The 72,089-nt window shown below is 37.6% G+C and overlaps 1 protein-coding gene, 1 long non-coding RNA gene and 2 other non-coding genes across 11 annotated transcripts; 1 reads left to right on the forward strand and 3 right to left on the reverse strand.

The window, feature by feature from the left end:
* Nucleotides 1-5,079: 5,079 nt before the first annotated feature.
* Nucleotides 5,080-6,656, reverse strand: LOC140696441 (uncharacterized). The gene is made up of 2 exons (XR_012072785.1): nt 6,534-6,656; nt 5,080-6,379 (listed from the first exon to the last, which is right to left on the reverse strand). It is a non-coding gene; the product is annotated as an uncharacterized lncRNA (long non-coding RNA).
* INO80D (INO80 complex subunit D) lies at nt 6,327-56,863 on the forward strand. 8 transcript variants are annotated; one of them, XM_072961397.1, is made up of 11 exons: nt 6,327-6,436; nt 19,192-19,284; nt 19,391-19,637; nt 24,249-24,994; nt 30,804-30,912; nt 42,471-42,695; nt 45,066-45,175; nt 46,591-46,724; nt 52,272-52,489; nt 53,237-53,394; nt 55,143-56,863. In XM_072961397.1, the coding sequence occupies exons 3-11, from the start codon at nt 19,420-19,422 to the stop codon at nt 56,306-56,308; spliced, it is 3,084 nt and encodes a 1,027-aa protein (XP_072817498.1). In that variant the 5' UTR covers nt 6,327-6,436; nt 19,192-19,284; nt 19,391-19,419; the 3' UTR covers nt 56,309-56,863. The 8 variants fall into 8 exon arrangements, with proteins under 8 accessions (XP_072817498.1, XP_072817500.1, XP_072817496.1 ...); XM_072961395.1 differs by lacking the exon at nt 6,327-6,436 and adding an exon at nt 6,451-6,586; XM_072961396.1 differs by lacking the exon at nt 6,327-6,436 and adding an exon at nt 6,927-7,024.
* Nucleotides 41,253-41,357, reverse strand: LOC116280744 (U6 spliceosomal RNA). The gene has a single exon (XR_004190228.1). It is a non-coding gene; the product is annotated as a U6 spliceosomal RNA (small nuclear RNA).
* Nucleotides 48,990-49,096, reverse strand: LOC116280735 (U6 spliceosomal RNA). The gene has a single exon (XR_004190219.2). It is a non-coding gene; the product is annotated as a U6 spliceosomal RNA (small nuclear RNA).
* Nucleotides 56,864-72,089: the final 15,226 nt, after the last annotated feature.

Consider the following 72,089-nt stretch of genomic DNA (forward strand, 5'->3'; position numbering starts at 1 on the left):
GAACGTGCCTCAGTTTGTACGTTAGTAAATAAGTATCAGTTCCGGGATTCACACACGGTTTTCTGATCTAAATCCCACGCTTTATCTGCTACTTAACACTGTATGTACATTTTAAAACAATAAACTAGTACCTGTTCTATAAAACAGTTCATTGGAAATACCGTATGTTTCAAACACCTACTATGCCCTTCGTGGGATGACTTGAAGAGATTTCATAAATCTTTTTAAGCCTTGTTGTCAGAAGTCTTCCTTCTTCAATACCTCATATTGAAATGTAAACGCATTTCTCTCTCTTGAGAATGGCTAATGAATGGGGCGTTAACTGGTCACAGTACTTCTCCTGTTGTGTATTCTGTATGTACTCTTCCTGTACCCCACTTTATATATTATTTAAGACCTTGACTGGGTCTGAAGGACACCCGAATCTCAGCTAAGCTTAAAATTCTTTGTTGCAGACTGTCAACTATCTGGGTATCCAAAGATATCTGGGGGGGAAAAAAAAAATCAGTGGACAGTTTTTGTAGGTATTTGCTGTGCCATAATCATAGTCTTCTTCTGCCTTTTCCTGTGTTGAATTAATTCAGTTTGTGACTCGTGCTGCAAAGTCCACTGTCTTGGTAGTGTTTAAAGACGAAACAGAACAAAACACAAACAAACCCGCACTCTCTGACCTTGGGCTGTGCTGCCTGGAAGGTGTTTATTGGCAAGCGACCAAAGAGAGCAGCTGACCTTAAAACGGCACTAAGACCCTGCCTGGTGCCTCACAGGCACCTTGCCATGTAATCCGAACGATACAATGAGGTAGGTACTCTTACTACTCCTGAAAGGTTAAGCAGCTTGCTTGCCCAGGGTTACACTTCCAAGGCAAAAGGTGGGGCCAAGTTTCTAAACCAGATGGCCTGGACTGGAGATTAAGCTCTTAACCACCACTGCCCCTCCTGCACGAGAGGAACATGTTGGGGGAAAAAATTCTACAGAACTCAAGGCATTAGAGTAGGAATAAGTTCACTATAGACTCAGGTTGGCACCAGAAGGCTTCAGGGGCAAGATTTTGAGCAGCAGAGCAGGGTGGGATTTAACTGGCAGAGCTGAGAACGGAGACATCAAGACAAAAATGGCCATGGCTTGCGGTGTGGGGCAAATCAGTCTAGTAGGAGGCCAGACTGGGTAATTTTCAGTAGAATCGTATCTATTTCTGTGCCCTCATTTCTTTCTCTTTCTGGTTTTCCTTAAGAATACAACAAAATGCAAATACTCTACTGTAAGACCATATAGCACCCAGATACGCATAAAACAGAAACAACAGTGTATCCAGTAAAGGGAAACAGTACAATTTCATTACTGAGGTCTTTTCTTCCTTCCTGGTGTACTACAAGCGGCCTTACCATTTGGTATCTTTGATAATCCTCCTTACCTGAATTTAAATCAAGCTGTTTAAATTGTGTTAATAGCTATTCCTTATTTTAATTGGATGAGAGGATTTTCCCCTTTCCCCACACCACCCTTACTACTGAATTCCAGCAGCCTGTAACCAACATATGGCAAAGATGTTACAGCACAGGAAGTCTAACCGTATTAATGGGCTGTGTTCCCGAATATCACTGTAAATTAGTTATTTGGAACCTGGAATTTATTTCCCCATGGAAATAGTGGTTAGGTTCCCAGTGGGTCTACAAAAGGTTGCTTAACCAGGAATGCAGCAGACATGAATGCTGCTACCTTTGTGTTGATCTCTGCCTGTTACTCCGAGGACTGTGGATTTCTCTTCTATCTTTTAGCTAACTGCCACTTTTGGGATAGTTTTCTCATTACAAAGTACAGAAAAAGTTGACTATCACTTACATTTCTACCCAAATTCGATCCTTAATACTGCTTTGGGGTGTTTTTATTAATCATTACTTAAAACATAAATTCAGTTGGTGAATTATTTTCCTTAGTCTAAGGTCAGGAATCAATAGAATGGCCCAAGAATGCTTATAGCTTAGGAGATGTCATTCTCTGCCTGCAGCATGAAGAGAAGGCAGTGAAATGGCACCAGGGACTGTCTTGCCCCTGCTGCTGCCAGTGATCACTTGGTTCCCTGAGGATCTCTTTCATCCCTTATGGGATTAAAAAAAAGAAACAAACACTTTCTTGGTTTCTGGCTTGGCATCAGGTAATGGTTCCCAGGTCTCAGTGCCCCTGGGTTAGGTGTTAGAACTTGGGGATTACCTGATCATGTGTTTTGACTATAATTGAATCTAATTACAGAAATTTCATATTTGAATAATCTAAAGCTATGAGGTGGGTATCTTTCCAATACAACGCTGGTCTCAGAAACATGTTCTTCAGGGCACGGTAACTACAATAAAAACCAAAATCTTTGTTTTAGATAGAAATATTACCAACAAATTAAGGACATTAAAATGCTAAGATTATGCACCATTTCCCTATCCCCAGATAGACATCATGCAAACAAGCTTGTTGGTCACAAGAGGGATTCGTAAATGGGTGCAGTACGTATTTCCAAAACAGAAATGCTTAAAGTGAAAAAAATTTACATTTATAGCTATCATAATTAGCATGATTTTGAAAACTTTCAGGGTTTTACACACCCCACTTCTTTTCGCCTTCTAGGGAGTTTTTACACTAGTATGGACTCTTGCTATGACTTCAGAGTTGGCCTCTAGAAATGTCCGAAAAAATCATTTGTATGATTAAGGAAGGTTTATATTCACACCCCTCCTCCTCTTCCCCAAAACCCACTAAATTTGTATAACCATGTCTGCTGTCAGTGGGCTCTTAAACACTTGGTGATTCTGTCAGTGAACATTTGCTAGTAAAGGCATGGCTTCATTGTTTAAAGACATTTAATATATTAAATACGCATAAATCTTTCACTTTAAATCCACACAATCTGTGAATGAGTTCTTTTAAGGACATAAGTGGTAATTTCTTAATAACTTCACTATAGTGTTCACAATATGGTGGTTAATTTTTACAAAATTAAAATCATTTATACCAAAAGGCAGGTCAATTAAAATTTCTAATAATGTTAAAAATATTAAGGCAAGACCTATTTCAACTAAAGGCCAATCAAGCTACTTGTGAAATTAAAGCCTAATAACAAAATAAATAAAAGTCACTACTGCTTTAAGTATCACACAGGTAAAACTTCTGCTTTCATGGCTGCAGGTGACTATCATTCATTGACTAGATCTTTTAGAAAATACCATAATTTTACAACCATAGGTAACATTTCTAATTATGTTAGTGTTTTACAAAACATCATTTTCAGGATCAGGAAGGAAATCTCTCTTAATAACAGTACATTTCAATTGAGATATATATGTGTATATATATTTCGCATTACTCAAAACAATGGATAGACAGGTACTAGACTTCAGGAGGATGAAAGCTACTGGTTGCTACTAGTGAATGAAGGGGGCTCCAACCGCTCAAACTCAAAGTTTGATTTTGGGAAAGAGTAAATAGCAGGAATTTAGCATTTCTAGATACAGATTATAGAGCTGTGGTAGGCACCTTGGAAACTATAGAGCAAAAGGGTTTGGAATCTTACTGGAAAGCCTTAGGGCCAAGAAGGTCTACACTCCTTGAAAGTGAAGACAATTATTCCAATTGTATTTAAAAGGGGAAAGAAGGGGAAAGGAGGAGGAGGAAGGGAGAAAGGAAAGAAAAACAATACTTTTTGGAGCCCTTAGGGGAATTAAACTAGAGCCAGCACATGCATAAAAGTGTCCAGCAAGGTTCCCAAGGTGTGTTAGGTGCGCAATGTTAGCCAAATTTGAGTACTGGGGATTTTATTGGGCAAAACAGGGTTATTAATTATGTCAGTAGTTTTATTAGCACCTGTAGTTTCTAGGAATTAGAGACAACACTTGAAATGAGTTCAACTATCAACCAAAACAAACAATGACCAATCAAATTCACCAATATTGCAAATACAGATTTTTTTTCCTTGTTTGGGCTCTAATTCCCCAAATCTGAGCTATTTTAGCTCAGCTGGTGGAAAAACATCACGGATGACAGCCCTGTACAAGTCAAGCTTAAGAGAAAGACATTAAAATGCTAAGATTATGCACCATTTCCCTGTCCCCAGATGGACATCATGCAAACAAGCCTGTCGGTCACAAGAGGGATTCATAAATGGGTGCAGTCAGCTTGAAGCAAATACATCTTAATTTCTTGAAAATTCAAAGCATATCTTTAAAGTCATGTCACATATAAGGAACAAGTTGTTCAAAAACACATTTTTCAAGTCCATTAGATTTCTTCATTAAGGGAACAGATTTCCTTGTTATGATCAAAGAGCTACATTTCCAAACGTTTTTTAAAGAATTGTAAATAGAACACAACTTCATAACTGAGGCTTCCAAGATGATAAGAATCAGTTAATTTTACTTTAATTACTTTAGATTTTTTTACAAAGAGTAAGGGGAAAAAAAACACAAAAGAAAACCAAGACTATTCAGGTACTATCCTTAAATTTAGATGATACAGACGGAGATCAGCCTGAAAATAATAAATGTCTGTTATATGCATTATCTGAACTCACTTTAACATTATGGGAATTTCTAAATTTGGAAGCTCAAAAAATAAACATTTTTAAATGAGTCATCAGTTATTTTTAAATGCTTTGTAATAAATTTTAAATTTTAAGTGAAAGAAATTAAATATCCTACTGATTCAAGGCACTTAATATTATCAATTCATTCCCACTATGTCAGCCAACCTGCATCAGAAAAAGAACTTTTAGTACAAGATTCAATTCATCATTATGCTGTACACCAGAAATTGACACATCGTAACTGACTTTACTTCAATTAAAAAAAAAAAAGATTCAATTCATCATTCTCTGGAACAAAAAGACCTTTTGTTCATTTTCTAGCATTCTCTTCCTTCATAAAAATAGCAAAGTATCTCTGCACTTTATTCTCCTCCAATAAGAGTTCTATGGGAATTGCTGCAAGTGGGCTCCAACCTCCTCTCCCTGGTCTCTGTGTTACCTCAGCATGGTGTAACTTTGATCCCATCTACCTAGGAAGCTTTGCTCATTAAAAAAAATTAATTCATGACATCCACTGCAATATACTAAAAGTAATTTATACAGTTTGGCAGCACATTGGAAGTTCTGAATATTTCTACTCTAACAAAAACAGACACATTTTTCAATTCTGTGACACAGAGAGTGGACAGACAACGACCTGTGTAACACACCAAAGATCCAAACCCTAAGGCTCTAAATAAATAAAACATTAAATGCCTGAATGTAATTCTTAATAAACAATCTTACTTAAACAAAATCTAAAGCTGTCTTTAAAAGCTATTTCCAGTTTTACAGTAACCTTGCCTCATGGGCTGACCATAACAGCATTAGGATTATTTCTAGAAACGTGGTCAGTTATACTTAAGTTGTATTTAACACCCCCGCAGTGATCTCTGCTTTAATTTGCACTGTGAAAAATAAACAGCTGTATCATGCCTTTCTGGACAGTCAATAGGTTTTATTTACATTGCTTTGAGAAAAGGAGACAAAAGACATCCCTTTACAATTGTCTTCCAGCAATCTCAGTCTGGAGGGAGTATATAACACAAATTTTTATATATAAGGAACCATACAAGTATCTCTACATACAAAAACGTATAAATAAGTACACAAAGTGGCTATGAAGTCTCTTGAAGTCCAAATTTATAAACTGACCAGACCCACAACTTAACTCTGCAATGGAGGAAAAAATCATTCTTAGCATGAAAAAAAAATTAAAATACTACTATCATTAACATGGAAAAATTAAATAGAAAATAGAAAAAAACAATAATCACCGGAAAACCTGTGTCTTGTAAAGATTTCTTTTCATCAGAAGATGCAGAAACATTTTTCCCCCTGGTGCAAATGCAAACGGTGCTCAAGCACCCCCAGTTTCTTCCCCGCTTTTTCCCCCAGGCGCCGGTGTAGACGGCCGGTGTGGATTTTTTTCCAGAGAGGAGAAGTAGAAATTTGTACTTTATCGGGAGCGGGTGCACTTTTCCCCCCGGCCCCCCTTTCCTCTGCCTCCAAGATGGTAGGAAAGTTGTCGTTTCGGAGGGCAGAGGAGCTGCTCTCTGGTGTTATGTCCTCGCAGTGCCTGTAGTGGTGCTGTAGGAGGCTGCTGCCTCTTCTTGTGCAGCCCCGGCAGCCCTGCCTTCTTGGCTGGAGAGTATATTCAGGGATTTCCCCTTAATAATCACCGACCCTGGGAGCACTTTTTAGTTTCCAAAATAAAAATATGATCCTCACCCCTCTTGCTTGACAGGGAAAGGCTCTCGCCGGAGCCCAGGGGGGAGCAGTAGCAGCGGCAGCCGAGCTTCCTAGTCCATTGCCAGCGCCTCTCACTCTGATCTGTCAGCCCAGCCGAGGGAAAAGGGGGGAAGGAGAAAAAAAAAAAGCAGCTGAAAGGTAAGCAGAGGCGGCCCCAGGCCCGGCCCACATCCCCGGGCTCCCGTAGGGCGGCGGGCTGGGCCGCGCAGGCAGGGCGGGCGGCGAGCGCGCTTACGTGAGGCCGGGGATTCGCCGGCCCGCGCCAGGCCCCGGGCAGAGAATGAAAGGGTGAGAGGGGCCGGCGCCGGGGTGGCGGGGGCTGAGGACCCGGGGACCTGGGGGGCGCCCACGGGCGGCGACAGCGGGCGGCCGGGCGGGGGGTCCAGCCAGGGCCGGAGTGGGGCGAGCGGCGCGGCCTGCGCGGGCCGGGGTAGGGGTGTGGGGCGGGGGGGGGTGCCCGGCTAGGCCTCAGGCCGGCGGGCCCCGCGGCGGCCGCGCCCTGCCCCCGCACCCCAGGCCTCCTCGCGCCCCTTCGGCTCCCCCGGGGCCTCCAGGCGGGACGGCGGCGCTGCTGGGCCGAATCCTGCGCGGGCCCCCGGGAGGCTTCCCCGCGGGGCGGCAGGCCCGGGTGGCCGGGACAGGGGCGGCAGGGCCTAGAAGTGGGTAATGGGCGCCCAGCCGCCCCCTCCCGAGTCTCTCGCCGACGCCCCCCCACCCCCGATTCCGGTAATAGTTGAATTTATTTCTCCCCCTCCTCTGCGCTCCGGGCGGCCTGGCCGGGGCGGGGCGGGCGGCCTGGCGGGCGTGGGGTGGGGTGGAGGGGCGGTGAGGAGTCAGGTGCAGCCGCGGCCCGGAAAGTTTCCTTTTAGGCCCGAATTGGGGACTGGCCTCCTTTCGGGGAGCCCCGGTCCTAGCACTCGCGACCCCCGAGGGCGTGGGGGAGAGCACTCGGCTATTTTGAAACTCTTTGCCAGTTCCTGTCCGTGGAAGGTACTCCGCCCCTGCACCCCTCGCCCGCGCCCCACCCCGCTCCCCGGCGAGCCCTTCCCGGGCTGCAAACTCCAGCCCCGTCCCCAGGAGCCCCCCGGCGGGAGAGAAGACCCTCTCTTCTCATTTGGAAAAGTTTTCCAGGGATTTGTCTTAGCTTATTAGTTAGTGACTGGGCTTTTTGCAGTGGGAAGGGAGGAGGTAGATTCAGGTGGTATTTCAACGGGGCAGGCTTTCCTAATCGCTTTTTTAGCCCTCACCTCGGAAAGCGGGGGGTGTTATTTTCAGATTTAGCGCCCACCCTCCCCTCATCCCGGACTCCTTTGGGTCTCGAGCCCCCTTTTCTGGACAGCCCTGCAGAGGGAAAGATGTAGGGAGCGGGGAGGAGACTGTCAGTGAGAGGGGGCTGGATTTCTGGAGCAGCCCCCAGATGGAGGAGTTTCCTGTCCTATTTGGTCACCGTCCGGGAAAACAAACACGGAAACAGGCCCCAAGGGGGAGACCCTGGTTGTCAGAGCGGATCCTGCTGGGAAGCGTTAAGGAGTGGAGGTGGGCAGGGCAGCTCCTGAAACAAGGTCTACAGTTTAAGGATCAGTAGTTTATTTTTTCTGATAGTAGCTATTTGGATTTCGGTGATACTCTTTACGTTCGACCCTCGGAATAGTCAAATAGGGATTTTAAGGCAACTAAGTATTGCCACAACTCAGAAGGGTCTGTGGAAGAGCCTTCAGGGAACTGGACATAGGTGACACAGTGTGGTTTGGGTATCCCTCCCCCCCCCCCCCCGTTTAAACGGATTCAGTGTTAACTATTTTGGTGCCATGAGTTTTGAAAGTTAAAAAAGTCGAGAAGTTAAATTTCCAAATCTAGATATCCTGGTTTTCGGGGATGGGATGTTTCCTGTGGCTCCACTTAACTTCCTTCTGGTTGTTCTTTAGTATGGAAGTCGAAATGTTAATGTGCCCTGCCCCCCGCTAGCAGCCCCCCGCCTGGGCATGTTGGGGAGGTTATTTCCCCTCTTTCATTTGTGCTTTTCTTCCCTGCTCTTTCTAGTGGACTTAGGGCGGGAGGTTGCATGCAGATATGTCTGTCCTGCCTGAAAGCAGGCTGGACTTCGCTGGCAGAGGTGTTCCACATTCTGACCACTCTAACCCCAGAGCACTGCTACCAGTGAGAAGCTGGCACTTGGAGACGGATGGGGATAACCCCTGACTTGGTCAGTGCTGACTTCTGTTAGGCGTGGAAGTGAGATTGATTCCTTCTGTGATTCTTACTAAGTGTGTCTTTCTTTTCCTTTTGTCTGCCTAAAATAAAAACTCCTTCTGTTTCTCCACAATGACAGATACCCAGCCATTGAGTGTTTTACTTTTAAGAAAAGCTTGATACTTGAGATTGTATGGATTTCATACAAAAGTGCAAATTACATTTAATGGTTGTTTAACTTTATTGATTAATTGAAATTGCTTATTGATTGGGACATTTTCATATACTTGTGTACCCAAAATTGTTACTTCTGTTATAGCTTGTCCTTATTTTTAGAGCATATTGGATGGAGGAAATTGGTCTATGAGTCTCTTTAAGGTTTTAAGGTTAAAAAATCTCTTTGCCTCATAATTTGATAATTTTAAGGTATATTGTTGGCTTCACATTCCTAAGCTTTCAAAAACTGTATATGTACAAATCCCAAAAGTTTGTACTTTTTCCCCACCCTTCCTAATATAATCACTCCATGGGCTACTTTATTCCTGAAGGAATGGCAGTTTTGATAATCTAAAAAGTTACATTATATCTGAAATAATAAAAGACTTTCAGGGCAAATATTGAATTGATTTTTTTTTGAATTGATTTTAAATTGCTAAGGTAATATACTTTTTCACTATTAAGTATTTAGTTTTAAAAGTAGATGTTTATTTTCATGTGTAAGTCTGAAGTAATCAAGTTTTCTTTCCTCTGAAAGATTGTCTACGGAAATTGTATACCGCACTCCAACTATTTTTCTCAGCAAATCATGTTAGAACTATTTTTAGAGAAATGAAATTATAGTTTAGGTGGATTTAAAAATTTCGAAGTCAGAGCACCCAGAATTAAACATGTCATTTCAAAAATTGCTGATCCATTCATTCTTTCCTGAGATGTTCCCCCAGGGTTCACAGCTCTCACCATCCAGGTTTGGAACAGTAGTTAGGGATAATGAGAGGTCATTTATATCTGAATACAGTTAGTAATATTCTCAGACAGGTAGCACCTCATCTCTCCAATACACACCTGGTAACTTGTAAACAGTGGTTGTATAGGTGAGACTGGGTTGGAGGCAGCAAATTGTCCACAAAGCAGGTACTCCACTGAGTATACAATGGTATCCCATCTAAGTCCATTTAACTTATGCTAATGCAACTGTGTGCTTTGCAAAACAGACGGCAGTGGAGTCTCCTTTCCACTTCCATCAGGTGCGAATTTGCCCCAGAGCCCTGCTTACAATGGTTGATTTTAGACAGTGCTTCTGGCTTTTTTGAAATACTTGCAGAGATACTCTTGATCAGCATAAAGTGAAGATCTTTAGGCCTCTCTGTTTTTCTCTCTTTACTTAAAGATGCCAGGCTACTTGGTTGTGATTCTTTCCCAGAACGTGACTTGTTTTTAAGACAGCTTTTTGGCTACATTTTATTTGTAACAGAGTATCCTGCTGTTAGCCCGTGAGGACTGGGCCTTGGGTTCTGATCCCAGTTCTTTCACTGGGCGGGTTCCTCAATCTTTGGCTTCTTTCTGTATAAAGTGGAAATAACTTTTTTGATGGAAAGATTAGATGTGATAGCCCATGTACTTGGCCCTTAGTAGATGCTCATTAAATATTAATTCTTCTAGCCCGCCTCACTTTTCTGCTAGCACCATCTAAATACCATTTCTCTTATTTGTTTTTTTTCTGACTGAAGGTAATAGGTGCTCATAATCGTCTCATTCAAGAGAGAACTATTGTCAACATTTTGTTGTGTTTTCTTTCTCTATCTTGTGCTTGTGTGTGCTTGCCACATAATCTTAGGATCTGCCATTTAACAATGTTGTATAATTTTGTATTGGTTAAAAGCTTGAGCTCTCGAGTCAAATTGGCCTTGAATACTACCTATCTGACTTGGACATTAAGTCTCAGTTTACTCATCTGTGAAAGGGGGTGATAATATTTCCTTCATAGGGTTGCCGTGATGATTAAATGAGGAATTGCACATAAAGTCTTTAGAGTGGTGCCTGATGTGAGACCTTTATATAATGTCTTCCTTTAAAGATGTTTAATATTCTCAATGTGAATTTTTTCCATGTGGATGAGTGCTTGACTCAGCATATATTAATAATACTAATAAGTATTTGAGTGCATATACAAAATAATAACTACCTTCATGGGGTAAATGAATATTTTTGTGCCAGTAAAAAATTAGCAGTATATTCATAGAAAATTTCAGCAGCTTGATGTTAACCTAGTCTCCTCTGAACTCTGAGTTGACAAATGTAAAGGAATGGTAAGTTCACCACTGGGCAAAAAGGTGGGTTTACTGCTGGCTTCTTTTAAGCTCTTGAAGTTACCTGCCTGCAGGTGTGTGTTGCTTGGCTTTGAAGGGCTGAGTTTGTGGCCTTGGTAGCTCACCTTGGGAGGGTGTGATGTTTATCTGAGGCTGGATTTGCTGGTGCTGTTTCATTCATTTAACAGATTAGCTTCGTCAGTGATAGCTCTGGGCCTCCTAATTAAAAAGACACACTCTCTGCCCTTGAGGAGTTTTTAGTCTAATGGAGAAGAAGAAAGCTTACATTTGCAACATGGAATGATAAGGGATAGATTAGCCTGGTGGAAGGAAACCTTATTCTGGCCTAGGGGCAAGCCATAAGGATTTTCAGAGGGGGAGATCTGCCCTAAGCGAATGGGAGGAGTTCAGAAGGCATTCCAGGAGGTGGGACCTGCAAGTATGAATTAATGCCTAAGGACAAAGGAGTATTCTGTGTTGCAAATTGTAGGAGTTGAGGGGAGTAGGAATGAATAGTGGGAGGGGGAGTGGTCAGCCTGGCCAGGTTGTAGAGCAGTTTGTCTTTTAGACTAAGGAGTTAGGCTTCTTTTTACATTTATGAAGGCCTTTGGCCAAATGAATTATTTGCGTTTTAGAGGATTCGAATTGCACAAAAAGTGGAATAAAGGAGGGCAAGACTGGAATTAGACCAGTGAGACAGCTGCTGAGAAGAGATTGAAGGTTTGGACTGATATGGTGTCAGTGGCATTGGAGGTGGAGAGCAATCAGTGGAGAGGCTGGTTACGGAGGTAAAGTGGTCTACATAGATTGACCGGATGTGTAGATTTGGGAACCATCCTCCTATAGGTAACATCTAAAGTTGTTGAAAGTAGAAAGTTTTGGCTAAGTCAGTGGTTTTTCGTCTTTTTTGAGAATCTGATGAACTTTCTGGACCCTTCTCCAGTTAAATGCATTTATGCACATTCACAATTTTATGCATTTGGCTTGAAACCTAGGATAATAATCGCTGGTCTTAGGATAGATGTAGGACAGATATTAAAACGAAAGCCTGTAAAAATATCTTGACACTCACTTTTTGTGTGTTTGTGTGTGGCTGTGCCACTACGGAGAAGAGGAAACAGATCTGTACAATAACATGCTCAGGGTCACACTTCTAGTTTCTTAACAATTTCAGTGAGCTGCTGATACGAAAAGATTTTGTGGGAAAATTTGGACTTTTACCTTCTTACGAAAAATTGGAAGATCTGGAAGCCTTGGATCCTTGGTTTTTTTTAAATGGCAACAACTTGTTTGAGTCCCCTGTCTTTAGACGAGCAGTTTGCCAAAGTCAGCCCCTGGCCTACCCCTGCGGCCTATCTAGGCATTTCATCTTATATCCCTATAAAATAAGATTAAAGGAATCTTGGGGGACATTGACATTTAAGTGTAGGGGCCAAGAGAAAGGAAGCCACTGACTGAGCAGTCTGAAAGGGATTTTTCAGGAAAGAGAAAGTGGTCAGCAGTGTCAGATGCTGTGGAGAGGTCAAGTAAGATAAGGGTGAAGTAGTGTACCTGGAATTTAGCAACAAAGAGGCCATTAGTTTCGGATTCTTAGAACAAAAGAACTTCGAGACTATAGCTGCGACTTAATTTTTCTTCTTGTCTTGCAATATAGGGTTTCTGTAACAGCTGAGAGTGACTTTGGCATGGATAGGAAAGCATTTGTTGTAAAGGATTATTAACTGGAGCTAATAAGTGCTGTAACCCAATCAAAGACTGCTCATTCTGCTAGTATTTTCCATCCCAAGAACATCAGCTTATAGATGCTCTATAGAATGTAGAAAATATTTTTAATATGGATTATAGGAAACAGTTCTCAGTGGTTCTGCTACCCTAGCCCCAAGAAGGTGGGAGGATCTGACTTAGTGGAGAATTCCATTGTACCATTCAGAAAACTGCCGGCAGCTCGAGACTGCATTTCAGCCCTGCAGATCTTTGATTAAAGTGATAATACCAATAAACTACTACTTACTGCTTCTAATAGTAGTTAACATTAAGTGATTACTGTGTGCTGGGTACCATGCACATGAAATACCTAATTTAATTCTCCTCAGTGATTCAGTGAGGTCCGTACTATTATAATCCCCTCTTTACAAATAAGAAAGCTGAAATCTAAATAACTTGCCCAAGGTTATACACCTAGTAATTAGCAAAACCAGATTTGAGCACCATCTCTGATACCCACTGAAACGCATGAGTGCTCTCAACTGTGGCATGAACTATTCTTACATTTCTAATAAATCAGGCAAGGAATTCAGCTAGCATAAAGGCCATTTTAATTAAAATTCATAATGCAAACTTATTTGTACAATGCTGTTTGAGCACAGTATTTGGCACATAATAGACATTCGGTAAGCATTTATTTGATTTATTTTAAAATATTCTAGTTTGAACTTTATGCTGAATATTATTAATATTTTTGAGTGATAGGCAGTTTTTCTCGGTGATCTTTCTCTTTGAATCACACCAATTGATAGATTTTTATCATTCCTGAGTCTAATTTTACTACTTTTCACATTGATATGTGGGCTATTGGTTTTTTTGAATCAGTGTACTTACCTGTTTAGTATCACATCTGTTTGCATTCCATGAAGTTGGATTAAAACTTATTTCAAAAACTTAAAATGGGGGGACATACTTTTTAAGACTTTATCTGAGAAAAGTAAATGTTCTTTCATTTGTATTAAATATACTTGAAAACTAATATTCTAAGAGTTTGGGTTCATGTTGGATTAGAAAAAATTGTAAGGTATGTTGTAGGTCTACTCTCTTAAAAGTGGGTAGAATATAAAATTACTGATGGCAATTAGGGGAAAATGCTGTGGCAGTGAAATGAACAAGCTTCTGAAACAGGAGACTCAAAAGAACAGTAATGACATACTGAGGTTCCACATGGAGGTGATACAGCGGCAGTCCCAAAGAGAATAATGTTCATAGTTTTGCGGATTGGTTTATGGTTGCTGTTGGAAGGCTGGAAAGGCAGGCCGTAGGTTGCGTTTGTTAAAAGCTTATCTTCCTTACTTTTCTCCCTGGTAATGTCTTATTCCTCTGTATTTGCGAGAAGAAAGAAACTATGAAAAGAAATTGTTTTATTTTTCAATTAAACGCAGCATATAATACCAAGGAGGATTTTTTTTTTAAAGAGTTTACACCTACCCGTATTTCTTATTCTTGAATTCCAGTATATAGATGTTTGCTGTGAAAATATTCTTTCTGTGAATCTATTCTCAGTAATAGTTATTTTTGCTTTTTTGATAATAATTAGTAAGGGTGTATATTCTGTCTAGTGCTGCTCAAAAGTGCTTAATTACCTTAATTCTCTTCGTTAAGGAGCATAGATCTGTTTGTATTCTAATTCTAAGCAAGTTATTTCCACAGCAGAAGGTAATATCTTCTATAACTGTGATAAATTTACTCTAGTTAGGAATTTTTTTAAGTGATATTCATCATGTATTAAAGGTAGATCTTAGGTATTCCTCTTCTTCATGGTTTAGACAATGGGATAGTATTTAAATATTAGGGTCTATGAGACATTTGATTAAGATCATATGGACTCTGTATTACATTTCCTCTTATTTGTAGCTTAACAACGAATGTTAAAGAGCGAAGGCCATATGAACTTGGGTGAACTCATTTATTAAAAGAAAATGACTCAGATTGGAGCAAAAAAGTCAAACTCCTTAAGAGATGCATCTAAAAAGGGGCCAGCAAATAATTTTTTAGTAAATACTTTAGACTTTGTCGCCATTACAATCTCTGTCTCAACTACTTAGTTTTACTGTTACAGCATGAAAGCAGCCATAGGCAACATGTAAATGAATGAACAAGACAGTGTTCCAGTAAAACTTTATTTACAAAAACAGGCAGTGGGTCAGATTTGTCCTGTAAGCCAGAGTTCGCTGACCTGTGATCTAAAACAGTGCCTCAGAAAACTTGAGAATAAAAGGATGGGCAAAGATCAAACTGGCAAATTCAAATCCAAAAAGTGGGAGTCCAGATATGAGTGTCAGACAAGGTTGAATTCAAGACAAAAAGCATCAATTGAATTGCATTTCCTAATGATAAAGTGTGACAGTCTAGTGGTCGTGAATCTCATACATCAAATAATACAACTTTAAAATTTATAAAATAAGTACAAGGAGAAACAAATCAGGTTATAGTGGGAGATTCTGATTCATCTCTTCCAGCCCTTGGTAGATAGAGCATGGAGGCAAAATAAGTAATAACACAGTGGACGCTTAATAGCATAATGCATGGTATAACAAACAGCATATCCTGGAAATGATGAATACTTCTTTTCAGGAATACCTGTTAGGCCCCAAAGAAAATCATAGTCAAATCCAAAAAGCAGAGATATATGCAGATCATGCTCCTTTTCTTTTTTTCCTTGTGAATTTGTTTTTTATAGTATGTAGAGGATGGGTTGAGAAATAGCTCTTAGGTTATGCCCCACCTGGGAAATGTCCATTCTAATCTTCCTAGGGTAGCTTTTGAAACCTTTTCTTCCAGCTGCTACTCTTGCCAGCAGACTCTAAAGGTCCACTGCTAAATGGTCCACTCCTCCTTGGAAGAGGATTTCCTCTCTTTCTTGGGAACACTCTTGTCTCCTGCCTCCTCAGGGTCACTAACTGTTCCTCTTTGGGGAGGGATTTCTTCCTCTTGGGAAGACTTCCACTGCTAGCTTCTCTTCAAGATCATTACCGGCCAGCTTCTCCTTGGAAAAAGATTTCTTTTCCTTGGGGTTGGTGACAGACAGATGGGCCTTCCATTCCATTCTCCTGAGGAGCATCCTGGGGCTCTTGCTTTTTCTTCTTTTGGGGTCTGACCCTCCCAGGAGGCTGCCGAGGACAGAACATGCTTGCCCGGAGAGCGGGTGTGTGCTCCGTGCGGCAAGTTCTCAGCACCTTTCTCCTTCCACACGCCCCTGCTCCATCCACACCGCTCCGTTTTCTCAGGAGGTGAGGGCAGTTTCTCCAGCTTCCTACTAATTTTAGCAGCCGCTTCCTCTGCCTGAACCATTGCCTGCTTCATCTAGGTTCTTTCGTGGAATTTCCCCAGTCTCATAGAATAGCCGCTCCTCAACTTGTCCTTGAAGCTTCTTCCCAGATACTGTCATAGGCATCTCAGAGATGTAATCATTGGTGAGGCAATACTGCATTTGTTTGCTGTGTATCTGGAGATGTGGTCTTTGTCCTTGGTTGCTGCTTGGCCAGTGAAGGTGGAGTGGAAAATGAGTCCATATTTTGGGGTGTTATCCTTGTCTTCAGGGCTCTGGAAACCTGGTCCCTTTGCTGGCCCCAGGGACTCACACAGACACTAGTCCATGCTCCTTAATCTTAACTAGAACTAAAACAAAGGGAAGCATAGAACTCTACCATTGGAAAAAGTTAGGTAACTCTTGGGTCAAAGGATAAACCCAGATCAGCTAGAAAATACTGAAAATCAGAATGCTGTTAGTACCTATTAGATCTGATTAAAACAGTACTCAGGAAAATTCATAGGTCTAAACAAATTACTAAGCAAGAAAAGAGTGAAAACAAAAGAATTCAGCCCAAGAAGTTAAAAAAGGTAAAATAAATGGAAAGAAAGCAGAAAGCAAAAAATGATAAGTTAGAAAACATACATGGAGGTGCTAATAAATCCAAGAGATTTTGTTTGTTTGTTGGAGGATGTTGGCAAAAATATTTAACAAATAAACTCTTGTTGAGCCCAAAGGGAAAAAAACTCAAATATCACATATATGTGTGGACATACACAGAATATGAGAATGAATCACAGACATTTAGGAAATTAAATGTAAGGTCACATTGCTAAATTCTACGTAGATAAATTCGAAAACCTATTTTGCACAAAAAAGCAGTAGTAGGCACAGACAACCTCCTAAGGAACATTATTAACTACAGTGCTTTTTAACTTGTTCATGAAAATAGGAAAAGACAAAGATTTTCTAAATTATTTTTTGAAAAAAAATTTTTTTGGTGGGAGGAGGTAATTAGGTTTATTTATTTGTTCATACTTTTTTGAGGGAGGTATGTGGGAGTTGAACCCAGGACCTCATGCATGCGAGGCACACGCTCTACCACTGAGCTATACCGTCCCCCCTATTTTTTGAAATATTAACACCCAATTCTAACAAAGCACACACACACAAAACTTTGGACATTCTCAAATACAAAAATCCTAAATATTAGCAAGTGTAACTCAGCCACAGATTAAAAGCATTATACACAATGACCAAGTTGCTTTCATCCCAGGAATGTAAGAAGAGTACAGTATCAGGAAATACCAAATATTAAATATTTTAGTGCATATTTTAAAAAGTACTAAAGAGAAAAATGATCATTTCCCTAAAAGCTGAAAAAGAATTTGGTAAAATGAACCATCAGTTCTGAGTTTTTTGAAAAAAGGAACAACTCAATAAATTGAGAATTACTTCATACTTCCTTAACATAACACAGAAGTCAGCATTATTTCTGCCATCGACTCAAAGCAGTTCTCATTTAAAGTTAGGCCTAACAGTGGTTGCCATTAATATTGTTCCAGCAGTTCTAGCCAATTCAAATAGGGGAAAAATGCATAAAAATTGGAAAGAAAGGGAAAATCAACAGACTTGACAGATATGATGCCACCTAGGACTATGTCAGAGTAAAAAGTGAACATTACCCTTCATGTGATTTATAAAATATTTTCATACATAGAGATATATATATATAGGCTACTTTTTCATAATGACAATCAAATTGATTATGTAAATTACTTTTTCACTTACTTATATCCAGCCTATTTATTTCCTAAAGTTCATATAGATTTACTTGAACTAATTCATGAAAGATTTATGTTTGCTAGGTGGATGAGCAGGCCAAAGAGAAAGTGAAAAATGAAACAGCATGGGCTTGCGTTGAAATAATTTCCTGTCCTGAAAATTCAGATCTTCAGGGTTGCTAAATTTAAATTTCTAGTCCAACTTTTTTTCCTTACCTCCTAATAAAGTGAAAAGGGAAAGCTCTTATTTTTGTTTTATATTGACATATAATTAGGTTTACTCAGTAATCAATGTGATTTTTATTAACCAAGTTAATACATTTTAGATGTTTTTTTCCTTTCTACTAGGGTAAGTGAAATGCTTCTCAAGGGTAATACAAATTCTCTACCTTTATCATTAGCAGGCAGAACGTAGTAATAAAAAGCATTGACATTTATGAGTAATAACTTCAGTTTGTTCTGTGCTTAACATATTCTTAGGCATGAGACTTAGTGTGTTGCATGCTTTGTATCATTTGATCCTTAGAGCCACCTGATAACATAGCTAGTAATATTATCCCTATTTTACAGATGAGAAAACTGAGGTTAAATGATTTGTTCAAGGTAGCACTAATTACCTTGGCAGGTAGAGGACTTGAGCAGACATACCTTCTGACTCCTTAGGGGTTTATGTATCTTGACATTCACTGGTGTAAGGAATTTCATAATTGGTTTTGTGAAGAAGAGAATGTTTCTTGAGTTTCTCTGTAGCTGATATCTAAGCTATTCATCAGCTGTCTGGGTGATTTTTGAATTGTGGGCAAGGTCGGTGAGACCATAGAGGTTACCTGGGATCCTGACTTGACAGATTAGTTGTATCAGTTTCATTGTAGACTATATGGTGTTATAGTACATAAATGTTACTGCTGGATCTTTTGTGTATAGAGAGATATGAGTATTGTGTGATTTCTTTCGTTTTCTTATTAAACCTCCAAAGACCCATAAGCCATGATTATTGTGCTACTTGGTGTAACTGGGAGCACAGTGTGGTACAGAGCACTGAACTGAATGGTGGAAATGTGACTAGTCTGTGGGCTCAAGAAGTTTATAGTTTGGATGGGATAGACATGGGGGAATATTAGAGGAAAATGACTTTTTTAACATGGATTTGTTCTTTTCTATTTCATAGAAACAGTTGTTACAAATTGCCAAATATTTTGCCAACACATCAGAAAAAATGTAGAATTTCTGAGGGAAGTTTTGGGTCTATAGAGCTCATGCCATTGGTATTTTGAAGAGATTTGAGTTCTGAAAATAGGTATAGCATGCAACCATCAGTGATGAAAAAAAAAGATATGCCACCTGAAGACATTTGTTTGGTGGAAGAACTATGCTACTTTGAGGTATTTACAAAACTTAACCAGAGTAAAAATTACTTAGTTCAATTTGGAGTGGTAAGTTAACTTAATATTTTATGTCTCCCATTATTTGAATTCAGTATTGGGATGTTCAAGAATCCATCCCATTAGGAAGGGTGGTACCCTAGTATTTTACTTTCCAGGTGATCAAGCTTTGCTTATTTCTATTTGTTAACTAGGCCTTTTGATATTTTTGTAGACAATCTGCTTCATCTTGATTCTGCAGCATTCCAAACTGTGGTATCCTTGGGGTTCTCTTAACATTGCTATGGTGCAGAAGATTTAAAATCAGGTATGGCTGTGGGGCCAGAAGTCCCTCAGTGAAATTCTCATCTTAAATCTGCCTTATACTCTCTGATTTATCATTTGGGTTTCTTTTTTTTGTGGTGGTCTTTTAGCTGATGTTCACAAGGAATAGAGTCACGTGATGTATGAAGGGAAACATATACACTTCTCTGAGGTTGACAATAAGCCCTTGTGCTCATATAGCCCCAAACTGTGCAAGCAGCGGCGACTCAACGGCTACGCTTTCTGTATCAGACACGTTCTGGAGGACAAGACTGCCCCCTTCAAGCAATGTGAATATGTGGCCAAGTATAACAGCCAGCGCTGCACCAACCCCATCCCCAAATCCGAGGACCGCAGGTGAGAACTGACCATGGGTGGGGATCAGTCTTTGATTTAATTATAATTAGTAGGCCAGAAAGGCTTTTTTTGTTTGTTTTGGTTTGGTTCTGGGGTTTGGGTTTTTTGGGATATGCCGAATTTAAATGTTGAGTTTTGGGGGTAATCTAAAGTAAAGGTTGGAATGCTTCTAAAGAGGAGAGATGGTAGTTTTTAAAAATGGAGTAGTAACTTTGGGGAATTATCAGAAAAATACGTTTAAGTGTTTTCTTTCTTTCTTTCTTTCTTTTTTTTGATTTAGTAGACTTTCTAGGATTAGTTAAAAAATATTTTTTCCTTGAAGCCTTAGTGCTGATATGTTTGGTTTGCAGCCTTAAAAAGTATTTCCTGACTTCTCTACTTAGTTTTGTCACCTGCCTAAATGAGAGAAATTATAGAAACTGTTATAATTAGTGATAGTAATTTTGGAATTTTTAAATCTGTGCTTGAAAGGTGGCAAATGATATGTACTCATTGAAAAAGAATTATTCAAAAGAATAATTACTTAAATCATTCGGAAGATTTCCTTCCTCTCAGACTTATTCTTTTGGTTAAAAAGTGTTCCATATAGACTATATTTACTATAATTTAGAAACTGTATTTTCATAGTAAGGTAGGCTTTATGACTAGAATTAAGAATTTATACTTTGCTGAATTAAAAAAATAAAATGTGGAGGTGTTTTAAAAGGAGGAGTCTTCTGCTGATTGTCTTGCATATCCTTAGGAAAATTCACACTGTATTTCACATAGAAGCTCTCTTTTTTGTCAGTTCTCCAGAAACCATGTTGATCATTGTAGGATATTACAGAGAAATGCATGCTTGTTTTCCAAAACCTTTCAAATACTTAGGTAGAAGGTTTCAACTTTTTATTTCTATCTTTAAAAAATACATATACAGCCTTTATTTTTTCCTGTACATAAGCATATGTCACCTTCATAAATTAATTAAAAAGAAATCGTATATTTTATATGTCATGGTGAGCAATTATTACACTTTTAGGATAAAATAAATAATTTGTGCTGATAAATATCCCACCAAAATGAGTATAGCATAATGTGGTGATTTGGGAATACTCTCTTAGAATGTCTAATGAGTACTTAAGGCCTCAAATTACAATACCTGAAAGTTAGAAACAGCTGCTTAGTGAGGAAGGGAATAAAATTTTAATCTCAGGTGAGAAAGGGACCACTGTATTAGGCTAAGCATGTCTGTCCAGTTGGTTTTAGCTGACTGAAAATAATTTCTTTCCCCTGCCCTTTTTTAACTTGAAGGATGGATGGAACTTGGATTAATTTTTCACTTCAAGATGCATTATAATCACATCGCTACAGTTTTGTCTTAAATTCAGTTTATTCACAGTTGTAATTGTCAACCTTGGATTTTTTTTTAATTGTAGCTGAAGCAGGTATTATCTTAATAGCTAACAGCAGGAAGTAAAGTGAGAGTCACTCTGAATTTCTCCAAAATCCTTATTCTCTGAAGCATATGTTTTTACCTTTACAAGGGAAACGTCTTTTGTGTTGCTATGTCAAGAGAAGCTATGCTTAATCAGTACTAAGTTACATATTTTTTTCAAAATTGGTCTAAGACTGTATGAATGAAAGTGGCATTAATATTTTTATTATTTATAGAGTTGTTTGAGAACAGGTTAAAGTAGACATTAATAGAAGGTAGTATTCTTATACTACCTCAAGAAATCCAGGTTGAATTCATGTAATAGTTTGTTTAAGCCTGTACGTAAATGTAATAGTTACAACTATACTATAGGACATAATGTAGAAAAGATGAATATTCTTTTAAAAATAAGCTTTCATAATTATTAAGGCAGTTACTCCTTGGATACTTAGGGATTTGTTTACTTTTTTTTCTTTTTTTTTTTTGGAGGAGTTACTAGGGATTGAACCTAGGGCCTCGTTCATGCATACTAAGCATGTGCTCTACCACTTTGAGCTATACCCTTCCCCCTTTTGGATACTTAGGGAATTGAAATGGTTTTATGTATTATTTTAGAAAACAAATTCCCAAGGGCTTTTAATTGACAAGATTATCTGTTTGGTGGTCAGCTAGAGGCAGCTTAATAATATCTGGTGTGTTATTTATCTGGTGTGTATTTTAAGTGCTAACTTATGGGATTCCATCTTTTTGATAGTACAGTGTTATATTCAATTAAAGTACTGGTGTAATTAAAGAGTAAAGTCCGTTTTTTAATATACTTGTACAGTGGGAAGTGAAGGTTCATTACTATAGCCTTGGTATCTCAGAGATAAGTGGTTATATTAAGTTGGTTATTTTATATAATATTTTAAGTTGCTATAATTTTACATATTTATTTATTTAGTAGTATTTACCCAGAAATTTTCTTGTTTCCTATATTTATTCTAAAACTGCTTAATTAAGATATAATTCACATACCATACAAGTCACCCATGTGAAGTATACAATTCAGTATTTTTTAGTATATTCACAGGAGTGTACAGCTATCCCCACAGTCTAATTTTATATTTTCATCCTCCCAAAAGAACCCATAGAAGTCAGTTCCCTGTATTCTTTTAGACTAGAATTTCATATTAGCATACTTACTTTAAATGCTGTTCATAACTAAGAAAGCTGTTCTAATTCTAGTTATGAAGAATTTTCCCTTTCAGAAGAGGCAAGATTTTTAAGAGTTCGGGCTAAATGTTGCCGTAGTGCTGCCAGAGTGGCTGGAGTAAGAGAAGAGGGTGGGGTTGAAGGAGGACCAAGTGCAGAGTGGCCTCTGCTGTATTGTGCACCGTAGCACGCAGGGGCCTTGTCACTAGTTCAGGCTGCCTGTGGAAATGAGCAGAAAAGTTCAGCTTCTGAATTAAAAAAAATCCATCACATTTCTCCCCACTAAAAATACTAATCCTTTTGTTAATTTGAAAATGAGTTGAAGGGGTGAGGGTACAGCTCAAGTGGTAGAGCACACGCTTCGCATGCACAGGATCCTGAGTTCAATCCCCAGTACCTCCTCTAAAAATAAGAATAAAAGAAGTAAATAAACCTAGTTACCCCTACCCCCTACACTGAAGAAAAAAAAAAAAAAGAAAATGAGTTGAAAACAACAAAAAGCCATTTACTCTTTATTGGGAAGCTTAATTCAATTACCCCTGAAACCCTTTTTCTCATTGGCAACAGCTTTATGAATCTGTTCTGTTTAAGGTATATGTGGGACTTAGCTCTCCTGTCCCAATTTTAAATAATCCTTTTTAAAATTAAAGTGTGCCTCTGATAGATTTATTTCCAAGACAAACCAACACAACCATGTGTTCCGTTTATTTGGTGAATCTGTTTTTAATAATTATTTAAACTATTTTTTGATGCAGCCCAATGAGTTTGGGGATTGACATTATTTACTTTATTGCCTTTTCCCCCAAAACTGTTCTATGGAGATGTCCCAGATAAGCTGCAGTAAAAATACGTGCCATTTTCAAATAAATTTGGGAAACGCTGCCATATGTTTCCATTTTCCCCCTTGGAGCAAAATGCACATCATCATACAAAATGCTTTGAGAGGTTGTTCTGCAGAAACAAATGGCAAAATTGTTGTCTAATTCTGTTTAAGCTAGTGTTTTCCAAATTTATTTAAGCATGGAATACTGTTTTTATGGCATACTGTGGAACTGCATGAGGAATACCAGTTTGGAAAACACTACTTTTCTACTGGTTAAAAGCCTCCGTAAGTTTTCAGTGTGGTTTATTGGAGTAACATGCATTCTACTTTCTCATTGTGCAGAAGGATTCTATCTATCCTTTCACAGTATTTTTTAAATAGCATTTACATTACAAAAGTAACCTGCTCATTGTTGAAGACTTATTAATAGAGTCTTCATGAGCTTTGATTTTTAGTTCAAATCTCAACTCTGTCACTTTCCATATGGATGGTTTGGGGCAAGTTACTTAATTTCTATAGAAGTTAGTTTCCTCATCTGTATAAAGGGCATTATCTTGGTACCTAGTGTAGGTGGCTATTGAGGAACTCATTTAATCTATAATCACACCAACTAGTTTTATTATTTTATTTTCTTTTATTCTATTTTGTTGTATTTTCTCCGTCTCTGTCTCTGTCTCTCTCTCTCTCTCTGTGTGCGTGCGCGTGTGTGTGTGTGTGTAACACACAGTAGACACTTGACATCTTAAGGGTCATGCCATAAGATCTTTGTGAATCTCCAGATACTTGAATGACATTGGAACATATTTTTTTCTTCCTCCATAAGAGAATTTTCAGTGATCCTTTAGACTCTTGTGTTACTTTGTATGCTATGAATAGAGAATAACAAAGCGATGTTAAGAAGCAATAGCTGGGTGGTTATCCAGGGCCATTCACTATTTGAATGACTTGCTTCTGTCTGGCAGCCTCTTCACATGTGCAATTCATATATTTGCTTTAGCAAAATTGCACAGACTGAGGGTTGCTTGAAAGTAGTGAAAGTTGCATATATTAAATCCACGAATACCAAAGAGTTATTTTAGTTTTGCATTTTTAACATATTAGGATTTACATTTTATGATGTGTAGTTTTCTACTTTTCTTAATATGTATCGTGAACATTTTCCCACGTGTGTATTTTTAAGGTACTGCAACAGCCACTTGCAGGTACTTGGCTTTATCCCGAAAAAAGAGAGGAAGAAAAAGAATGATCCTATAGATGAGGTAAAGGTCAGGCACCAGATGGATACCATGGCCTTCAGCCTGACAGTGCCCACGCTGGCCTTGAAGATGCCCAATGGACTGGATGGAATGTCCCTCTCTCCACCGGGGGCAAGGGTCCCTCTCCACTACCTGGAAACCGAGTTGGAAGACCCCTTTGCTTTCAACGAGGAAGATGATGACCTAAAGAAAGGGGCAACTGTGAGAAAGAAGTTGCAGAGCAAGTTGGCCCAGAATCGGCAGTGCCAGAGAGAGACAGAGATTTTAAAAGTTCGGCAAGAGCACTTTAGTCCCCCTCCTGCACCTTCTCAGCAGCAGCCTCCGCAGCCGCACTCCCGCCTGTCACCTTTGTCCACTTCTTTAAAACCTCCACCGCCACCGCAGGGTTTAGTCTGCAAGTCACCTCAACCTCAGAACACCAGCCTACCAATGCAGGGAGTGGCCCCCACCACGCACACTATAGCACAAGCGAGGCAGTTGTCCCACAAGAGGCCTCTGCCCCTCCTGCCATCCAGTAGGGCTCCCGTCGTGGACCCCCCCAGGACTGACCGGGTCCTTATGAAAGCCACCGCCTTCTCTCCACACTTCTCCTGTATAAGTCGACTGCAGAGACTGGTGAAACTGTGTACCCAGAAACATCAGTTGGACACTGATCTGTTTCCCCATCTAGGTGAGTTACCTATTTTACCGTATCAGATACGCATAATATAACAAAATGTGCTTTTTTGTACAAGGCCTTATTTTCATAACCTTCACTTATGGGATAGGGAGAGACTGCTTGGACAGAGTGGTCCAGTGAAAGTTTCTATATTTAGGTAAACCACCTTAAATATGCCACTGGAGAGGATAATAACTGGTGAAGAAGGTACAGAAGAAATAGAAGCTGGGAATTTAGAATTGCAGTTATGGCTTCTACTAGTGGTTGCGGCAGCAGTATTAAAAGGCACTTGTGTTTGGTTTTGTGACTCTAAGAGCTCAGTACCTGTGTGGCTGATGAAGTCCTCGACACGTCGTATCATAGGACCTTGGAATGATGATAGCATTCTTAATATCTGCCGACAGTTTCTAAAACAAAGACTTTTTTAAAAAAAAATTCTTAAAGCAATACCTGTTGATTTAAAAGTGAAAAAAAAATACAGATGAAACTTTAATGTAGTCACATGTCTATCTTTCCTTTGTTGCTTCTGAGTTTTCTGTTTTACTCAAGAAAACATATCTGACTGCAAGTTTATACAGATATTCTGTATTTTCTATTAATAAGTTGATTGTTTTGGATCATTTAAAGCTTTAACTCACTTGGAGTTTGAATGTGGTGTGAGCTCTGACTCTAACTTTAGGAAAAATTATTTGTATAACATGACAGCAATAGAAAAATGGGAAAAAGATGGGAATAGAGGAAGAAGAAATACAAATGGTCAGTAAAAAAAATGAAAACCTCAATCCCCGTGACAGGGAACACAAGTTAAAGTAACAGTGAATTACCATCAGTTTGGCAGAAATTATATCCTTTGTTGATGAGGCTATGGGATCTCATACATTGCTGGTGAATAATGTGACAGTATCTACTAATTAAAAGTTTATGTATAGCCAGCAAACTCACTTTTATGACTCTATCCTATGACTAAAACAAATATAGGAAGGTAAGGATATGTGTTCAAGGATGTTGACTGCAACATTGCTTACAATATTAAAAATCTGCCAACGACCTTTATAACCTGTAGGCAACCTTGAGAAAATTATTGTATATATGCATTTTATAAAATATGCAGCTACTAAAACAAAAAAAGAATGAAATCTGTATCTTTTACCTGGATGTGTCCATGGTATATTAACAAGTAGAAAAAAGTGAAGTATTGTACTATCCTAGTTTTGTAAAAATAAATAAACAAGGGACACAGTATCTGCTGATCCAGAAATAGCTAATACATGGGTAGATGTTTGCCTCTTTGGCATGAGCATAGTTAAAGTGTGACTGGATGTACACTGTCAGGCTGGTAACATTGGCTACCATGAGGGGATGGAATTGGACAGGATGTGGTTTTAAGCAGGTAGGATTGATAACTCTTATACAGCTTTAGATTGTTTTACCTGTTATTAAACGATGTATGACTTTTGGTAATTAAAAAGACTAATAAACCATAAAAAATATAGATAAGCAAGTAATAAATTAAAACATCCCAAACTTTATTAATACCCATTTGTTAATACCTTGGTATATTTTTTCAGATAGATAAAATTAAGTTCCTGCTATACATACAGCATTGCAACCTATTTAAAAACTTTTTGTAATGTATTATCAAGTCAGTAATTTTTCATACACAACATAATTTGTCACAGCTGAATTCTTTCTCTAATTTAAATCGTTCCCAGTTAATTTCATTACTAAGTGTTGTAGCTGTATAGCCTCACAGTAAAATAATTACCGTCACATTTAAAATTTTTCCTTCAAATAGATTCCTAGAAGCAGAATTGCTGATTCCATGCTTTTGCACTTTTTAGGAAGGTTTTTGATATGTGTTAACAAATTTTCCATTAGACAGATTTTGTCAATTTACCTTACTTTCAGCAGTGTAAGAGAATGACAGTTTCTCTACATCTATATAGTCCTGGATATTAGATATTATTATTAGTATTTTGCTTTTATGAATTTGATAGAAAATTTGCCTACCTTAGATCAGTGTTTCTTAAATTTTCGACCTTAGAATCCCTTTATTTATACTCCAAAATTATTGAGCACACTGTAGGGATTTTGTGTATGTGAATTACACCTATTGATATGTACTGAATTAGTATTTTTAATTTCTCAGTTTTAACTTGTAATTCATTTAAAAATAACAAACTCACTACATGTTAACATGTTCTTTTTATGAAAAATAACTATGTTTTCTAAAACAAAAACAAATATAATGGGAAGAGCAGCATTGTTTCACGTTGTTTTACAAAATTTTAAGTCTTGTTTACTAGAAGACAGCTAGATATCTGCTTTTGCATTCAGTCTGTCCTGATGGGCGGTATTGGCTAGCAGAGAGAAATATGGCCTTACACATTTGTAGTTAGAAAAGGGAGGAATAATTTAATGGTTTTTTTCCAAGTAATTGTGGATATTCTTAACTGATTCTACACCAAAACTTGACAAGTGGTAGTTTCTTAAAGATTAGTTGCAATGTGGAATCTGAAACTTTATCAAAGGTTTTTACATATTATTACATTAAAATCCATTGATTTACCTTGTACTTTGAATGGGTCTTTTACTCATGCATGATTTTATAATACCATGTTTTGGTCATTTGGAAATACTGGTTTAGTGAGTTACACAGCTGTCGCAAATGTTAACATACTTCATTATATAAAAATTTTAAATCACATTCATTAGTATTAACAGCAACCTTATGAAAAGTCTAATTCTTAGGAGGTTGTCATACTCTGTGATAAATTCAGGTTTTCAAAAAAAAATGAGCTTTCAGGTGGAAATTTGAATGTTATTGGCAACAAATACCCTTCATTGTTTTCCTTGAAAGGTTGGTTTCACTGTGTTCATTTTAGGAAAAATGACTGCCAGATATCCAGGTCTTAGTACCCATAGTTTGTCTGTCAGTCACTCTTTTAAATAAAAATAGTGTTGAATGAAGAAAAAGCAGCTGATTCAGTTCACAACTAAGAGTCCTGCAATTGCCTTCCCTCCAGGCAGCTGCCACACTCTCTCCAGATGCTGCAGAGGCACTTCACGTATTCCTCACTTTTAGTCACACACGATGTCATAAAGACATGCACCCAAGAATCAAGACTTAATGAAATAAATAATCTTTAAGAAACAAGTGCTTTATCAAGGATAGTCTTAAAACTGTTATTTGTTTGTTTTCATTTGACTGCAAGTCATGTTGTGGAACATCTATTGACAACTAGTGCAGTTTTACCCACTGTGGTTTTTTTTTAATCATCAGTGCAAATGTCAACACAGTAAAAAAAGGCAAATAAGATCTTAGTATTGTTTTAAAGATAGTGTTGACTTAAGGATTTCCCCTAAAGTGTTTCAGGGATCTTTGGGGATGGTGGGCCATACTTTGATGGAGAACTGCTATCTTAGATTAATAATGTAGTTTTGAATATTTGTTCATATGCTTTTTTTTGGACATACATATTTCTTATTTATTTTGCCTTTTCAATTTTTTATCCATTTTTACTTAAATACCTCTCTTTTTTATTAATAGGTAAGAGCTTTTTATACATATTTCATGTTAGTTGCAAAGCCTCTCTTCCCTCCTATTTGTTATTTGCTTTTACTATCTATTATAAAGGTGTTGGAATTTAGAGGTTAACATTTTTAAAATATTTAATTTATTTATTATTGTACTATTTATTTTATTTTGGCAGTGGTGGGGAGGTAATTAAATTTATTTATTTTTAGAAGAGATACTGGGGATTGAACCCAGGACCTCATGCATGCTAAGCATGCACTCTACCATTTGAGCTATAACTTCCCCCCTCAGAGGTTAACATTTTTTAATGTATTCTCTTTTTTAGGATTTCTTCCTTTTGAATCAGGGTTCCCCACCCCCTTGTTTGGGCTCTCTTCATTCCAAGAGTATATAAATATACTCACCTATATTTTCTTTTTCTAAATGTGTACCTCTTATTCCACCATTTACCCCTATCACCTACTAAATTTTTATTTATGCTTCTATTTATTTCTGGATGCTGGTAATTTTTTAGCTTTTGAAACTATGAAATTTTATGTTATGTTGAGGGCTGATTTTCAGTCCTTTTGAACAGAACTAAAACTTACAGAAAAAGTATGTCTTTTTATTAAAAAAAAATTCAAGCATATGAGGGACCCAAGTTTTCAAAACAAAGGTTATTTTGGAGAAACCGGAAATTGTGATGCACTATTATGACCAAGCATAGTCTGCACCCATGTCAGCAAAGAATACTTAAAGAAAAGCGGTGTTTGGTTGGCTTTTATAGTCCTGTCTTGTCTGATGTCTCAATTATTTACATTAAAACTAGTGATAATGAAGCCAAGATCAAAGGTTTGCTTGATTGGACAGTTAATTTTATAACAAGAGAAACACTTCCGTCTTAGTTCTTACGGCTTAGATCTTGACTTTTTCAGAGAAAGCATATGTGCCTTAGTACACATTATTACATTTACAGAAACAATAAAAAATAGCAATTCACGTTCTAATTTTTAAAAGTGCCTTGTGTCACTTTGTGTTCGAAGGATCTCACCTTTCAGCATCCTAAAGCTGATGGTGTTGTGATCACTTACTTGTTTTTTATTTTTTAAATTTAGTTTTTAACAGATTGCTAATTATTTTAGTTACAGAAAGTAACCTTTTAAGATGACCTGGCATTTTGGTTAGTCTTCTTGGAACTAGATTTGGGGTTTCTTTATGCCAGTGGCACTGTTACATAATTTTAAGCATTTATAATTTGCATTTCAGTTAATCTTTTCTTAATTGCCTTATTTGGTACATGTAAACACATTCAAATTATGGAGGAAATCTGTGAGGTCTTTTTTAACTATCCGTGTCTAATGAAAATGGTCTCTTAATTTTTGTGGGTATCAATGAGGAAGACATAAGAGTATTGGTCATCAGTGTATCTAATTGATGTTTCATAGTGGTATGAGTATATTAAAGTTATATTGTCCCACACACTGTTGTATGTTAGACTGTGCAACATCAGTATTTATCAAGACTTCTTCAAGATACAAAACTTTTAAAAAGGTAGACCTTTATATTGGAAGCTAACAATTATCCAGTCATTAAAATTAATAGTGTTAACAACATAAGCAAGTACATTCATACTGTATTTCTTCCCTTTCCCCTCTAAGCTTGTTTTTCAAAATGGAGCACAAATGTGACAGCTATTGTTTAAAAGAACTAAAAGAAACCCCCAAACCACGTTAGAAATAAAACACTGCCTACCCTTCCCTCTTCATGTAGGGGTCAAGAGCCTGGGAATGAGTGGGTGCAGTCCTTTCCTCCAGAGGTGTTGGGAGGGTGATGGAGTGTGCCTGCCTTTGACAGTTTATTCTTGGGCCCTTCTTTGTTGTGGTATAGAGTGAGTCCACTGGCACCTTTTTACTTGTCCTAAACATAAGGCTTCTTTTCCTATCGTCTTGAATATGGTTTATGTTTTTCTGACATTATTTTAGTGTATAATGTTTTGATACTTTTACCCCCTTTTTTGACTTGAACTCTCTTTGCTTGTGTTGTCTCTACTCCATTTGTGAAGCATCTGACGAAAGAAGTTCATCCATGGAATATAGCCTTTTTGTTATAATGTCATTAATTTAAGTATGAGTGCATGTCATACCTTCATTATTAATATCTTTGTCCCAGAACAAGGATGAAACTCATCAGGAGGCATTTATTCACACCATGATAGTACTTGTTGTTGGTGTTGGGTAGCTTCTGATCTAAATTTAAAATAAACATGAGTCTTTTCTAACTTGCAACATCATCTCTCTGTCCCAGGTTTAGACTGGTCTGAAGAGAGTGGAGAAGAGCTGGAGGACTCAGAGCAGGCCTCACCCTACCAGGTTGCCTGGTCCATCCGAGAGACCCTCAGATACGGAAGACACACGTGAGTCCTTTTCCTTTTTGTTCTTAAATTCCCACTGTAGTAGATTGATTTCTCCCTGTATATGCTGATTTTAAAATATTCTTGGATGTAATTTTATCATCAATGGAGATAAAATAGATTCCACTTGGGAAGAAATGTACTCTATTATTTGAGGAAAGCTGCTTTTAAGTTTTCTTGGTAAACTTATTTCTGGAACTTTCCCAGTTATCACTAAAGGAACCAATTATAATTAGAATTGAAAGGGACCTTAGAGATTATCCGATTCCATTCCCTCATTTTATAGAGGAAGTCAAGGCCTTGATAAGTTAAGGAACTTGCCTGTGGTCCCGGGGCTCCTTGGAGTCTCACTGCCTGACTTCTTGTCTTCTGTGTTCCTATCCCCATAGTAGCTAGAAATAGTGCATTTTACTTCACCTCTGTCTTCTGCAAGATTGATCCATTCTTTAATATTTTTAATGTGTTAAAATATTTTTCAAAATAATCTCATTAGAAGTTCTTGGCATCTGCCTTATCAGAAAGCTGTAGATTAATGCCCAGCCCCTTCAGTGCTAGTGAGAAAGCTAGTTCTCTTTCAGGGTCTGCCTCAGCATCATCAGGATCTGCTTGGTGCAGTGTGACAGTGCTGACATAGATCCTTGTCTGGGGCCAAAAGATGACTCACAGACTCAGCTAATATTCTTTCTTTCTTTCTTTTTTTTTTTAAGTACAATTTGAATAGATGTTCAGCAAGATAGAGGGGAGACTAGCTATCTGCCCCAGGCCGACTCCTAGAATTTCACAGTATCACTGTATGGATATACATTCTAGGGTCTGTTTTTTTAATTCATAGGCTTACAGTGTGATTCGTTAGTACACCCAGAGGTGATTAGGCTTAGGGAACCGATTCACAGGAGACTAAGATATAAACCAAAATGCCAGTTTATAGTGAGAAATATAATCATTAAGTAGTACGAATGCTCAGAGCAAACTTACATGGGAAGGAAATTGTAGTCAGAAGCTTATTTGGGCATGGAATTAGAGCAGGGAGAGTTATTGGGGTTTATTAATGTCCAGTATCATTGAACTATAATAGCTTGATACATCTGTTTCCACTCTTGGGATTTATATCCCGTGTAGTTGTCCCTGTATCTCCTGTCTCCTAGCGGGAGGATTGGAGAATGCTATACATCTATTTCTCTCTCGGAGGTTCCATTTTACATGGCATTCATGGCTGTTAACTTAAGGGGGAGAGGTATAGCTCAAGTGGTAGAGCATATGCATAGCATGTGCAAGGTCCTGGATTCAATCCCCAGCACCTCTAAAAATAAATAAATAGACCTAATTAACCCCTTCAAAATTAATTAAATTAAAAAAATAATAATTTAAAAAAAGAAGGACTGTTAACTTACCATTAGCATCTTCTTGCCTTCAGATAGAAGTACAATTGAGCTTAAGCTATCTAAGTTAGAGATGATTTCAATCATGCTTTCTAAGATTGATATTCATATCAGCTTAACTTGACTTGGGATTTAAAAAAAAAATTTTTTTTTCTGGAGGGGAAAGTAATTAGGTTTGTTTGTTTGTTTGTTTGTTTTAATGGAGGTGCTGGGGATTGAACCCAGGACCTCGTGCATGCTAAGCACACACTCTACCATTGAGCTATACATTCCCCCCGACTTGGGATATTTTGAATTAGTTTTACAAGTTTCTGTACATGAGGCAACACAAGTAAATATTCAGCACATTTTCATGGAATGTAATTGATAAATGGTATTTATGAATCCTGTTTTAATTCTGAAGATGACCTGAACATCAGTAGTGGGAATATTCGCTCTTGACTAATACAGCTTTTTTTTTTTTCCTATATGGCTTTCTATTTAACCAATACTATTTATTGAACACTGTTGTTTTCCACTGCGTCGGAACCCTTGACATTTATGTGTATGTCTATTTGTGCATTTTCTAAACTATTCCCTTGGCCTGGTTGTCTTTGTGCCGATACTTCTAAGTTTAAATTAGCTTATAATAGAGTTTATAGTCTTTTTAAAGAAAGCTTTTGGTTGTATTGATTCTTTTTATTTTCTGTTCTTTATTTCATTACTTTCTGTTATCTTTATTATTTCCTTCTGTTTGTTTTGGGTTTAGTGTTTTGAAGTTTTTAGGGTGATAGCTTGTCAGTTAAATCTGAGATCTTGTTTTCTAACATAAACACTTGGTGCCATACATTTCCCTCTAAACACTTAGCTGCATCCCACAAATTTTTATATGACATGTTTTCATCTTCATTCAATTCACAAAGCTTTCTAATATTCCTTTTGATGTCTTCTTTGATCTATGGGTAATTTAGAAGTGATAATTTAGTTTCCAAGTATTTGAGCATTTCCCAGAAATTGGTTCTTAATTTTACTGTACTGTGATCAGAGATAACACTTAGATTACAGTGTTCTATAAATGTTAATTAGGTCAAGCTGGTTAGTGTTGTTCAAGCCTTCTGTATCTTGGGTGATTTTCTGTCAGCATGTTCTATCAGTTACTGAGAAAAGGACATTGAAATCTCTATTAAGGAAAATTGCGTATCTTTATTTTTAAACTATCCCTTAATATTATCTCATTTGCTTTGTAGCCAATAAAAACAACAGGTGCTTGGGTGTGGAAGATCGGGTGGGGGCAGTGTTGGTGGAGAGCAGGACCACCAGCCATGGATGAGACTGTTGTATCCTTGTTCCCAGAGTTTCTTTTGCTGTCTTATTTCTACCATGAGAGTCTGAGCAAGGTCTTTTTTATTATTCAATTTATTAAACCAAAAGACAAAACGAAAAACTCCCCAAAACACTCATTTTCCACTCCTCACCCCCTGCCTTTGCAACCACCAGTCAAGTTTCTGTATCTGTGAGCTTGGTGGGGGTTCTGTTCTATTTGTTTGTTTGTTTAAGATTCCACATATAAGAGAGATCATGCGGTATTTGTCTTTCTCTGTCCCACTTATTTCACTAGCATTATGTCCATCCATGTTGTCACAAATGGCAAAATTTTCTTTTTTTATGACTGAATAATATTTCATTGTATACATGTCCTACAATTTCTTTATCCATTTATCGATGGATGGGCACTTAGGTTGCTTCTACATCTTGGCTACTGTGAATAATGATGCACTGAACATGGGGGTACTCATATCTCTCTGAGATATTGATTTCATTTCCTTTGAATATATATACCCAGCAGTGAGATTGCTGGATCATATGATAATTCTGTTCTATTTTCAATTTTTTGAGGAACCTCCATGCTGTTTTTCACAATGGCTGCACCAATTTACATCCCCACTAACAGTGTACAAGGATTCCTTTTCTCTACATCCTTGCCAACACGTATTTCTTTTTGATAATAGCCATTCTAACAGGTATGAGGTGATATCTCATTGTGGTTTTGATTTGCATTTTCCTGATGATTAACAACATTAAGCATCTTTTCAGGTACCTATTGGCCATCTGTATGTCTTCTTTGGAAAAATGTCTCTTCAGATCTTCTGTTCATTTTTTAATTGGATTGTTTGCTTTTTTGGATATTGGTTTGTATGAGTTCTTTGACTTTTTCCTTCACACATTTTGTAGTTATGTTATTAGATGCATAAACATTTAAGATTGTTCTGTTCTCTTGATGAAGTGGTCCTTTTATCATTTATAAAATGACCTTCTTTATTCCCAGTAATAGTGTTTGCTCTGAGATCTTACTTTATGGGATATTAATATAGCCACTCGAACTTTCTTTTGGTTACTGTTAGCTTGGTATCTTTTTCAGTACTTTTACTTTTAACATTTTAGTCTTTATATTTAAAGTGCGTTTCTTGTTGGCAGCACATAGATGAGTCTTGTTTTTTTTTTTTAATCTACTCTGACAATCTCTGCTTTTTATTTGGGTTATTTAGAACATTTAAATTTAATGTGATTATTGCTAGTATTGGGTTTAAATCTAATCTCTTTTGTTTGTTTTCTATTTGTTCCATTTATTCTTTGTCCTTTTTCCTCTGTTTTTTAAAGTATTTTTTATAATTCCATTTTATTGCCTTTCTTGGCTTATTGGCTGTATTCCTTTGCTTTATTTTTATAGTAGTTGCTTTAGAGTTTACAGAATACATAATTGCCTCAGTCTACCTTCAAGTGTTACACCATTTCATGCGTAAGAACTGTGTATGACAGTATACTTTTGTTTCCCCTTCCCCATCCTTTGTTCTATAGTCATCATACTTTTACTTCTGCATATGTTATAACCCGCCACATTTTCACAGTTTCTAGAGCTCTTTATTCTTTGAGTAGTTCCAGATTTCCATCTGATGTCATTGTCTTCTTACGAGTGGTTTCCTTTAGTATTTCTTGTAATAGTGGTCTTCTGGTGATGAATTCTTCCAGCTTTTATATATTTGAAAATGTTTTTATTTTGTCTTCACTTTAAAAAAGAAATATTTTTTGTTGAGGTATACTTGACTGTGCCTTAATTATTATTTTTTTTTCCAGTTCTGACTATGCCTTCATTTTTGAAAGATATTTTGGCTGGCATTAAATAGTAGGTTGAGTTTTTCTTCCAGTACTTGAAGATGTTGCTCACATATCTTGCATTATTTCTGATGAAAAGCAGCTGTCGTTCACATCTTTGGTCAGTGAACATTATGTATCTCTTGTTTTTCTGACTTTTAAGATTTTTCTCTCTTTTTTTTGGCTTTTTATTTTTATTTTTTTTAATTTTATTTTATTGAGTTATAGTCAGTTTCCAATGTTGTGTCAATTTCCAGTGTAGCGCACAATTTTTCAAGATTTTTCTCTTTATTAATAGTTTTAAACAATTTGATATAGTTAGTTTTCTTTATATTTCTTGTGCTTGGGATTTGTTAAGTTTTTTGGATCTGTAGGTTTATAGTTTCCTTCAAATTTGAAACAATTTTGGTCAAGTTTTCTTCAATTGTTTTTCTTCCCCTTTATATTTGAGAGACTCTAGTTATATATTTTAGAGTGCTTGAAATTATCCTACAACTTATTAATATTCTGTTCATTTTTTTTCAGTCTGTTTTTTCTTCTCTGTGTCTCATTTTGGAAAGTTTCTATTGCTGTCTTCAGGTTCATTATTTTTTTCTTTTGTGGAACCTAATTAACCGTTAATCCCATGCAGTATATTCTTCATATTAGACATTGTATTTTTCATCTGTAGAAGTTTATTTTGGGTCTCCTTAATGTTTCCCATGTCTCTCCTTCACATGATCATGATTTACTCTACCTTCTTGAACATATGGGATTTGGTTATAATAATGTTTTTGATATCTAGTTTTTACTGATTCTATCGTCTGTATCATTTGAATCTGTTTCTGTTGATTGATTTTTCCCTTATGGTTCCTATTTTCCTGTTTCTTTGAGTGCCTGATAATTTTTTAAAATGCTTTTTAATTTAATTTTATTTTTTAATGGAGGTTACTGCAGATTGGACCCAGGACCTCATACATGCTCAGTGTGTGCTCTGCCACTGAGCTATATACCCACCCCCTGCCAATTTCTTATCAGATACCAGACATTGTTAATTTTAATTATTTGATTCCAAATATTTTTTGTCATTCTTTAAATATTACTGAGCTTGGTTTGGGTATGTTGAGAAACAGCTTTTGAGGCAACCATTAGTTTAGAGCTAATTTTACCTTACTATTGAGGCAGTAAGCTTCTGAGTAGTATACCCAGAGCCCCGAGTATTACAGGTTTTTCCACCCTGGATGGTGGAAACACAAACTCACCCTGGCACTGTGTAAACTTCAGGGACTTACTTGGTCTTCTCTTTTCAGGTAGTTCTTTCCTGGACTCAGTTATTTTTACACCCGCTTACACTAATCAGTATGCAGATGAAGACTTGAACGGAACCCTCTGCAAATATTCAGGGCTCTTTCTGTGTGCCTTTCTCCTCCCCAGTACTCTGTCCTGCTAATTCTGGGATTGGTTGGTTAGTTATATGTAGATGGGCCCAGCAAATAATTATGTGTCTGAAATTTTAATTGGGAGATGTAGGCTGGAGACCAAGTTTGTGTCTTTAGTATGTAAGCTGATGTTGAAGTTAGGAAAATGATTGAGAAGCCCAATTAATGAAATGAGGATTGAGAAGAGAAAGAGGAAAGAAAAAGGAGGCGAATGCGATGGGAGAAAGCAAGGAAGGAGGAAGTTTCAAGATGAAGGGAAAAGAAAAATAAATGAATTCCTTGTGTAAGAGATGTGAAAAATATTTGATGCATGTTTCCACATTAATTAGCCCAGATTGTATGTATCTCTTTTTTTATATACTGCTAGATTTGGTTTGCTAATATTTTTTGCCTCTATGATCATTAATAAAATTGTTCTATAATTTTCCTTTGTCCTTATTAAGTTTTGGTGTCAAGTTTGTGCTAGCCTTATTAAATGAGGAGATATGCCCTCTTTTTCTGACATTTGGAATATTTGTTGTGTGATTAGAATTATTTTTTCTTTGAATATTGATAAGAACTCATGGTAAAATTATTTGGACCAGGACTTTTCTATGTATGTGTTTAATAAGTGATTGAATTTTAGTTAATGGATATAGGACTCTTCAGGTATTCTGTTTCTTCTTAGGTCAATTTTGTAAGTGATAGTTTAAAAGAATTTGTTCTTTTCAATTAAGATTTACAATGTTTTGGCCTGAAATTTTTCAATATATATTCTCTTTAATTTTTGTTGTTTGTAGTTATAGCTTCCTTTTCATTCCTAATATTATTCCTTTTTTTTTTTCTTATCTTGATCAGTCACACCAGAGCTTTGCTATTATATTGGTATTTTTGGAGCACCAGCTTTTGATTTTTCTTCATCGTCTCTTATATATTTGCTTTCTATTTCATTAATTTCTGCTTTTTTTTTAATCTTATACTTTATGTTTATTCTGTTGTTGTTTTTCTAACTTTGGTAGTTAGATGTGGATTTCTTTTTATTTATCCTCTTTAGGATTTGTTGGGCTCCTTCAGTCTGTAGAATGGTATCTTTCATCAGTTCTGGAAAATTCTCAACCATTATCCAATGAAACAGTACCTTTACCCCATTGTCTCTTTCTCTCAAGTCTATCTTACATCTGTGTCTAATCAATCTCCTGTTCTTCTATATATTGAATTTTAAATTTTAGTTATTATATTTAACATTTCCAGAATTTCTCTTCAGTTCTTATTCAGATCAACTTGCTATTTATTCATATTCCTAAAACTTTCTTTTATTCTTGAAACTTCTTACACATTGTATATTCTATGTTTGATTGTTCCAGTATTTGAAATCAGCTGTTTCTTGTTTCTGCCAGCCCTTACTCCAGGTGCTAACAGGGAAACAATCCTTTTATGTTTGTTCTTGGATATTTAAAAAATATATATATATATATGTTAAAGTTTTAAGGAAAATTATTTGTGAGATTTTTTTTTTAATCCATGGATGAAAGTGGATTCTTCCATCGAGGATTTATGTTTGCTTCTGTAATGCACTGAGAAACACTATCAGTCTGAGACCCTTTTTTCTTTAAAATGGTAAAGTGTACATAGCATAAAATTTACCATTTTAATCATTTTTAAGTATATAGTTCATTGGCATTAAGTACATTCACGTTGTTTTTATAGCCATCACCTCTATCAATCTCCAAATTTTTTTCATCTCCTTAAACGAAAACTGTACCTGTTAAACAATATGTTTACATTTCTCCCTTTTCCCAGCTGCTGCAACTACCATTCTACTTTCTGTGTCTATGAATTTGTCTGCTCCAGGTAACTCATAAGTGGAATCATACAGTTTATGTCCTTTACTATCTGGCTTATTTCACTTGGTGTAATGTCTTCAAGATTTATGCATATTGTAGTATGTGTTTCTTGAGATGATGATGTGCTTTTTGTCTTTATTTTATTAATATGGTCTATTACCTTGATTAATTTTCATATACTTATTCCAGTCTTCATTCCTTGGGTAAGTCTCATTGGTCATGCTATATAATCCTGTTAGCAGCTAGATTTGGTTTGTATTTTGTTGAGAAGTTTACATCTATATTTACAAGGAATATTTGTCTGTAGTTTTCTTTCCTTTGATTTCTGTCCGATTTTGGTATTGGGCTTGGGTTATACTGGCCTGATAGAATGAATTGAAAAGTCTTCCCTCTTCATTTTGGGAAGACTTTGTGAAAGATTGGTGGTAATTTTTCTTTAAACATTTGGTATAATTCACCAGTGAAGCCATCTGGTTGTGAAGCTTTTCTTTGTGGGAAGTTTTCGCTCTTTTGTTGTTTTAATAAAGTAAATTAAAGTGAATTTTAGTTGGAGAATTTTATGTTGTGCCTTGAGATTATAATCAAGGGAAGTCTTAGGAAATCAGGTTTGGAATTTACTGCTCTCTACTTGAAGTTATTAGTAGCATTTTAATAATAATACCTGTATTTATATTGTGACTTCACATGTATCATTTCTTTTCATTCTCTTAACCATGGGAGATAGGGGAGCCAACTATGTCTCTCATTTCACAGATGAAAAAAGTTAAAGAAGGAAGGAAACCTAACGTACTAAGAAATGCAGTAGGTGCCAGCCCTTGTCACTGCTGGTAAATGGTGGGAACTGGCCTTTCTTGTCCCAGTTTGTTACTCTTTCTCAGCAACCAGGTTTGAAATATTAATGTCAGAGCATCTTAGAAGCGGGAAACATCTTGGAGATGTTCTAGTTCAGGACCATGCCTGGGATGGTGTGTGGCCCTGTGCTAGACCACAAACTGCTAGTTACTGGGCCACAGCAGTATAAGTATGAAAGTTATGAAGAAGCTTTGAAAGCTTTTGTAATGACAGAACATGCCTCAACATCCAGGTGCATCTTGAGAACCAGTCATCTAGCCCATTTTCCTTGCAGTAACAGAGTCTTTTCAAGTAACAATATTGGCAGTCTATAATCCACCCTAGCTTTATTTTCCCCTTTAGACTTACTGTTTCTCTTCCTTCCTCTTTCTTTTATGAGACTATCATTCTCCTAGTTATCCAAATTCAGAGTCTTATTGACTTTCTTATCCTTCATACCCAGTCACCAAATTGAGTTAATTCTTTTATGATAATGGCCCTTATATGTCTTCTTTTTGTTATCTCTGTCGCCTTTTACTTTTAATCACTCCCATGTCTTTCAGTTGTTAGCTGTTAACTCTGAAATCTGTATCTCTTCCCTAAATGTGCTCAAGTTTCTAATTTCCAACGGTTTTTCCACCACCCTCTTTGATGCCTCCTCTGTACTTTAAATCTCCTAGGTCTAAAATGGAATTTGTATCCTACTCCAAATCTACTCTTGCTCCTGCTTCCTGGTCTTTGCCCATGGAAACTGCTGAGTGATTATTGTCCCTTCCCTCGTCCTTGCCCAGTTCACAAAGTCTGTCTTTTTTCCGTGCAGATTACCTCTCATAGTCTGTAGTCCTGCAGCCTGGTGTGGGGTCCCTGTTATTTCTTACCTGGAGTTTTAGAATAATTTCCTCACTGCTCTCTTCTGTCTCTTCTTCCATGTATATCTGCTGACAGTGTAATCCTCGTGCACAGCTCTATTGCTGTTTCCTATTTTCTTAAAATCTACAAGGTTCTTCATTGCCTGTGGAGTAAAGGTTAAGTTTATTAATCTGGCGTTTAGGTTCAGGAAGTCTGCCTTACCCACCATCACTCCCCTGCACACCCCACAGCTCAGCCAAAGCAGGCTTCCCAGCCCTTGCTGTTCCCTAGCCTGTCTGTCTCTGTGTCTTGGCTTATAGTATTTTATCCTTGTTAGATACCTTTCTTTTCTCTTTTTCGCATTCTACCCTTCCTTCAAGCTTCAGTTCTGTTGTCATCTTCTCTACAAAGCCTTTCGTCCAGCACTCTTCCCCGCAGACTTTGAAAGCGTTTTATCTGTACCTCTCTCATGTTACTGTTGTGCTCTCCCTCACACTGAAGATGCACACAGCACTGACTGGCTGTGGTGTATAGAATCCTGCTGTGGGACTTTGGGGAGCAATGAGACATTCCTAGACCCCGTTCCATGGAAGTTCTAGTTCTGTAGATCTAGGGTAGGTCTTGGGAAACTGAAATTTCAAAAATCTCCTAGATTTGCCTTATTTGAGGTCAGATAGTTGAACCATTGATCTGTCTGCCCCACAGTTTTAGTTACTGATTCTGCCCTCCTTTGAATTGTTTAACTTTGGGGATATGTTTATCTTGTCTAAATTGCACAGCAGTCTTTTCGTTTCTCCTCTGTAGTGCACAGCATGATAGACATGGAGTAAATTTTTTCCATTTTTTTAAATTGAAGCGTATAGTCAGCTTACAGTGTTGTGTCAGTTTATGGTGCACAGCATAACGTTTCAGTCAGAAATATGAAACACTTCACGAATTTGTGTGTCGTCCTCACAGGGGCCATGCCCATCTTCTCTGTGTCGTTTCAGTTTTAGTATATGTGCTGCCGAAGTGGGCATGACATGCAGTAAATGTTGAACGTTGAATAAACGAAAAGGTTGAAATGAGATCCTTCAACTGGCATATCTGTAGTAGAAACTACACTGAAGCGAACATGTCTCTTGAGATGTATACTAAACAGAAGTTTACAGAGTAGCCTGGTATGGGCTATTCTGAAGGAAAAAGGGGTGATACCACCTCAGAAGAGAAACCAAGCAAGGGTTTACAGAAGATTAGTAAGATAATATGTCGCCTGTAGTTATCACATGTGTGCTGTTTGTTTATGTTATGGTGTAAGAAAAGGAAGGTAAAGTAACACAGGTCAGTTTCAAGTCTCATGTGCATTATTCCTAACAGTAAAAAATGAGATCACATTTGTTCCATAGAAAAGTGACCTTTTTAACCTCCCTGCTGGTAGACATTGCTGACTAACCACAGAGCTCTTTCTTGTTGAGCCTCTATGTGCCCTCAGCATCCCATTCAACGTAGCCCTCCAGCAGGGGCCACTGATCAATCAACAGTCCATGACAGAAAAACCTCCACATAATTCCATGGTATGTAAAATGTTACTTAGGGTATCTCCTGCAGTTTAAAAAAATACTATAAAATGACTGTGATCCCTATAATCAAAATTCTTCAAGTGCTTAGAAAGAGAAGGGTAGTTAAAAACCAGTACATCTGAAAGGGCAGCCTTTTGATAAAAGACTGTTAGAATTCCCTGCTCTATTTTTGGTATGACCTATCTTTTATGAAATTATGCTGTTTCCTCATAATCACCATGTCATTTACTCAGACTTTTTAGTAAATAAAGGTAAATTATTTTCTTCCCAGGAATCTCTAGTCACTTAAAATTTAGAAGACACTGATGCATTGAGTGTCTAATTATGACAAGCTAAGATGGTTAAGCTTCTTAAAGCACTGGATTGTCTTTACCACCTCACTTACCGTTGAAACGTTAGAGTTATTTTCAGCTGTTCTGCTGAATTTCTCTTCCCCTGATTTTGTTAAGTATGTGCTCCCGTGCCACAAGTTTCAACCTTGTACATCCAGCCACCCTTCCTCACCACTTTTCCCTTCTCTAAAATGAGCCTAACGTGTAATCAGGTTTTTGCTTCTCTCCCTGCACTTTCTAGGTCGGATGATGATGACACGGAGAGTAGGAGCTCCAGGGTGACCCAACTTTGCACTTACTTTCAGCAGAAATATAAGCACCTCTGCCGCCTGGAGCGGGCAGAATCTCGGCAAAAGAAATGCCGGCACACGTTTAGGAAGGCCTTGCTGCAGGCGGCCAGTAGAGAGCCAGAAGGTACTGGCCAGTTGATCCAAGAACTGCAGAGAGCTGCATGCAGTCGAACCAGGTCAGAGCCCCCCACCCCACCCCCCATACAGCCTCCTGTTTCTGAGAACTCAACTTAGTCTGTTTTCTGTGTTCTTTGGGAGGATAGTCGAGACACAATGGGTGATGAGCATGTTATCCTGAAATATTTAAGCACTGTATTTTGATTTTGTTGCTCAAAGTTCTACACAGATGACAAAATAATGCTGCTATGAGCTGACAGTAAAATTAACATATTACTGGAATTTTGCTAAAGTTTGACTGAAATTTATTCAGTAGAGGATTTGATGATGTTATCTGTCTTTAAAGAAAATTCCAGTGCTTAGAAATTTCATGTTATTTAAAAGTAGTATTTATAGTTTTTTTGCCACAAAAGTGGTATTTTATGTTTCTTATATTAATAAAAATTTTTTCTTTTCATTGTATTTTCTGTTAATATCTACATTATCCCATATATTATATACTCAAAATGTTTTATTACATTGGATTTCTTTTGGGGAAAAAAATCCCTTCTCTTTATAATGACAATATTTGCTCATTGTGAAAATTTGAAAAAAAAATAGAAAAAAGAAACAAAATCTCCATAATATGATCATTCACAAAATAGAACGAACACTGAACATTTTGATTCTGTTTCCTTCTCGCCTTTTTCTCTGTGCATGTGTGTCTGTGTGTGTGTAAATATTTTATATATGTAAAACATTGGGGAAGTTTATATACCTAAATATTACCACTGGTTATCTCTAGATGGTGAGATAATTGATAAATTAAAGTTTTAAAAAATTGTAGTCTGTATATTTTAGTATTTCTATAGTGATCGTGAGTCATTTGATGAAAAAAGGATTTAAAACAAACAAAAAACTAAAAATTAATCTTTGCTTTGTAACTATTGGTCATAATCCTTACATGTAGACATAATTATTGAAATTTCATTTTCATTTTGTTTATTTTAGTTTTCATTATATTACCTATAAAAAAGTAACCCATTTTTCAATTGAGTACCTCAAAAAAAATACTATGTCTTAAGACTTGTTTTCTGCTCCTTGGCATATTTAGGCTGTTTGAAACTATGTACATATATCTAATGCATCTCCAGTATGGCTGCAGCCTGCAGTATTGTCCTCACTCTCAGAGCTCCAGTCCTCTGCAGTGGAGGTGGTGTCTGTTCTAGAACATCTTTAGGTCTTAGCTTCCTTCTTACTTACTCAGAGACTTACCTTTCTCCGAGAAACATTCCCAGACTGTCTTGATTATGTTAGGTCCCCATTATATACGCTGTTGTGCTCTGTGCTCTGCTTCATTATAGATTTTTATACTTGTATTACTGTCTGGCATGCTGGACAGTAGTTTCTATGAGGGCAGGAACAGTTGTACATTTTGTTCTTAGTCTCCAGTGTTGATGAATGAATGAACAGAATCGAACAAGTGAAGATCTGTTCTTTGTTTGTTGAAAGAATTTACTCAGTTTGACATCGGTTTTAAAATAATGATTTCTAACATTTATATAATGTTTTCAAGTATGTAATTTCAGTAGAAACTTCAGTTTTGTCCAGCATGAAGCAGTCTGTATGTAGACCAGTGTATGTGTATTGAGTCTGGTATGTTATTATGTCCCTGTCAAAGATGTAAGGGACTATACTGTGAGCTTGGGACAGTGTGCTGTTTGTGTAGGAACTGTATTTATCTGTGGTTTTTAACTGGCAGAATCAACCTCTTTTCAGAACATCTCCCAAGCCACTTTTAGTGATTTAAGAAAAAAGAATTCGTGATAACTAAGTATTACAAAGCAAACACCAAGATGGTCTCAATTACAATTCTCAGATTTATTTGATGTCATTTGGTTATGTCTCCCATGAATAGGAAAAAGTTTATTGCTTAGTGCATCACCGATAATCATATAACAACGTGCCATAATCATTCCTTAGCGACTAGTAGCTTATTTATGTTACATTACATATATTTTAAATGTGCAGAAATCAGCTGTCAGTTGAATAATGCCGTCTATGTATTTAGTTAGTTTTGTTATCAAGGGCCTAGTTCCACAAAAGACATTTAAAAAGTTGTTAAATATTTTAAAAGTTATGACTATAATGGCTACTTTCTAATAGTATCCTTAAAATATAGTTTGGATATAAACTGAATAACATTAAAATATTCTTTTTTATCTAATAACTTTGTCACATTTACTGGTGAATATGTGGAATAAGCCATTGAAATAGCTTAAAGTATGTGAACTCTTGGAGCTGGTCATAGTAACTCATACCTGTGTTTTAATTAATGAATGTAGATAGTTAAAGTGTGGATGTTATAGAGTAGTAACATTATTCTGAATAATTGCCCTGGATTCTTAAAGCATTTTTAAAAAATTTATTTGGTGTTTTTCGTTCCTTAGCATAAGCCGGACCAAGTTGAAGGAGGCGGAGCCGGCAGCATGCAGTGGGACCGTGAAGGGTGAACAGTGCCCCAACAGGGCCCTTCCATTCACCAGACACTGTTTCCAACGTATCCTCTTAACTAACTCGAGTGTGCATTGAAAAGTACTGACTCATTAGGGTGATATATTTCATTCTCAGGCCAAGTGAATGACTTTTGGAATCATTACTATTTGATATTTAAAATAATTTTTATGTAACTTCTGATTTTCATGGTGTCCTCTGAATAATTTTTTCCTGCTTATATCATTGTGATTCTTTATTCAAGAATCATACCAAAAAAAGCAAAATTGACAGCAAGTCATAGGTTCTTCCAGTGGCTGTCCTTGATTAAATTTTGTTAACAGGATTCTGGTCCTTCCAGTGATTCTAGGTAGTTTGTAAGAGGCCACTCTGACACTCATGGATGTGAAAATGAAATCCTGTTATTCAAGAACTGTTTTTAGTCTTTCAGGAAAGTTATACACTTTTTCAGTATGCTCTTTGCTGTGGGATTAAATTGCTGCTTTTATTGAGTATGGTGCTGATTTGAAATGAATGAAAGATTACAAACATCACTGACTAGAAAAGTACATTCCTTAAGATGGAATATACTTGAGGAAAACCTACGTTAGAGAGCTTCAGGCTGGTTATGAAATCTTATTACTTTCAATTTCACTAAACATTTAAAGTTGAGTAGCATTTAAAAAAATTTAGCATGGTAGCAATTATATACTCTTCTAAACCACCTATTTGATTTTTGCCTTCCTTTCTGTTCTTGGCATTCGCATTGTCTTTTCACAGCTTTTTCAGCAACAGTTTCTATGCAGTAAAGGCTTGATAAATAGCCTTAACTGTAAAAGCATAAAAGAAAAATGAAAGATACTTCCTTAATAGATATAAAGCAAATCTGTGGAAATGTAGTTAGTGGCTAAAAGTATCGATGTGTAAAAAATGTTAATGATAAAAAAAGTGGACATTCAAATTTTAATAGTATGGTTTTGATTTTAAAGTAATTTCTTGTAAGCTGTAAATTTGAGTTTGGTGTTGAAAATGTGAAATAAATACCCAAATTTGGATAGATGAGTTTGGTAATTATATCCTTAAATATTTATTCTTGATGAGTATAATAGGCAGAAATTTTTCTTAAAGTTGTGTTTCTTTTTTTTTTTTTTAAACCATCATAGCTGAACTTTAGGAGTGTGTTAATAAGGAAATGACCCTGCTTCTCCAAATAACATAAACCAGAACGGCCATAAGGGCAACTCAGGTTAGGAGCCCATTTAGCAAAATAGACTCCTTCAGAAGGATCTTCTGATCAATGAGGATGGTACATTTAACTACTGTAATTTTCCTATATCAGTAGTTGGGTTGGTTCTTTAGCTTTTATAGATAATAAAATTTATACTTATTAAGCACAAGTAAGGGAAAAAGCAAGTTTTATAAGAAATTGAAAAATTTGATAGAGTTTCAATGTATTTTATTCTTAACTTAAAAAAAACACAGATATCCTCTTGAACCGCTCCCAGCAACTATTCTCAAGTTGCACGGCCAAGTTTGCAGATGGACAGCAGTGCTCTGTGCCCGTTTTTGACATTACACACCAGACGCCTCTGTGTGAAGAACATGCCAAAAAAATGGTAAGCTCACATTTTATTTTCTGCAGCAGAGGCTTTCAGAGTTCTGATAGCTATCCACAGTAGGAAATATTTTGTGACTCAGTCCAAAATTATGTGTGTATATGAATCACTGAACTGAGTTTTATGAAACAATGCTTTTTTATTTAATACCTCATATTTTATACTCTGTTCTGTTTCCTTAAAAAAAAAACTTGATATAACCATTGAATTCATTTTATACCCTCATTAAAAAACAAAAAAGCACACTGTTCTAGAAGATATAGTCATTTTGTTTGCATCTGTACCTATTCTGTACATACTCTCTTCTCCTTAAGATACATTTTATTATACATAGGCAGATTTCCTAAGCCTTTTCTTTGCCCCATTTCTTTAGGTTTTTGCTTTTTTATATACAGTTCTGCAAATGCCTTGGATATTTGATGAAATTTCAGCCAAAAGCCAAACTTTATTATAATTCGATTGAACTTAATTATTTCCTCAGTTAATGCTAGTATCATAAACCCTAATTAATTCAGGATAATTTGGAGGAGAGACAAGTCTGAACTAGTGAACTATCTGAATTATGTAGTTACTTAAAATATATGCATTTTACCTGTCAGACACTTACTGAGTTCTTCTGCTGTTTGCAAAGTATCGTGCTAGGTACTTTAAGTACTAAAAAGTTGAGTAAGACAGCTCTTACCTTTTGTAAGCGTATTTCAGTTCTCAGGGGTGCATCAGGGCAACTAAATGGCCACCGGGCCAGGACATAATGGTGTAAGGCTGTGATCCCGGCATTGCCACCAGCTAAATGTACAGCGAGGACTATAGCGTCATCTCTTCTAGACCTCAGTTGCCATGTTTGAAGTTTACCGGCTTCTTCTCCAAGAACCTCTTTTGGTTTTTTTTAGATTTCTTTTATGGACCAGATATTTTGAATAGTTGTATATACTAAACTACATGTATAAACATTAAATAATTATTTTCACATTTTAATTTTAAAACATTTAAAACTTTTGTTAGCTTGTTGAGGCTTTATCATGGCTTAGGAGTGACTTCCATATGTTTTCTGAACCACTTTTTATGGATCCTCATGATGATTTCACAGGCCCTTGGTAATACCAGCACTGCAGCTTTCAAACCACTGAATTAAATAATTCTGGTTGTAAATTTTGATTTTAATATTATGCCATTCCAGCATACTTCTAATAAGACAAGGAAAATATTGTTAAATAGGGAGGCTATATTTTAGGATCTGCTTTATTGATTTAATGAGTTGTTGATTAGTATAACAATTATGTGAATGCTTTTGAAGAAATTGAAAGCACTTTATTCTTTTCAGCTGGTTAAACATTTCTGCTGAGGCCAATTCAGCTAGGCAAATGTAAGGTTGAATTAGTATAAAATTAGTCATAAATATATATTTTATATAATAATGTAAAATAAGAACATAAATAAAATGAATCAGGTTTTTAAGGGATATTTTCAATACAAAGTTTTTACAATTTAATACAAATAGTTTCCTCTCTGAAGGCAGTTACAGAATCTGACACTAGTTTGAGCTATTTTAAAGTTAAAAATTACATAAGAGGGTATAACAAGGACTTATATTCCATTAGTCCTCCATGAGAGACTTAAGACTGGGTGACAAACACTGTGCAAATCTCATGGCTCTACTTTCAAACTATATCTTGAATTCAAATGCATTTTACCAACTTCACTTTTATCATCCTAGCCTTAGCTACCGTTACCTTTGCCTGCATTATTGTAATAGTCTCCTAATTAGCCTCCCTTCTTCCTGCCATGCTTCTCTGCACCCCGATGTATTGCCCACACAGCAGCCAGAGTAGACCATGTGTGTGAGTTCCACTGTCTTTAAATTTACATATAGTAACATTCAGTCTTTCTGGTATGCAGTCCTGAGTCTTGACAGTGCTTACAGTTGTGAAACTGCCGCCATAATCAAGATACAGAACAGTTCCATCACCAACTCCCCTAATTGTCTAGTGCTGCCCCCTTGTAGTCAGCTCCCCACTGATCTGTTTCTGTCCCTATAATTTTACATTTTTCAGAATGTCTTATAAATGGGATCATACAAGATATAGCCTTTAGAGCACGCCTTTTAGAATATACATGTGATCATTTTGGTTCCCTGATCAAAACTTTCCAGTGGCTTCCCATCGCATTTAGAATCCAATCTAGAATTCTTATGCTCTGTGAGGCACTTCCTGATCCAGCCCTTGCAACCTCTCCAGGTTCTTTTTTTTTTTCTTTCATAATTGAGATAAACATATGGGATGCTTTATGAATTTGTGTGTCATCCTTGCTCAGGGACCATACTAATCTTCTCTTGATGGTTCCAATTTTAGTGTATGTGCTGATGAAGTGAGCACTCCAGCTTCTTTTTATGCCCTTGCCTCACTTCCAGGTTCCAGCAGCATTGGCCTTCTTGCTCTTTCTTGAACACTCGAAGTATGCTCCCACCTCAGGGCCTTTGCACTTGTTTTTCTCTTTTCCTGGAATGTTATTCTCCCAGATTTCTGCATGTCTCACTCCTTCATTTCTTTCAGGTTTCTGATCAAATATCTGTTTATCAAAGAAGTCTTCCTCGTCTCCTGAACCCTGCCACTTTTTATCTTCATACTCTACTCACTTTTCTTCCTCACATTTAAATCTGTCTAACATTGTTAATTAGTTTGTTGTCTTTATCCCCTCCTAGAATGTAAACTTCACAAAGGCAGGAACGTTTTTAGTTCATTGCAATATCCTCAGTGCTTAGAACAAAGATGCTTTGTAAGTAATTGAGGACTAAATTACCAGTTAGGTGCATGACTTGTGGGGCAGGGGGCTTGAGGTTCGCAACTAGACTCAGCTACTGCATAGGACAGCCATTGGTACAAGAGGCTCAAGCTGCAGGAAGTCCAGGCTGGCAGGCAAAGCATGGTATTCAGCAGGTATGAGACCACACAGCAAGTGGTCAGTTACTAAATGCATTGCCCTGACGCAGAAGTAGAATGGGACAGTGAGAATGCTGCGAGTGAACAGTGGTTGTAAGTAGTGTAGGTGAATGAACAGTTGGCTTTAGGAAAGCCTCTGGGACACAGGTGCTCGGGCTCTCCGGAGGAGCTAAGTGAGGGAGTACCAAGAGTGGGGCAGGGCCTCCGGCATGGGCGCTTCTGTGTGGAGGGCCTGGCACGTTACCAAAAACGTTGCCAGGCTACAAAGTACAAGGTTAGGAGAGTAAGACACAAGCCTGGAACCAGAACCAGGTGATAATGGGAGTCTTACAGGAGGGCTTGTGTATTCTGTTCTGGGCTAGAGCTCGTTTACTTCCTCCTGCCTGACACTCGGACTGGACCTAGAGGGAAATCCTGAGATGGATGCCAGCACCTGATGGGTGACGGTAGCTGCTTACTCCCTGTTTATTCAGTTACATAGTGGGCATAATAAAAGTAGACCTCGAGTGTTGAGTCGAAAGGAAACACAGAGGCTAGGAAGCAGCCTCTTTTCTGTTGTTTTCCAAATTGATGCATTTGTGACTTTTGTAATTGTGTTTGGATTCAAGTATTTGGTTGGGATTAAACTTCTTTCAGATTTCTTGAATTTTTATGCTTAATTTTATTCTTTCTTATTTTGAATACGTTTGATGATAGTGATAGTTAGTCTTCAAATACTATTGTCTACACTTTTTTATGTATTTGGTTATAAGAATTATTACTGAATTCATCAACTTATAAAAACCACTACTGTTTATGTACCACTAAGAAAGAAAAAATGCTGCCCGTGGGTTTCTCGTTACTTAAAATTTGTGTTTTATGCTTATCAAAATAGCTTCTTTAGACTTAGATATTTTTATCTTCTCTATTGCTCTTGGTTTCAGCTAATTCTTGATATGTGAAAGGCAGTATTTTCTACATACATCAACTATAACACAGCTTTGTCCACTTTGTGGTTATTTTCCTTTCTCATTTGGTTGTTGCTTTGCAATAAAGGAGGAGGGGATTGTGGTCAGTTCTTCAATAATGAATATTTGCTTCTCTAATAACAGTTTTATATCCTGCTGCTCTTTGTGCCTTTCTGCATACAGAACAGTTTTTCTTCTACATGTAAAACCAATGATGCACATGCCTTAATTCAGATGATGACAGTACAAAGAGCTATGACCAGCTTTGAGCGTGGGCAGGCAATGCCAGTTATAATGACCATCATCTGGCCAACAGCAGTTATAAGATGTCATTATTGTAAAATGCTCCCTGTTACAGAGATATTAAAATGTGCATCTGGGAATTGATGAAATACAGTATTCAGATTTAAGGGTACTAGTTGAAGAAAGCTAGTTATATTGTCAATTTCTTGTTCTTCCTAGTTCTTATTTTGCCTCCTCACTAAATTGCAGCAGTTTTATAAACTGTGTCCCCACCGTTTTCTCTTTTTACCTTGTCTCTCTGGCCCATGTCAGTTTCTTGAAGGACTTCTACTGTGTCACGATTTCCAAGTCTGCATCTCCATCTCTTTCTTTATTCCTGAGCATCAGATACAGTTCTCTCCTACCTCCCTGGACATCTTCACACCTCAAACTATAAGTGAGCCTAACTGAATTCCTTGACTTTTCTTCTGAGTCTCTTTATTCTGCTGTGTTCTCCATCCCAGCTAATGGAATCATCATCTAACAGTCACCCAAACTAGAAACCCTAGAAACACCTGAGAATTTTATATATCCAAGGAACTGTCAAATCTTGAGACTTCTCTCCCAGCAGGCCCTTGCTCTTCCACTCCTGCTGACTTCACCCTCAGCCATCTATCTTGTGTGCACTGTTCAAGTTGCCCTCCCATTGGCACTGTTGCCTCCATTCACTTGCCTCTTCTCTCTGGACCTTTACCTTGCTACCCGGATAGTTAATGCTTTTAAACAATGTATTTCCCTGATCAAAAATCATTCCCCACTGCAGTAAAAGAAAGTTTAAAATCCTTAACAGGGTATTCAAAATCATACATGATCTGGCCCCAAACTTCTTTACAGCTTACTGTTACATTTTATCCTTCATTATACCCCAGGCAACAGTCACACTCAAGTATTCGCTATTCTTTTTATCTTGTTTGTGCCATTTCCTTTAGCCTAGAGTGATCTTCTCCATTATCCCAAGGATTTCAAATCCTGTTTATCCTTTAATCTCACATAAAATAATGGATTTTCCTTTTGTGCACTCTTAGAAGGTGTTTATATCATCATTGCCCAATTTTTTCTACTATATTTATGTATATTTATATTCTCGTTTTTCCCATGAGAGACTAATAAATAAGTTCTTTGAGAGCACAAATCAAAGTATATTCATAATTTTTCCACTGCAGTATCTATCACAATGCCTTAAAATGTGGGATGAACTATTGTATGTATTGAATTGATTTGAATCAAATTTTTGAATGAATTTCTTACTCATTTTCTATTGTCATACATAGTTTTAGGCACCATATATTAGTATATTTAAGAGATACAGGGTTTTTTTAGATAGCTGTTAGGTTTTCCCCAAATAATTTCAGTTTAAAAATACCCGTTCATTTATTTCAAAGGATAATTTCTTAAGAGGAGATAGCTCCCGTAAAGTTCAGCACCAGCAGCAGAGGAAACCCAGGAAAAAAACCAAGCCTCCTGCGCTTACCAAAAAACACAAGAAGAAGAGAAGGCGTGGACCTCGTCGACCCCAGAAACCCATCCCCCCTGCAGTCCCCCAGGGGAACCTCAGCATGCCCACCAGCGTCTCACTGCCAGTGGAGGCCTCTCAGATCCGGTCAGTGACGGCGCCAGAGTTTCCGCCACCTTTACTTGTTCTGCTTGTTCTCAGAACATCTGGCTTCTTTTAGTTTTCTAGTGTTAGAAGTGGGCTACAGGAACCATTTGGTGTGTCAGCCTAGACTTCATAGTTTTCAGGACAGTTTTTACTAAATAGTGGATAAGGTTAGATCTGAAATAAAGCTTTTGATTATAACCAAGGGAGCAGATGCTGAAATTGAGAATCTAATTGGCCACTCTCAGAGCTTTCTGTTTCAACAGAAATTCCATACATGTTCCAACAGATACTCCATCAGAAATCTGATGCATTATTAATTTGGGGCAAGGGTAAGCATTTTGACCAGATGAATGAGGCTTCTGTTTCAGCAAACATCTTAGTTTTATGTTTCATTTTTAAAAATTATTATTTTGACCAGTTTTTAAATTCTACTAAAAAGTATTAAGATACTTGATATACCAAATTGTAATCCATTCTACTAATATACCAAATTGTGATTCATTCCACTAATTTGCAGTAAAAATATTATTTCAGAATGGTTGTCTTCTCTTAACACATGGGAAAAGTTGTAGAAATACGTGACTACGTATGGTGAGGTCTGTCATTTTGGTTTCAAATTTTCTTAAAGTAGGAAAGGAGACATTTTGAGTTAGGATTTTCCATTTTCGTATTTGACAAACTTGTCTAGGTGACATTGGTGGGTAGGTAAAAATGGGGTGGTGGGGCCAACCATGTCATCTTTGCCAGGAGCCCATCCACGCCAGAGCTGAGTGCTGATGAGTTGCCGGATGACATTGCCAATGAGATCACCGACATTCCACACGACTTGGAATTGAACCAGGAGGACTTTTCAGACGTCCTGCCACGGCTACCTGATGACTTACAAGATTTTGATTTTTTTGAAGGTATGGTCAATATTTTGATTCAAGAAGACTGGTTTTTAAAATGAGTTTTTAAAAAAGGGAAATAGTTTTTTTGAGACTTGTTTGAAGTGTTCCTCCCCACATGTCTTTCACTATAGGTAGAAAATATAAAATACTGAAGCTATTTTTCCCTTTTTTAGGAAGTGATGCATGTGCAGTTTTTAAAATGATATTGTAGATTTAGTAGATTGATAGGTTTGATAGGTAGGCTTATAACTTCATTCCTTTAAAATGAGTAATTTTACTTTATTTTTGAACAAAGACATTTTAAACTTGAATTTACTGAAGGCTTTCAGAACTTTTCCTCATTTTAATATCCCACTACAAATGAAGTGCACTTTTCCAGATCAAAACTTGCTTAATCCCACCAATTCTTTAGTGCTTTCAGGGGAAAATCTTCTATACTCTTAGAAGGTTTCTTCCACCATTAAAAACTAGGTATTTTTGTGGTGATTAGTCAAGTTCCTAATGATAGATTTTTTTATATTGAAAATGAAATCAGTGTAGGCACATGGGCTTCCATTTTATGAAAATTCTTTAGAAATGGGAGAATGAGAAGGGAGGAGTAGAAGGTAATGCAAAAGCATTTTAAAAGGTAACCAAGCTATGAAATGAGCTGAGTGCTCGGTGTTGTGCTAGTAAAATAGACGTATGAGGTTCTGTATTCTAGTCTTCACAGCGCCCGAGACTCCAAGAATAGAAGAACTGAGGGGACTCCTCCTCCACAGCCTTTGTCTCACATCTGAACTATTGATAGGTTTTCTATTTTAATGACGTTAATAATTTTAGGTAAAAACATACATGTAATCAGATAGTCACCTTGAGTTTTAAATTGGTAATCCTTAGAATCCCTAAGAACTGAACACTTTGAAAAGATGGTTTTGTTTTTTTTTAATTCAAGTAATAGAGTAACTTATGGTAACTCTTTTTTATATTCTTTTTTTGGAGGATGTTAATTAAGTTTATTGTGTGTGTGTATGTATGTGTGTGTGCGTGTATGTGTGTGTGTGCGTGTGTTTTAATGGAGGTACTGGGGATTGAACCCAGGACCTGTACACGCTAAGCACGCCCTCTACCACTGAGCTATTACACTCCCCCCTATAAGATGGTTTTTGAGAGTACTGAAAAATAAACTCAAGATGTGATTCAGGGTCCAGGACAGCTTGACACTTCAGACCTGTCCTGCAGATGAGTATTTCATTGTTTCCTTCCAGTCCGGACTTTGGGAACTCCTCTTTTCAATGGGGACTCTTTTTAATACTGTTGTTACAAGTAATTCACATGTATGATTTTTGTGGTCTGGCACAGCCAAAGCCCTGCTGATTGTTTATGGTTTCCTTTGCTGTGCAAAAGCTTGTAAGTTTAATTAGGTCCCATTTGTTTATTTTTGCTTTTATTCCTTTTGCCTTGGGAGACTGACCTAGGAGAAGAACATTGCTATGATTTATGCCAGAGAATGTTTTGCCTGTGTTCTCTTCTAGATTTGTGATGTCATGTCTTGTATTTAAGTCTTTAAGCCATTTTGAGTTTATTTTTGTGTATGGTGTGAGGGTGTGTTCTGACTTCATTAATTTACATGCATCCATCCAGCTTTCCCAACAACACTTGCCGAAAGGCTGTCTTTTCTCCGTTGTATATTCTTGCCTCCTTTGTTGAAGAGTAATTGACCGTAGGTGTGTGGGTTTATTTCTGGGCTCTCTGCTGATTGTTGATGGCTCTTGTTTACTCAGGAAAGAACGGAGACCTCCTCCCCACCACCGAAGAGGCTGAGGAACTTGAACGGGCCTTGCAGGCCGTGACTTCTCTCGAGTGCCTGAGTACCATTGGGGTGCTCACCCAGTCAGATGGTGTGCCCGTCCAGGAGTTGTCAGATAGAGGAATAGGGGTTTTCTCCACAGGGACTGGAGCGTCAGGAATTCAGTCCTTGAGCCGAGAGGTAAATGCGGACCTGGGGGAGCTGTTGAATGGGCGAATCGTACACGACAATTTTTCTAGTCTAGAGCTGGATGAGAACCTGCTCCGTTCTGCTACCTTGTCTAACCCACCTACACCCCTGGCAGGGCAGATCCAGGGGCAGTTCTCTGCCCCAGCCAACGTTGGCCTTACTTCTGCCACTCTGATCAGCCAGAGTGCACTTGGGGAGAGAGCCTTCCCAGGACAGTTTCATGGACTTCATGATGGCAGCCATGCCTCCCAGAGGCCACATCCTGCCCAGCTGCTGAGCAAGGCAGATGACCTAATCACCTCACGACAGCAATACAGCAGTGATCATTCACACTCCTCGCCCCATGGAAGCCATTATGATAGCGAGCATGTGCCGTCTCCCTACAGTGACCATATCACCTCTCCCCACACAACATCTTACTCGGGTGATAATATGGCAGCTACCTTTTCAGCAGAGATGCCCATCATGGCGCAGCACTTGCTCCCAACCCAACTTGAGGTGCCACTTGGAGGAGTCGTGAACCCCAGAACTCACTGGGGCAATCTCCCTGTCAACCTTGGAGATCCCTCTCCATTTAGCAACCTTCTCGGCGCAGATGGACATCTTCTTTCCACTTCCCTATCCACGCCACCCACCACTTCGAACTCAGAGACCACACAGCCTGCCTTCGCCACCGTGACCCCCAGCAGCTCCAGCGTGCTTCCGGGGTTACCGCAGACCAGCTTCAGTGGCATGGGGCCTTCTGCTGAACTCATGGCCTCCACCTCTCCCAAGCAGCAACTCCCTCAGTTCAGCGCAGCCTTCGGCCACCAGCTGAGTTCTCACAGTGGCATTCCTAAGGACCTGCAGCCCAGCCACAGCTCTATAGCCCCTCCTACAGGCTTCACAGTAACAGGTGCCACAGCTACAAGTACCAATAATGCGTCTTCTCCCTTTACCTCCCCTAACTGAGCGTGTCTGTGTGTTTGCAGGCAGGTGGGGAACCTGGTGTTTTCTATCTTTTTTTTCCTCCTTATCACCCCTCCCCCCTTTTCCTAAAGAAGATTTTAAACATAACAGGTGGGGACTAGAGGAGAACTCCCTTTTCCAGTTGAACAAGTCGCCCTGCAGCGGACCTCGCCTCAGTGTTCACATGTGCTCCTGCGCACTGGTGCTCATTCCCTCCTGGCAGGTCCGCTCTCCCGCCGTGGTTTCCTTAGTGGCTCAGCACAGTGACTGGATAGAATCGATTTTTAGCAGCAAGTCCTAGAAGTGGAAGATACCTCAGATTACCAGTGCCCTTTACTATTTCCTAGTATTCAGATCAGTGCTTTCCATTCTATTACCAGGTCTTTACATGGGTGGTTCTAGGGAGAATGGTCCTGTTCATCGAGTTCCTGTGTAAGAGATAGCAAATGTCTGTGGAGGCAGATCGGGGCCCTGGCTGGGCGCCAACTGCCGAACACCACATGAGGCCAGGATTCCATTCCTAATTGTGATCACGTTTAATTAAAAAGAAAAAAATTAGTCTTTTGACTGCCTGTGTGTATGTGTGCGCCCACGCGTGTGTCTTTGTGCAGGGCAGGAAGCAGCTGTCCCATTGTTATTTTGTTTTCCTAATGAGTAGAAGGCTCTTCTCCTTTCCCACATCTCACAACCCTAACAAGGTCGGTCATTCTTTCCCACTGAGTTAACTGAGTTTCCTGAAGGGAGAGGGTGGTGGTCTGGTGGCATGAATAGCACAACCCTTTTCTGCTGAGTTAGCCCAGAACACAAAAAGCTGAATTCACGTCAGTGCCCTGCGGATGTCGTGAAAAGCTTGCCTGGAGTGACTGCGGGGTTGCTGCGATTCTGAGGTCTGGTGGTTGGTAATACTGCCTTTCTAGACATGCATTTGTTTCTAAATCCCTCTCCCATGGAGTACATTTGCAAGATGTAATTAAAGAAAATATTTTGATGTGAAAACCAGGATAGGTCAGATAGGTTTGGAAAGATGAGATCTGTAAACTCCTTGATCCATCTTTTGCTTTTGAATTTTTCATGTTTACAGTAGTGATTCTTTGGTAAGATTTGTAAAATGTTGAAGACACTTGTAGAATCAGTGTACCAGTTGTGAAGTGATGTGTAATATCTGAAGGATACACATTTTAAAGTTTCTTTCAAGGCAGAATATGGGAATTAGACATAAATTTTACCCACCCTTTGGTACTTTTAAAAGAATTTTAAGTACTTAAGTTTAAGTTTTGGGAAAAGTTTTTCAAAGTACCAGAATTTTAGGGTTAAAAATCATACTGGGTAGTTTAGTAAGTTGGTGACTATGGAATGAATATGTGAGGTTTCTTTGTACCTGCCTTCTCCCCACCGCTTTCCCCCAGGGCGGAACTAGATTTTCAAAGCATCTGTACTCTGCTTTTGCTGAGAAGTTTCACTGTCCCCTGAGATACCGTTGGCTATTTATACCTGAGTCTAGTCTAATTTACATATATATATTTTAAAAGATGAGTAGAGAGAACATATCTATTGATGATGTGATATAATAATTCATTTGTCAGGGAATATTTGATCTTAATTCCTTTTCAATAGGTAAAGATTTGGATGTATTTTCCTATTTCCTGTACGTAGTCTCTTTATGTCTTGCTAATTCTAACCAGTCCCTTCTTTTGAAAGCTTTTCTTTCTCTGCTTTTTAAAGGAATGATGGTAATCAGCAGGCATTATGCAGATACCACGTGCCTGAGATTATGGAGGGGAAATGTCACATGACTGTATGAAATCATTATATGCCCTATTTTGTATTTATTGAAGTTTCTTTTTGTGGGCCAAAAATATGTTTGTAATATATTTAGTTTTTTTTTAATCATGATAATTGATTGGAAGATTTATTTTTAATAGCTTTGCCTTTTTTGCAGATTGAGAAATTTCTAAATTATAAATTATGTCACAAAGCAAAATTATATTTGGTAGCACCATAAATCTATTCCGAATGGTGAGAACAGATAATTTGAATATTTCTCACCTGTGAACCTATGTTGGTAAGCTTTTTTATTTTAATGTACTGTAATGAAATGATTATGAGTAGTTACCTCTGCTCAGAAGTGTCATTTGGTTTGCTGAACTCTTTTCACATCCCACTAGAATCATCACGTGATAACTGTCCATTCCCTGTGATTGGATTTCGTCTCCATTGAGTACTAATTAAAGGTTGTAGCAGAGCAGCCCATTGACTTTCTTTTTTATTGAGGTAAAATTGGTGTATGCACGTTGACTTTCTTTGACAACGAAGGGAAAGTCATGGGATGTCGATTTGAACGTTTCTGGCTATTTGTCCCTCGTGGTAGCTGCTTAAAATTCTTCAGTTATCAAAACTGAGTTTGCAGTAAGTTGCACATTTTATCGTTTGCAATTTTCTGTTTTCTGTGCATTTTTAAGCCCTTTTCTGCTTTCTAGTAAGGAGGCATGAAATGATCAGGAATGTTGCCAGTTACAGCTTCACACCAAAAACTTTGAGTAAATTCATTTTTGTTTAGATGCCCACAGTGATAGCTGAAGACAGGGCACCTGTAGAAAGTACCAGTGTGGGTCTGAGGAACTAGCAAAAAACAAATTTTCCCTCTCATTTCATCTACTTCAAAACAAACATCCGAGCTTGCGATCTGCGTTGCTCTTGCTGTTTCTTGTGAGCCCCTTTTGGGAAGACAGAAGGACATCTGAGAACTCGGAGGTACCCGTTACGTTTTCCTTTGGCTAACGGGGCAGTCCCAGTCTAGCAGTAGTAGACTGGCCGTTATTTTGTAAGGAAAGGAATGAAGTGTCTTTTACTCCAGAAATACGAAAATTACTGTCTTTTAAAATAGCACTTATGCTATATATAATAAGGCAATACTGGAATCAAAAAGAAATTTTATATAAGGTTCTAATTAGGTGGAAACTAGCTTTCATTCTAGTGTTAAACTCCTGGGAAATAGTGGCAAAGAAGGTTCACTCTGTATCTGCAGTTCTTTGGGACCATTTATAAAGGCCAGTTAGGTTGTGTTAATGTGATTTAATTTTCAGAGTTGCTGCAGTTAATGCTCTGAGAATCTGAATTCCATTCTAATGTGTAATACCCACTGGCTGTGATCTATAGCATCCGAAGGAAAGATGTGTTTTTCTCCTCCACACTCTACATAATTGTTAATATTATTTTAATTAAAGTACTTAAGACATTGTTTTTCCTCTGTACAAATGGCTTAGCAATTTGCACATCTGGGTAGGTTATGTAGCTAGTAAACAGTTCACGATAGTAAATAGCAATTAAACTCAACCCACCAAGTGACAGACTATGCAATGGAATAATGTTCCAATTATCGTCGCATAGCTTATATGGCAAAGGATGATTTTCTCCAGTAACCTGCCCTGTGAGATAGGACTGCTTCACGAGTGCTTTCCTGAGCAATTTTGCATTGTCAGGCAGTGTGGTGTGTCTAGTGCCCCTCCATGAAAAGAGGATAATTTAATGAGAAGCAAACAGTAGGCATGGAGATACTGTTGGGAAATTGTTTTTTTCTTTTCCTTAAAGTTGTAGTTGCTCTCTTGAGCGGTTTAAGGCTAATGAAAGCTAGTACTTTATCTTTGCCAAATAATTATTTATAAGATTTATTTTTAAAATAAGCCCAACCTCTCAACTGCAAGTTAAGAGTCATCATTTTCTGTGACTAACACTAAAGCTTTTCCTTACCAGAGCGCGTTCGCAGTCCATGATCACGATCCAGAGAGACAAAGACAGTTCTTTGATTTGGAAGGAGATGATGTCCATGACACACACACAGCTGCCCTAGCAGCTTCTTACGTGAAACAATTTTATTCTTGTGTGGAAAATGTATTTCTATTGACCTGCACCGCTGGGCGTTTGTCATTTGGGAATTTGAGCCTGTGTAGGTCACGCCCACCTGTGAGTTCGCTGAGTCTTGCCTGCAGTCCTTTCTGTGCGCCTGCGACGCAGGGGTGCTGATGTGGCTGACAGACCTCACCAGCAGTGTTTGTGGGAGGCAGTCACCTTTTCTCCAAGTTAGTTCAAGAGGTGGCTGTGGATTGGCATTGCAAAAGGATGAGGATATGAATAACACTAAACGAATTACTGCAAGCTAATAGGTTTGAAATTCATTTAAAATTTGTTTAGGTGTCTAGTTTCCGGTTTCTTCATCCTGTTTCTTTTTAGCCTCTTAACATTCTATTCAATTCTATTTTTAATCTGGTTATATATAGACTAATATAATGGTCTTCTAAATGGTCAACAGAACTCTGCAGTTTAATGAGGCAATTTAAAGGATTCCTTGAAAGAAAATGGAGTCATACTGAATCTTTCATCACAAATATCTATATACCTACATCGCTCCAAGGATTTTTTTTTTCCTGACAAGAAACACATTTCTTCAGAATGGGGTGGGGAGGGAATATGTATATGATAGAACAGAGTTTTTTTTTTTCCCTCTCAATACATTGAAAACAATTGAATTTTTGCAGGCATTCTATGGAAAGGTAAGCAGTGTAACGACTTCTTTATATTTTGAACTTGATAAACTTCCCAGTATCATATTCTGGAGGGACCCAAAAATCCATGTAGTAAATTGAAGTAACATTTTTACAATACTGTCTTTCAAAAGATGTGTAATAAGATATCAGGGAAGAATATGCTTGGATATCTGTTAAGCATCTTCTTCTGACCGGTGAGTTAGGAAAGAAAACATAAAATGTAAATGAATAACTGTATCTCTCCTAATAATCAATGTCCTTAGTGCAAAAATTGTGGGTCAAACTTAGCCTTATTTCTAAACAGCAAAAATTCACTTTTCACTCCAGCTCTTACTTTTTGTTAGCTGTCTTCTCTCTGCACTGTAATACAGAGCCAATAAAAGAAACGTGGCATTTCAGAGAGAGAGAGCAAATTCGGTGTGACTTTCTGTCCCCCAGGTTCCCGGATCTTGGCAATGTTTGGCTACTTTGAAATGGCAGGGTTTTGGTGATCTAAAGTTTAGTCTGAAAAACAGGCTTGTGAGAGAAAACCTGTCTTACTCTTAGCAGCCGTGGAGGGCCCCACAGCTCTTCTTCCATTTTTCCCTTCTGCCTGCTCGCCCGGCCCACCCCCAGCCCTGCAGTATGCACGTGCACACCCGTGACCTGTACTGCTCCTGGCCCAAGAGTAGTAGAATCCTTTTCTTTCACTTGTTTTTTGTTTTTGTTTGTTCTTTAAGCTGGGGACCACTGAAGTAAGCTCTATATGCACCCAAAATTCCCCTTGGAAAAATTTTCAACATGCAGTGCAGAAGGCTCCAGTTCAGCTAAATGCCACCCTTGCTTTTACTGGGGGAATAGGCTGATTTGCCCTGAAATGACTCCACCCTGCATCGTTAAAGTACAGTTGGCTCCAGCCGATGAGTGTGGAAGGGATGGGAAGTTTGGTACTTGTGACGTTGTCTTCATCTGCTTGGAAGGGTTGAATCAGTTCCTCTCAACAGTGATAGTTCTTTTCACTGTATAGTGTTGAGTATGTCTCAGGGATTCCTTGTGGAAATTAGGGCAGTTTTTGACATAAGAAAATAGTTTTAAAAGAAACTAAAGGTGACTCATCGTTGACGAGAGCGCAAGAGAGAGAGAACATTTGGTTTCGTAGCCCACGGGGTCTTGCATGGGACTCTTCCTTCTCCTTCATGCTCTCATCTCAGCCTCAGCATACAGAATCCTTTCCCACCACGCACAGCTTTAAAACTTTTATTTAAAAATTTCCTTCCCCAATGAGCTTTCAGAATACTTATTGTAGATTTTAAGAGAAAAGGTATATTAATTTATGCTATTAACATCACCTCATAAATTATAAGTTTTATACTAAAGCTGTATTGAGTGTAATGAATTATGTTGCCTATGTGTTTAATAGCTAAAAAAATTATATATGAGCTTCTTTTTTTTTTTTTTTTTGACAAAACAAACTAGTGAAGCACCTTTTTACACTGGATCTCTGCCGTGTCAAGGTGTATAGCTATCCTTTGCTACCTTGCAGATATATGAAATAAAAGGATATCCTGGGGCCTCAAAACGTAGGACACCTTTAGACCATTTATTATTGCTCATAGAACTGTCGAGAATCATGTTTCTTTAGTAAATGATCTGTGGTTTACACTTAAGATGGCTAGAAGCTTAGTCACAGGGTAAATAGAAATGCATAGATCAAGTAAACTCCCAACTACTGTAGCTGGAATTTGTAAACTAAGTTTTTAAGACCTCTTCTGTTTCCTATGGATTTATTCTTTAATTTGCAGTTTATTCTGTAAGTTGGAAAGTAAAATAGAGAAGATAATAAATCTAGATGTTCTCAGTGTCTTATTCAGGAACTTTCTATCCCTCCTCACTAAGGAATTCCCACTGTGACTTAAAAATAGAATTAAATTCCTTGTGTGCATGTATATGTCTGTGTTTTTACACACATGCAAAAATATACATTGGGGGAATGTGTGTGAGAGAGATGAATGTGTGCTTAGGCAAAAATAGAAGGGTAACGGGATGTATTGTAGAACTATGGTTTATTTAGTTGAGGGTATTGGAGTTCCTCTCTCATCGTCTCTGTTGTATAAATACACCAAATTCTTCATTATGTTATCTTACGTTAAAAGGCTAGCTCTGATATCATGTGCATTTTATTTTAACCTTTTGATTTCCTTATATTATGCTATGTTTTTAAAGTGACATGAGAAATAGCAGGTTGTAAGACCAGCCTCTTGCTTTTGAGCATAAAAATAAGAGCAAAAGAGAGAAACAGACCTGGACATAAGCTGTGTTTTTCTGTTGGGGTGATGGGACCAGAGATCGGCTGAACCCTTTTTTTTGTGTGTTAATAATAGATTTCTTCATATCCTGACTTATAAAACATTATTGCTCACCTCTTCTTGGTGAAGTTAAGACAAGTATAGGCCTTTTATAAAGAACACCATTTTTCCAAGGGGCTGCTTTGTTTAAACAGTTGTGGGATCATTTCACCATGCACATTTCAAAGCTGGGATGATTTCATTTGTTCCCCAAAATTTAAAAAAAAAATTTCTCAGTTATGTTGCTATTTATGAAGTCAGTGTGCCCCCTCCAAGCCCATATTTTGGTTATAGGAAAATTATGCTACCCTTGACTTTCACCTGATTCATACAGAATTAAAAAAAAATACATTCCTGTATTTTGAGTTTTGTCATTTTACTAAACATTTATTACTGGAGTATCTGGTGGTCTAAAGTAGTCAAAACTAGAGTTGTTATTAAATGCTCCAATCACATTTATTTTTAATACTAAAAAATCATGTAGTTTGAAATATGTCACAACAACTTCTGATAATACATCTGAATTTATAGTTGTCTTTGAAGCCTCATTCATCTTAGAAATACTCAAGACCTGGGAAAGCTTTGTATGTTGTTCTTTTTACAGTTGTATTTTTGCAGCCTCTCCCAGTTTCATTCACTCTTGCTTTATGGATTTTTAAAAATCTGCATATTTCTTGTACATATGCATGCAAATGAAAGAAGGGAGGTTGTACTGGTGCCATTTCTCCCTTCAGTTACTGGTTAATGGGATTTGCTAGAATAAATTCCCCCTGATTGAAGGGTGAAAATAGACCCTTTTGTGTATATCTGTACAGAGATGTGTATATGGGCTGTGGTGGCACTTTGCTGAATGTGAACTTGCCTTGTCAATGGAAAGATTGAGAAGTATTACGTTTATTTATACATTTGTATAAATCTATATATACACGTATGTATATGTGTGTGTATAGATAAAGCTATATACATATATTTCCCTAAAAAATGTGTGTGTATAATAGATAAACAGCCTTTGTTAAGCAAGATTATACATGTCTATGGAAAATTCTGGATTATTCTATACGCAAGAGGAGGTGACAGAGTAATCGTAGGAGCATACAGAGATGGAAGTCCTTTGGATGACAGTCTTGTTTATGAATTCCTGTTAGAACTGTTCTTACGTGCCAATTCCATACTCTTTGTCTTCATTACTTTCTAAGTCAATCATTTAAAAATCACGCTTCATTGTGTTTATTCCCTTTTAGTATGTCCTTTCTAGCCAGAATAATTTGGCTTAACCGTATTTCATTAACTTTTAAGTTTTTTTTTTTTTAAGATCCTTAACTCTGAAATTTCTCAGAAGTTATAAGTTTTGGTAATATTTTCTATAGTAATTTTGAGAATTGGGCATCCTCTTTGTCTCAGAAACAACCAACCAACAAACAAAAAAACCAACATTCTAACAGAACTAATTTGAAAATTTTACCTAGGTAATTTGGGGATGTTTTACTTAAACTGAAAAAAAAACCTTAATTATGATTTTATGATTGACGTTAGCGTTAGGTTTATTTTGTTGTTTATTGTCATTAATTTGTCATTTAAAACATTTGGTCTACTTTGTGACCTAGTCATAAATTTACCATTTTCATTTCAGCGGAAAGCCTCTTGAATTCTATAACTCATTTTACTCATGATGAAACGGCTTTAATGAATTCTTGTACAATGAATTCTGCTATATTTCCTCTTGACTTTTCTGACATTTGTGACATTCTGTTTTAACTTTGCTGCAGCTCTCTAGAAAACTTGCATCCCTATATATTGTGCCTTTAAAGCTTTTATGCACACACAGGTCAAAGTGTATATATACATGTTGGAGCATGTGTACATATACTTTCACATATACTCACACAGTATGTCTCTAGTATATATTGTGGGAGTGGATATATAGATATTCAAAGACAACGAAATGTTGCTCTCTAGATATATATGTATATAAATAGTGTTGATATACTGTATATACACATGTATATGTATGAGTTTTAAATGGCAATCTTTTACATTTAGCAAAATGCTGCCCCTACTGGAATATTGTCACTGCAATGGCAGTTGTATGTAATGATTTAAAATACATTATCAAAAGTTATTTAAAGAACATTTAAAAGTCTCATCTAAAGACATCCACACATTATTTATTTATCTTCCTCTTCTTTTTATTGTTATGGTTTTTTTTTTAACTGAAAGGGAGACTGTCATCTTAAAAATGCCCTCTGTCCCATGGGAGAAAGAGAGAGCTGGAGATTCACTTGAGGAGCCTTGTGTGTTCTCCTCCCTCTGAAGTGGAGATGTGCCACAAACCAGCCTGTTTATTTCAGTTGTAAAGCAATCCTAACATCCGCATCAGTGTATGTCATCCACCATCTCCTAGATCAACTTAATTCACCAGTTTGCCTCTTCCTTTCATTAATAAATAATGGTCATTGAGATCATTCTGCCTGGGGGAAGTTAACTACTCTCTAGCTGCAGGGAAATATATCACCTAATTGTTATTCTGCCTTGTTCAAAATTCAACTTTGAGAGAAGGCAGCTCTCTCATGAAGCTGTCTTGAGCATCTTTTGCGTTTATTTAGTTAAAGTTCTTCCCAGACTTTTTTTTCTTTTAGGAACTCTAAATCTGCAGGCACTTGGCATAAATTTAATTCTTACTCCCCACAGCTTCAGGTATTTTTATTAGTATATCAATTTAACACACTGAATGAAAGAATATTAAGAAACTACTTAAATATTTTATTTTGGAGAGTTAGCAGCAGAGTACATTTTAAGACTTTACAGAGAGAAAAACAAAGACAGACAATCCCAAATCAAAAGATACTAGCAACAACAACAACAACAACAACAAAAAAGGAGGAGTAAGAGTACCCCTGAAGAGTCAAATAGAGAGGTTGGGGTTTGAGGGATTTCACACAGTAGCTTAGCTTAAACTTGATATCAGAAGCAGCCTTTAACAAAAACATCTTGGCAGTTGTGTGGTACTAACCGGAGTACTGAAGTATAGATTGAAACCAAGTTGCAGTGGGAAATCGAAGGTGAGGTAGTTTATTGGAAACCAGTAAAGGACAGGTTGCACAGTTCTGAAATCTCTTCTAACAAAGTAACTGCACGGTAGCAAGGACTAGCCATTCTCAAAGCCCTTCTGTTTCAGTGTTCTCCTTCACCTTGGCACACAAGTGTGTTTAACAGGCCATACATTAAAAATATTTACAAAAAAAAAAAAAGCTGCTTAAAGGGAACTTACAAACTGGGCATCTTCTCTGTGTTCATAGTGGCTGGAAGCTTAGTTATATGCACAAAAGCTAGAAGCCACTTGTCTCTGCACAGACTGTAGGAGCAAGATGAGGAGATTGGCAGGTTTGAGGAAGAGGCAGGTTCTGGCGGAAAGGCACATCTATGGCATTGGGTGTAGTGCTGCTGGGGGAGACCACATTTTGGGGAGATAATGGGCTTTTGGTTTGTAATTTCCCTTTAAACAGGAAGAGATGGCTCACATTTTCCATATATATCTCAATGAATGTACTGTATTACTGTTTTAAAAATTTGATGAAATAATAATGGATTGGTCTCCTTTTGTTATCTGGTTCTTGTTTAATTTGTTTAAGGGTTTTTGTATACAAAAGTTTACATTTTTATGTATATTTTTCTTGTGTAAAAACTGATGTAATATGTGTATAAAACACTGTATGTATTATCTGTATATAGTGTGACAAAATGATTTTTCTTTCTTTCTTTTGGATGTATTAATAAATCTTGCTGTGAAGTAGCCTTGTTTTTGGTATAATTCCCTTTGCCTGGATATTGATGGCAGCTGCTAATCCAGGGTAGGTATTTCTTTTCCCTTTGTTACTTAAATAGAGCACATTTTTTTTTATGTCTTATATTTTGTCAAGAACTCCAGGGAGCTATTATCATGGTTCTTTATAGTTAGTCTAACAATGATTAATACTTATAATAGCTGTGGATCAATTAAACACTATCCAAGGTGACTTTAATGTGGAACCAACCTTGAAATCCAACCAGAAGTTGCATTTGAAATTATTACCTCCTACAGTGGAGGTTTGCAAGTCAATTTCTATCTCATTTGATCAGGAGCCCCTTCTCTCTTCATTTTTATAGCTTCACAAGTATAAGAACAACTTCATGTTTTATAACCGAAGTGTAAAAAGAAGCAAAAAACTTGAAGAAACACTCTTCCTTTAAGACATTGCCAAGTGCCTGCCTTGTATCTCCTTGGAATTGAGTTTTGTTTTTTTTTTTAATATGTAGATTGGAACTTTTCATTTCTTGTGCTGTCTTTTGTTGCTGAGGAATTTTGTGGTACAAATAGAGGCTAGGACAAAATTCACAAAGAAAAATTAGTAATCTAATCACACATTCTTGTAAAGATTTATTGTTTCTTATTTTTGTAGGGCATTTGGACTTTCTTTATTTCTTGAATTTATTTGTGGTTGGGGAGGTGATTAGATTTACTTATTTATTTCCTGAGGAGGTACTGGGGATTGAACCCAGGACTTTCTGAATGCTAAACATGCACTTTACCACTTGAGCTATAGCCTCTCCCAGGACTTTTCTTTTTCTTGATCTCTAATCCAGGCATGTTTAAGATACATTCTAAAATTGTACTTTTTTTCTCTAAAAGAACTTGGCATTCTGTGACTAGAAGCAGATGCCCACAGTACTAGTAAACTGGCCAGCACTGACAGAGCTTCCTTCATCCATTTCTCTGCCTTTGAAGTTGACAAGGTATGAAGAATCATGCTTCAAATTGATCTATCCATTTCTACAGCTATATGGTAGTTGATTTTAAACTCTTGTTCTCTCCCTAAGGGAGCCTTTCTAATTATCTGTGAAAATGCACAAACTTTTGAGATTGTGCTAAGTTCTTGATCTGATTTTTAAATAATAGCCTTAAGGAGACAAGCTTATTAGTGAAGTGTTTGAGTTAGGCAACATCTTTAAAGGGGTGGTGCTGAGAGTCTGTGGACTGCCAAGTGCAGGCAAAAATTCAATTTAAGAAGAGAACATGTTTTCTTAACTCCTTCATTAGCATACCTCCAGTTCTTTGCTCTATCATCTGCCTCATTAACAATAATCCTTAAAAAAAAGCCTGTATTATTTTAAAACCTTATTTGCATTCATTTGTAGCTTTCAGCAATATGTGGATCTGAACATTAAGGTATTATTATTTTGTTCTTTCACATAACAGGCTTCCTGGGAAGTTCTCCTCTAACCAAAATGCGACTATAGTCAGTTATTTCTCCTGCTTTAAATCCCCATGGAGAGGTGCCTACTGCTTAGTGTTCTGAAATTCCATTCAAGCCCATGGGAGTATGCTGTTGCTGACTCTCTTCTTCCATCTTTCCAATCTTCTGTCTTTCCAATTTTCTGCCTTTTTTGCCTTCCATTCTTTTTAAAATCCACTTATTTATATTTTTGAGCACTGTGTGTTAGGGACAGGTGGCATAGAAGAAAGAATTGCAATTGGATCTACACTCCAAGACTTTGCTGTGTGGAAGAGAGAAGGTGCATCACTACACAAACAAGGTAGAGATCATCAAATGCTTAGAGTGATACAGTGCTGTGTAAGTTCATGTCAGAAAGAGATAATTTCCCAACCAAAGGAAAGAAAATCTTGTAGAGGACAGTGCATCTGAACAGAGCGTTCAAGGATGGGCAGTATTTGGACATTTGGAAATGAAGGAAGTATTCCAGATGGAGGAAGCTGTATACACAGTCAGGATGCTTCATGGTTTGTGTGAAAATGGAGCCATTTAACTTGACATGTACAAAATGTGTGAAGCAGAGTGGAGAAAATAATGGAAGTGAGAGCATAATGAGCATGGAGGCTAGACTAGGCAGTGGGTCAAGGGAGGGATGGTCAGCTGTGATTCAGAAAGACTAATCTGGCATAAATCAAGAGACTGAGGTTCACAGCAGAGAGGTGAGTTAGGAGACTGCTACTGCAGTGGTTAGGCTTGTTAATGAAATACAGACTGGTTGTGGCAGTAAAAACTGGAAAGGAAGGAGGAATTAGAAAAAAATTCAGAAACATACAGAACAGATGTCAGGGGCAAAGGAGGAGGAAGAGGAATCAAAAGAGGCTTTAGCCCTGGATTTCTGGAAGCATGGTGGTACCAGTGGCAGAAGTGGACCACACCACTCTCAACACTCATTGGATCTGAGAGAGTCAGTGGGTTTTAAATAAAGTCTTGAGTTGGAAGCAGGGATATCCAGTTGGCCATCAATTGGTAGTTGTAGTTAGGGCTCAGAAGAGAGGCTCAAGCTGAAGTTAGAGATTCAGAAGTTTTGGACAGGGTTGATTGTTGGAGCCAGCTAAATGATCAAGGAAGAAAGATAAAGACAGATTTTTGGAGAACATCTCTATGTAATCTATTATATTTTATTTACAGGACTGAAAGAAGCTTAAATAATTTCCCCAGAATCTCCTACCTAGTAAATATGGTGCCAGTATTCAAAGGCTAGCAGACTGCCTCCCCTAGGAGTATTGAGGAGAGTCAGACCCTCCCCCTGACCCTGACCCACTGAGGGCCTGTGGGAATGCATTCATCCCTCCCACTCCATTCTGATGACTTCATGTTTCCCTCACCTGGACAGCACGCTCCATATTGTTAGCTCCTGAAACCCCAGCCCCTAGCACAGCATGGTTGCCCAGAATTACACAGATATTACTGAATGAAGTTAGTACTTGGAAGAAGTTCATGGCTGGAAAGAATGCAAATTTGAAGAGACTTGGAGGATCTGGTGAGTGGCAGTGTAGCAACTGGTTAAGGCTATGGACTTTGGAACAAGACTGCTTTGGTTCTAATCTTGAGTCCATTATTTACAAACTAGATGATCTCAGGTAAGTTATTAAACGTCTCCCTGCTTCAGTTTCCTCATTCATAAAAACCTGCATTGGGAAGATTACATGACACAACCCATGTAAAGCACTTACAATAGTCCCTGGCACACACTAAGCATTTGGTTAATTTAGTTATGCTCCTTTTATGACTAGGAAAAGACTGAAGATACAAAGAACATAGACCAAAAGTAGAAATCAAACTTAAAGAGCCAAACCATGTATCACCTCCACAGTCCATACAGATCAAATACAGTGCCCTGCAGTACTTACCCTCTGTATGACAGATATTTCTTTAAGACCAAAATCTTCCCTTTACTTTCTTTTCCCTTCAAGTGCTGTCATTTCTTTTTACTGCTAAACATTATACTTGCTTTTTTCACTATTACTCCTTAATCCATTGCAATTTAGCTTTCACCTTATTATTTTCCTGAAGCTATTCTTTCCAAAGCTCTCAGTGACATTTTCTGCTATTCTTCTTACCCTCTATGGCCCAGTCTGCACTGAGGACATTCCATTGACCTGTTTCTCCACTTAATTCTCAGATTATATCTTTTCTGGGTTCTTTGTTAGTTCCAACTCCTCCCTCTTCTCCCTAAATTTGAACATGTCTCAAGTGCATTCTTCAGCCTTCTCTGTACATGTGCTCCCAAAGTACGATCCTTCTACTACGTTCCCAAAGTTGACCTCCCTGGAGGTTAACTCCAAATTTATGTCTATGGCTCTGATTGCTGTTAGACTTTAGTTCTCACATCTCCTACTGCTTCCTGAGGACCTCTACCTCCAAATTCAATCATCACTATAAATTTTGTTTGTCTAAATCCAAACTTATCATCTTCCCCTCTTTTAAACCAGCTCTCACTCTGAATTTTTGCCCTTGCTCATTTGTTCACTCATTCATTCAGCAACTACAAAGACTCCTAGTCTCCCATGCTAGAGTCTAGTCATCTTGATTTCTCCCAGCATCCCAGCTTTTTATCACTTAGTGACTAAACCAGCACATTTGTTTTCTAACTGATATCCCTGCTTCTAATCTCTACTTCCCCAAATTATTCCTTTACACATGCTTCTGCCAGGCTGATCTTCCTAAAATGCTCCAAAATTAGCTAAGAATAATCTATGATTTCCAATGGGAGCCTCCTTCATTCAATCTCTTTCCATTCCCCGTTCGAAGGTCCCAAAATAGTTTGGTTCTCAAGGCTCCTCATCATGTTTCTTCTGATCTGTTTGAACCACATTTCATTGTGTGAGCATCAACAACAAATGTCCTTCCCTTCAAAGCTCCTTTCTTCAGCAAGCTTTATCTATACACACATCAGTGCATACACCCAGAGTCCTGTCTGGACCTGTGATAGTGCAGACTGTGAAGATCTTCCCTTTGCTTATCTAAGAACTACCCTCTCTCAAGACTTCTTACCCTTAAGAAGACTTCCTCATCCAGAGGAATCCTTAGCCACTTTTCCTTGGCAGCACTCATTGCCTGTGGTAATAATTTATGCCAAATATGTTTCCTTAAACTTTTATTTATCCTTATAAGTCCTATGCCTGCTCAAGAAGATGAAGCTACATTAGGATAAGGACCAGTCTTTAAAAAACCCTTGCTTGGAATGGTGGCCCAATACGTATGGCAGAACCTCAATAAATTGTTGCTCATTGTGATGCCAGCAGAAGCCAAATAACACATCTGGTTTCTTTGGGTAAGGGGAAGACAAGGAACCTTCCAATTTATCTTGGTATTCAAAGTTGGTGATCTTATCTATAACCCTCATTTGTCACAGCGTATGCTAGATTGTCAGCATCTCATTTATCCATGTCCTGTCTCACTCAAAATATGTGCAGAATGTTAATCGTTGAAACTGTGTACCCAGTGTCTTTTATTTTATATTTTGTTTTTAAATACTGATGGAATAACAGTACCAAAATTATATTTAAATTTTGGTATTGAAATTATAACATGTTTTTCTGCTCATGGCTAGTACCTACAAAATTTCTCTCCAAAAATAAGAAGAAATTTGGGGTTATGATTTATTTGT

The sequence above is a fragment of the Vicugna pacos genome, chromosome 5 (genome assembly GCF_048564905.1).
Source record: "Vicugna pacos chromosome 5, VicPac4, whole genome shotgun sequence".
NCBI lineage: Eukaryota > Metazoa > Chordata > Mammalia > Artiodactyla > Camelidae > Vicugna > Vicugna pacos.

What these genes read in the sequence shown, in the direction of transcription:
- INO80D (XM_072961397.1), top strand. Translation starts at nt 19,420, where the DNA reads ATGTATGAAGGGAAACATATACACTTCTCTGAGGTTGACAATAAGCCC. An exon ending in TGATCTGTTTCCCCATCTAG is followed by an intron (nt 24,995 to 30,803) that starts GTGAGTTACCTA and finishes TCTCTGTCCCAG; the next exon opens with GTTTAGACTGGTCTGAAGAG. An exon ending in CACCAGACACTGTTTCCAAC is followed by an intron (nt 45,176 to 46,590) that starts GTATCCTCTTAA and finishes AAAAAAACACAG; the next exon opens with ATATCCTCTTGAACCGCTCC.